Raw genomic sequence first — 72,089 nt, forward strand, 5'->3', positions numbered from 1 at the left:
ATAAAGCAGGAGTTTCAGGGTACAGTACTGTATATCCGCATTATGTCAGTGCTTGCTGTATATGCAAATGGACTATATTTCCTCACTAGATTTGTTAATTTCTATCTACCTACCTACCAGCAGGCAAGGGTTAATACAGTATAGTATATAGCTGAAACCACAACTGCAATTACAGTACTCTGTATTCTGAAGCATTGTTTGTCTCATCATTTGCTGACATTTTTCTTACAGTATAAGCCATTTCTGTCACAAATGCCCCCTGGGGACATTGATGAATCCCCCTGGGGGCATCAATGACTCCCCTTGAGGATTAAATAATCCCAGGAAGGAAGGAGTTAATTGCAACTGAAATCTCATAGAAGAAAAAAAATCAACAAATGGTGAGATATAAACAGAAAATACCTCAAAATACAGTGCTTGAATTCCAGACGTGGTTTCTGCTAAATACTCACATTTACCGTTCTGACTGGGGCAGCTGCTGACCTGGAAACGTACCCCTCAACAGCTAGATATCATGATCCCACCAGGGTGACCACAAGCAATTCACCTCCATGTCACCGTCTCCTCTGCTATCAGGCACTGGAATGAATATTTTCTTTTTAATACCTTCAGTCTTCACTAGTTTAACTCACAGAGCAGGGATTTTTTTTTTTTTTTTCATGCCATCTCATGATTATATTTAGCTTTGTATAGACTTCTGGAAGTGTAGGGGTTAGGCACAGCCTCACTGAACTCCTGCAATAGCAGAGACTTTGCATAAGTTGAATAAAATTGCCTTCTGGCACTATGAATAAACTGAAAAGGGCATCACCGGGATTGCAAGAGTTAAAGGGACTCACGGAGTTTATATCCCCGATGTAAACAAACTACCCATTACAGTTTTTACACACATCCCCTCATTTTTTCCAGCCAATTAACCTACTATGCCTGCCCATGTACAGGATCACATTCGACCTTAAAACCTAAACAGATGGTGTGAATATCGGGGCATTTAAGTAGCACTGCTTACTCGAGTTTAAAGGGACATCTTGGTCACCTGGAGATACACACCGCCGTATATCATCCTTATAGCTAATAATTACAACTTACATCAGCCGACTACACCTCTCGATAATGACAGCAAACACTGATAAACACATGGGCATAAGAATTACCATAATAAGAAGTAGACTAACACCGTAAAGAATAAATTCTTCACTCACCTCCAGCATCTCTCAAAGTTGCTCCCATAATGCAACAGTGACGTCACACTTCAAATTAAACATTTACTTATTAAATTTTAAGAAGAAAATTTCGTGAATATATTATCAGGCTTTTAAACATTAATTTTCGTGGAAACTGAATACAGAGGTAAGTAAAGTGTTTCTTGTTAAATTAGAGATAACCCCATGAATCAGTGGCATCATCATCTCTCTCTCTCAAATTCCATACAGAGTACCAGAGTAAGATCACTATTTACTGTCCTGCCGATATATCTCTACAGTTTTACAAGGGGATTTAAAAATAAATGGCCTGGTGGTGGTGTCAGGGGATAAAATTTTGCAGATACCAGTCTCTAATCTGCTGCCATTCCCAACAGAACCTGAGCATAATAGACGAGAAATTAGCCCAGGTTGATGCAGCAATTCTTAACTCAAAATTGCCCCAAGAACAACTTTCTGAAGTTTGTCAAACATTTCATGCAACACCCTGTATGGGAAATTTGGATAAAATATTGGTGATATAATTCCCTAACTGTGTGCCATGCCCAACAGAATCTGAGCAGTCTAATGAGTCCACGCTTTGAAGGTTGGGTTGAAACAGGGATGTGTCATGTCTCCATGGTTGTTCAATCTGTACATGGATGGGGTAATAAAAGAGGTACAAGGTAGGGTAGTGGATGTTGGAGTGGCCCTGGTGAGAGAGGGTAGTGTTTGGAAACTCCCTGTACTGTTGTTTGCAAATGATACTGTGTTGTTAAGTGAAGACGAAGGAGAGCTGCAAGGCTTGGTGGGTGAGTTTGCTTTAGCATCGTGTTCTTCAACGTCTAACAAACAAACAAGACAGGGCCACCTAAGAAGGGGCGCTGGAGAGGGACCCCTGCACGTGGTGGCACAGACACAACCAGAAGACTCCACAGCCTGGGTATACAAAAGTCCCCCCGCTCCTTCCCTAGCCCAGAAAAGGAGGATGGTGGACTGGTATAACCCTGAGGTGAAAACAACAGCTAGAAAAGACGGTAATTCTGTGTGGTGTGTGTGTCTGTGTAACCTGCCCTTCATTCACCCCCTCCCCCTTTCCCTTCCCTCTCCCCCTCCCCTTTCCCTTCCCTCTCCCCTTCCCCTTTCCCTTCCCTCTCCCCTTCCCCTTTCCCTTCCCTCTCCCTCTCCCCCTTTCCCTTCCCTCTCCCCCTCCCCTTTCCCTTCCCCCTCCCCTTCCCCTTCCCCCCCTTCCCCTTCCACCCCACCACATCTCTTGGTCTCTAGTTTCTTTTCTCCATTTCCTCTTCCTCCTCCATCTTTTTCTTCTCCTTCCTCCCCCTCTTCCACTCTCCCTTTCTTCCTCCTTCACCCCCTCTCTCTTCCTCTTTTTCTCTCCCATCCTACTTGTCCCCCCCTCTTTCTCTCTTCCCCTCCTCCCTCCTCTCTTTCCTCTACCATCTCTCTTTTCACTTCTCTCTCTCCCTTCTTCCTCCTGCCTCCCTCTCTTCTCTTCCCCTCTCGACTGACACTGTCTTCCTGTGTCTGTCAGTCTCACTCTACATATATATAAACACGTACATACATATACCAACTTTCACACACACACACACACACACACACACACACACACACACACACACACACACTGATACATACAAACAGATAGATATACAGACAGGTAAGTAGATACAAAGTTGGCTGTACTGTAGATAGGTAGATATATAGACAAATAGACAGACAGACAGACAGACAGCCAATTAGACTGATCAATATGGCTAGAGAAACACACAGGGACAGTTGAATATAAAACACAGACAGACCAAAGGAATTGATGTCCCTGGCAGCAACAACCCGTCTCCCTTTAGTTCTTATTCACTCCATTCACTTTAGACTCTTTCTCCTCCCTTTTCTCTCCAGTCTTTCCTCCCTTCTCTCTCTCCCTCACCTCGTCCCCTGCTTACCCCTTTCGTTCGTTTTCCCTTTTTCACCTGTTCCCTCTTCCCTCTTAGTCTCCTGTTCCCTCTTTGTCTTTCCTTTGCCCTCCATATCTTTGTCCCTCCTCTTTATTCCTTCTCTCTCTCTCTTTACCTTCCCTTCTCTCTCCCTCTTTACCTTCCCTTCTCTCCTGCACCCTTCTCCCTTGAATCCTCATCTCTCTTTTAGCCTCTCTTACTCTCCTTCTTTCCTCTCCCTTCTCTGTCCCAGTCAAACTCCTCATTCAACAACCGGTTATAATGCTCTCTCCACGCATCTTTAATATCCTCACTGTTCACCACTACCCTTCCTTCATCATTCTTCACACACTGCTCACCTATGATATCCCGATTATCCCTCTTCACCTGACCTGCCACCCTAAATATATTTTTCCTTTCCCCATGATTTAGGTTATCAAGTAATTGTCTCTGTGACTCAGACTTTGCCCTGTATACCTCTCTGCTAGTCCTACATTCAGCAGCCAAATATTCCTCTTTGCTACCACCCTTCTTCCATTCCCGGAAAAGCCTTCTTTTCTCCTTAACTGCAGCTTCTACACCCTCATCCCACCACCAAGTTACTCTATGTCTTGGTGGTCCTCTTGTCCAGCCGCATGTTACATCAGTGACTCTCAAGAAATTGTTCTTGAGGGCTCTGTACTGTTCATTAATGCCTCTGTCTACAGCTCCCTGTTCAGCCACCAATCTCCTCAACTCGCTAAAGAAGGCATCCCTTACTACTTGGTTTTTCAGCTTCCATATTTTCCTCCTAGGTACATAAGTCCTCTTTTTCATCACTTGTTCTTTAAGCACCATATCACAAATCAATAGTTTGTGCTGCTGCACACACTCCTCACTTCCTGTAACTTTAACATCCCTCACTAACCTCCTATCGGCCCTCCTAACCAGAAAATAATCTATCTGACTGCTATTTCCCCAGACTCATATGAATTAAACCCTGCCTAACCTCGAATGACCTAATCCAACTTAAATCAACCCAACGTAATCTAGCTTAACCTCACCTAACCCAGTCTAATTGTATTTAACCTCACAATCTCACGTAACCTCCCCATACTTAACATAACCTATTTTGAAGCAGCCAAACCGCATCTAACCCTACCTACTCCTACCCAGTCTCACTTAACCATACCATACCCGACCTAACCCAACCAGTCAAGCCTAAAATGACCTAATCCAACCTAATCTAACCCAGCCTAACCCAACCAAATAAAACCCAACCCAAAACATCAAAACCGACGTATTCTAAAGCAATCTAACCTAATCCGTCTATATCTAGTCGATCTGAAGCCAACCCAACCAAAAATTATCTAGTCAGACCAAACCCTGCCCAAAGTGACCTAACCTAACTTTCGATCGGCTATATATTCGCCTAGAAATTCTGCTGCCTGAAAGTCTACGAGTGTAACAGTCCAAGTTTCGCCGGTTCTGTGTACAAGTTTGTGTGTGTGTGTCTATGTCTGTGTGTGTGTGTGTGTGTGTGTGTGTGTGTGTGTGTGTAATAAAGGATAGTAACCAGCCTTATTCAAAAATATTTCCCTAAGAAAATCTTTGCTTGACCGATAGGAGGCGTCTGTGTGTTACCATGGCAACCTCCCACAACACCACAGTTACATAAATACACTTCCCCGCCAGCAAGTTCCATTAGAGAGTATTGTGTGTGTGTGTGTGTGTGTGTGTGTGTGTGTGTGTGTGTGTGTGAGAGAGAGAGAGAGAGAGAGAGAGAGAGAGAGAGAGAGAGTAGATACGGCTGTGTCTAAGATGGATCTGCATTAATGTAATTGCAGTACTGTGTGCTACGGTGTAGCCTTATGTGTTCAGGTATAGCTGTATATATATGAAGGTATGGCTATGTATATAGACACAGAACTGTGTGTGTCGAGTTATGGATATTTATGTGTAAATGAATCGACATATGTGATGATGACATTGTGTCGGAATGAGTGGAGTTGAGGATACGTGTGTTGAGGTGGAACTAAGTGTGTGGAGGCGAGGTTGGAGTTACGTAGGTGGAGGCAGGGCTACGTGTGGAGATTTGGATATGTAGAGGAATGGATGCTTTTGTGGAGGGATGGCGTATGTCCTTAAGAGAAATACTCTGAGATGGTTTGGCTATGTGGAGAGGATGGAGAATGAGAGACTGACTACAAGAGTTTGTGAGTGAGGTGGAGGGGATGAGGAGAGGGATGGCATGGAGAGGATGCAGAATAAGAGACTGACCAGAAGGATGCATGTGAGTGGGGTGGAGGGGGAGACCAAGGATGATATGAAGTGGAAAGGATGGACAATGAGAGACTAACTAGAAGAGTGCAAGTGAGTGAGGTGGAGGGGGAGACCAAGGATGATATGAGATGAAGAGGATGGACAATGAGAGACTGACTAGAAGAGTGCAAGTGAGTGAGGTGGAGGGGGAGACCAAGGATGATATGAGATGGAGAGGATGGACAATGAGAGACTGACTAGAAGAGTGCATATGAGTGAGATGGGAGGGGAGACCAAGGATGAGATGGAAGGATGGACAATGAGAGACTTACTAGAAGAGTGCATGTGAGTGAGGTGGTGGTGGCGACCAAGGATGATATGAAATGGAGAGGATGGACAATGAGAGACTAACTAGAAGAGTGCATATGAGTGAGATGGGAGGGGAGACCAAGGATGAGATGGAAGGATAGACTGGAAAGGATGGGGAATGAGAGACTGACAGGAAGAGTGCACATGAGTGAGGTGGTGGGGAGGCCAAGGATAAGATGGAGGGATGGGATGGAGAGAGATATGAGAGAGGAAGGGTGTGAGTTGGAGGGAGGGAAGAGGGCAGGGTAACATGGAGGCAATTTGTTACAAAGGTTAATACATGATACAGTAGTTCCTGTTACTTTTCAGCAATATAAAAACAATAAGTACAAAGACGACGAGATTAATACAAAATAAATGAAGAATAAAGAACAATTATTAACACTACACCGACGCTTCCATCTCGTAAGCAGTGGTGCCCTCCCCCCTCCCACCTCAATGCCCTCCCCTCTAGCTCACACCCCTCTCTCTCATACCTTCATCCCATCCATCCATCTCATCCTCTGCCTCCCCACCCTCTCCTCCACCTCACTCTCCTCGTTAGTCTCGCTCTCCATCCTCTCCACATGGCCAAACCAACTGTGTATTTCTCCTAACGCTTTCTGTCACATCCATATCGGCACCACAACGCTCCTTCACTTCCTCATTTGTCGGTCTGTCTTTCCTCTTAACTCCACATGCTCCTCTCATTAATCCTCTCTCCATCCCCCACATAATGATAATAATAATAATGACGTATAGAAAAGGGGGGGAAAGGAAGGAAGGTAAAGAATGATTGTGTTGTTGTTGTTGTTCGATTTCCTCCCCTGTTAGAGAGGGCCGGGCCTTCATTTGGCCCAGTCAGTGAATGGGACTGAGTTGTAACAGTTCGCCATCTTGATGGCTATGGGCGTTTTTTTTTTTTTTTTTTTTTTAATATATATAGAGTGTCGTCACAAGTGCATCCTGTGTCAGCACACGTAGGTGTAAAATAACATCCACGCATGTAGGCACAAACACAGTAGTGAACGGGAAAGGGGGAGGGGATTAGCGGTAGTGGGGATTAGCGGTAAATCTGCCGTTAGAACGGGGGCGGGGAGAGCTTAACTGTTTCACTCAGGGTTGAAAGGGGCGTACTGGCAATTACTGTGGCGGCTGCCTGCCTGAGTGATGCTTCTATTTGTGGTGTAATACGAGTGGGATTGTGTATATGTGATGAGTGTTATGCAACCAGGGCGACGACACGACGGCAGGAACTTAGTTTAAACTCCCGGCCTTACTGAGAGCTCTGGTCCTGGTTGCATTGTGTAAAGTGAATGTTTGTTTTTTCTTTTTTTTAAGTAGGAGAGGAAGAATTTAGACTAAGAGAAAGAGTGTCGGGGCTTAACCCAACGTGCGTGTGTTTAGTGTTGGGAAGGGGGGGGGGGTCTCGCACGTGCACTGTGTTGTTACTTAAGGACGGGAGGAGTGAATAGCTACGGCTTTCTCTGCCAAGCATTAGCTTATTGGCTGCCTCTCAGGTTCATCTGATTTTTCCGGCTCCAGAAGCCTGGGTAGGATACGGGTGTTAGGGTAAGGTGTTGCAGCCCTAGAGGGCTTGGGTAGAGGGATAAGGAAAGGGGAGGGGTGGAGGAAGGGGAGTATCTTGATGGGGGAGTCAGGGTCTGAGGCGGGTTATTACGTGGCTGCCGTGATCTTGATAATGGGTGTAGGGGTGGTTTAGAGTCTTAAGTGAGTTGCTGGGTGTGAACTAAGTTAATTAAGAAAAGGGTCAGTAATAAATAAACTATTGGTGCTTAAGTGAACAATGGGGTTGGTGCAGGTCTTGCGTCAGGGTGGAAGAGGTTGGCTAGAGGTCGTGTGGGGGGTGTGATCCGGGTGAAAAAGTCGATGAAGTCAGTGTGAACGTCGGTGAGTTTGGTGATTTGTTTTTGTTGTAGGTGGTGAAGGTAAGTGTTGATGGGTGGAATGTTGGCGCGTTCATGAGAGTGTATGTTGGTGACAAAATCATCCCACCGTATGCTCAGTGCCCAACGTATGGCTTTGTTTTGAACTCTCTGTAAATTTAGAATGTTGCTTTTGGCCGAAAGAGATAGACTTAACGGTGAATACGTGAGCAGTGGTCTGATCAGTGCTTTATACAGATGAAATTTAGTTGCAGATGCTGCACTACGGAACCGGTATATTTGTGTTAGTGCAGTAGTAGGTAGTCATAGTGTGGTGTACTGGGGATCAGGATCGGGTTGGTGGAGATGGACATTATAATGGGGATGTGATCAGACCCAGACATGGGGCCGAGGGTGATGTGGTGATGAAAGATGTTAAATGACCTATTGGTGAAGATGAGGGCAACATCCGGCCACACCAAGAGTGAGTGAAGAGTGAGTGAAGAGGAGGAAATGAATGTAATAAGGCAGAGATACAAAGGTTAATACATGATACAGTAGTTCCTGTTACTTTTCAGAAATATAAAAACAATAAGTACAAAGACGACGAGATTAATACAAAATAAATGAAGAATAAAGAACAATTATTAACACTACACCGACGCTTCCATCTCGTAAGCAATGGTGCCCTCCCCCCTCCCACCTCAATGCCCTCCCCTCTACCTCACACCCTAACTGTGTATTTCTCCTAACGCTTTCTGTCACATCCATATCCGCACCACAACGCTCCTTCACTTCCTCATTTGTCAGTCTGTCTTTCCTTTTAACTCCACATGCTCCTCTCAGTAATCCTCTCTCCATTCCTCACCTCAGCGAAACACAAAGAAATGTTCCTCACTTGCCATGACGCGAGACTGGTGTGCATTGATAAACTGTGGATAACTAGACAGCTAGGCACCGCGGAGCTGGGCGGCGGACGTCAACACTCCCACCTAACATTGGGGTAACTAAGGCGCTAACTGTTGGTATGGCGGCGAGTGTGAATGTAGAGGTAGACGGCCTGGCGCCATGGCCTAACAGAAGCAGATGTACACCACACCGTCCCAAGAGCGACACACTCGCTGACTGGGCTTAGGGGTTTTAAATGGGTTGAGGCAGACAGGTTGACGCCGCATTGGGGGCGGGGCTTGCAATAAAGAAAATTCCCACATAATGTAGGGGACCCTTATGTAACTTTGACGAATCTTTATACCGTCCATTGTCGTTTCGTTTTTATTTTCTCTCTCTCTCTCTCTTGTTCTTACGTTGCCTCATAAATAGGGACAGAGATGAAGGAGCTTTTTAGTTCGGATCACATTTCACTGGATGAGGTGTCAGACAAAAACCTCTATATATTCACAGTTCCCTGAACAACAGAAACGCTAAATAATTCGTCAAGCTGAAAGGTAGACTGTTATTTCCAGCACAGTATCAAATCTGTTATATTCTGATCAGCCTCTAAGAATATTAACCACATCGCTGCCGTGGATGCATCTGGGTATTTTAGTCAGGCTAATACAAGGTTATTCAGCTCTGAGAAGTCTGTCAGTATAATCGCTGGTAACTTTCGATTATCCTTAAGCTGGTATGGACACAACTATTGTATTCAAATTAACATCAGGTGAATGAAAGACTGACTAAGAGGGTGTATGTAGGTGAGGTGGAGGGAGGGAGAGGGAGGGGTAGACCGAGGATGAGGTGGAGGGATGGAGTTGAGAGGTATATGAGGGAGGGGGGGGGGTGAGTTGGGGGGAGGGGAATCAAATGGTGGGTGACAGAGTGACTTGGAGGCGTTTTGTCTGCGGCCACCCTTTGCGGGATTAGGGCGTCGGGCTATAGATAGATAGATAGATAGATTATTTTTACCTGAGACATGTCATAACATTCAAAGGATAGATCGCCGCAACTTACACAGATTTCGTAATTATAAATTCCATCAGACTACTCACAGTTTTTTAGGTATTTCTTTCTATTTGCAGACGATTTTATCCAACTGAGAATATCGTTGGACTTTTTTTTCTGGGGGAGGTGTTAATGAAGGTTATACGAGTATCAAACCCCTCTTGAAAACTCTCTGCCAAACTGAACCATATCGTTTGGAGTTAGTAAAAATAAATTAACTGGATACAAATATAATAGATGCTGGAGCTTCAAGACCCATTGATTATGCCTTTGGCGTCATGTGGTAAGAGAGAGTGGCTTTGAATGGTGTGGTGTGGCCTCGCTCATGTCGCCGGGAATGAAGTACCTCGCATCCCAAAACGTTAATGAGACAGACAGACACAACCTTTCCTTGAGATGCTATCGCGTCCTTTTTAAGCACTCCGGCCTCAAAGGATTTTACCTCTACTGTGAGATGACCTTTTTTCTTCGATTTCACTCTTACTGTCTCCATATGATTGCTAAGATACGAATAATTGAGTGTGTTTGGATGAGTAAATTGGGAGTGTGTCGTCCTGTCTCGGCTACCTCCCTTTGTGTGGGGGAAGCAGCCTAGGTATATAGATAGATAGATTAGTTAAGTTTAAATGTAGATATTGTATTTGTGTGTGTGGTATGTATGTTGATTTGTGAAGTTTGAGGAAGGTATTTGTATTCAGGGGTGTGTGAACCCTGAACGTGACCAAGGCTGGGTGGGGGACTATTTTCAACGTAAAGTGTGGGGGTGAACCCGTTGGTGTCCCGCGCCACAGTGGACACCTGCTGGCTCCCACACACCCTCACACCTCCACACCACAGCATCCCACCACACCACCACACCACATCGTACTGCACCACACATCACACCACTACACCAGACTGTCACACAACATCACACTACACTGCCTCACACCACACGGCACCACGCCACTAGGATAAGCTCGCCTCAGCGCAGTACCACATCACTTAACTCACCCCAGCGCCTCACCACACCACACAGCATCCTACCACAATACACCGCTCATACCACCCGCGTCACACCACACTCATCACACCACACCACACCACAAGCCATTGTACCACAGTGCACCACACCTCATCACATCAAACTAACCCACACCACTCCTCACCACACCACACTTCACCACGCCTGACAATACCTCACACCTCACACCACCTCACGACACCACAATACAACACACTGATCTACACCACGCTCCGTTACAGCACACCACACCACACTACACTACAACACGCCACTGTGCACTACATCACACCAGGCTGACTACACCATAAAACACTGCTCAGCACCATACAATAACGCACCAAGCCACACCACACCAAGCCATATCACATCATACTCTACAAACCACACCACACCACACCGAACCGCACCACACTGCACTGCACCGCGTCACACCACACCACTCCACACTGCGCCACACCACGCTGAACTATACCACACTGTACAACACCACATCACACCAAACACCAAACCACACCAAATCAAACCACGTCACACCTCAAAACACCACACCGCAACGCACCACACTGCACCAAACCGCATGTCACTGTACCACACCACAACACAGAACAACACACCACAACACAACACAACACATTGCACCAAACAGCATCATACCTCACCGATCACCCCGCCCACATCACACCATACCTCTCACCTTGGTCACACCACACTACACTGCGCAGCAACACACCATACCACACCCATACCACACACCATACTACACCACACCACACATACCACTCATCACGCATAAGACTGTATCTACTGCAATCTTTGTAATTCTAGTACTTTCCAAGAAGGTCTTATACAATCATCCAGAGAGCGAAAGAAACTAAAAACATTTGCTGTATTCAGGAAGAAATAATTGTTACTATAAAAGGTACTACTCTTAAGCAGTTCACCTTTAGTCACACGAAACACGAAACATACAAGCACATAAATCTGCAGTAACACAAAGCACAAACAAAATATATCAAACAGACTTAAATCGGAACACCAGATACGGAAAATACATGGAATACGAAGCATACACACACACACACACACACACACACACACACACACACACACACACACACACACACACACACACACACACACACACACACACACACACACACACACACACACACACAAAACCACGTCCACCTCCTACGATACTTGACTTTGGAAGGACCGACCAACAAAAGACCGCAATGCATAAACCACTTTGACAATGCAGTAAATTTAGGCGTTTCGACAGGGACCAAGACTTTTACGAGAGAGTGAAATAGGGAGAGAAAGACTGAAGCCAAGACGAAGGTCACAGAATCAGATGGGAGGAGGGGGTTGTGTTTATAACGTTTTCTGAGTCTTATTTTAGCCCAGTCTCGCCTAACCTATCCATATTTGCTCAAACCGAACCCTGCCTAACCTCGAATGACCTAATTCAACCTAAAATAACCCAAACTGATCTAGCTTAACCTCACGTAACCCAGTCTAATTGTATTTAACCTCACTATCTCACATAACCTCTCCATACCTAACCTAACTAATTCTGACGCAGCCTAACCCCATCTAACCCTGCCTAATCCTACCCAGTCTCACTTAACCATACCATACCCGACCTAACCCAACCCAGTCAAGCCTAAAATGACCTAATCCAACCAAACCTAACCCAACCAAATAAAACCCAACCCCCGACGGATTCTAAAGCAATCTAACCTAATCCGTCTATATCTAGTCGATCTGAAGCCAACCCAACCAAAAATTACCTAATCAGACCAAACCCTGCCCAAAGTGACCTAACCTAACTTTCGATCGCCCATAAATCGCTTACTGTAGAAATTTTGCTGTCTGAAAGGCTACGGGTGTAACAGTCCAAGTTTCGCCGGTTCTGTGTACAAGTTTGTGTGTGTGTGTGTGTGTGTGTGTGTGTGTGTGTGTGTGTGTGTGTGTGTGTGTGTGTGTGTGTGTGTGTGTGTGTGTGTGTGTGTGTAATAAAGGATATTAACCAGCCTTGTTCAAAAATATTTTCCTAAGAAAATCTTTGCTTGACCGATAGGAGGTGTCTGTGTGTTACCATGGCAACCTCCCACAACACCACAGTTACATAAATACACTTCCCCGCCAGCAAGTTCCATTAGAGATTATTGTGTGTGTGTGTGTGTGTATGTGTAGATACGGCTGTCTAAGGTGGATCTGCATTAATGTAATTGCAGTAGTGTGTGGGACGGTGTGGCCTTGTGTTCAAGGATAGCTGTATAATTATACATTAAGTTGTACGTATGTATATAGAAATAGAACTTTGTGTGTTGAGTTACGGATATATATGTGTAAATGAATCGACACATGTGATGATGACACTGTGTCGGAATGAGTGGAGTTGAGGATACGTGTGTTGAGGTGGAACTAAGTGTGTGGAGGCGAGGTTGGAGTTACGTAGGTGGAGGCAGGGCATACGTGTGGAGATTTGGATATGTAGAGGAATGGGTGCTTTTGTGGAGGGAAGGCGTATGTCCTTAAGAGAAATACTCTGAGATGGTTTGGCTATGTGGAGAGGATGGAGAATGAGAGACTGACTACAAGAGTTTGTGAGTGAGGTGGAGGGGATGAGGAGAGGGATGGAGTGGAGAGGATGCAGAATAAGAGACTGACCAGAAGGATGCATGTGAGTGGGGTGGAGGAGGAGACCAAGGATGATATGAAGTGGAAAGGATGGACAATGAGAGACTAACTAGAAGAGTGCAAGTGAGTGAGGTGGAGGGGGAGACCAAGGATGATATGAGATGAAGAGGATGGACAATGAGAGACTGACTAGAAGAGTGCATATGAGTGAGATGGGAGGGGGAGACCAAGGATGATATGAAATGGAGAGGATGGACAATGAGAGACTGACTAGAAGAGTGCATATGAGTGAGATGGGAGGGGAGACCAAGGATGAGATGGAAGGATGGACTGGAGAGGATGGGGAATGAGAGACTGACAGGAAGAGTGCACTGACTTTAGTAAGTGGTTTGTGAGAACTGGTATGTATGTATATAAACTTGAATGTCCACACGTACTTGCTGCTTCTATCTGTCTCTCTATCTATCTGTCTATCTATCTATCCATCATGCTATCTATTATGATTTGTAATCATAATATGCAGTCCTGACATATACACGCTACGTCTCCAATCCTGGCTGAAAGAATTAGAGGGTGTCAGTGTGGGTAGCACACACGTCTACATGTATTGCTAGCCACTCTACCAGTATTGCTAGCCACTCTGCTACTCATTCAAGAAAAATGTATTGAAGGGTTTAAGGGAGCACCAACATGTGCCTCTGGTAGCAGCATATAAGGAAACGAATCAAGTAAATAAAAAAGGGCCCTGGTGATAGGGATGCATACAGACAGTTCAGAGGAGCAGTGACCATTAAAGTAGCAAAAGAAAAGAGATAAAGATGCAACGGTGCGGCGAAGAGACAGAGGTTGAATGGAGTCAGTAAGAGGAGGAGAGTTAATGAGACGAAAAGCCTTTGACTCCACCCTATTGAGAAGAACTGTATGTGGGGAGCCTCCCCACACATGAGAGTTGTACTCCACACAGGGGCAGATAAAACCCCTGTATAGAGTTGACAATTGTGCAGGGGTAAAGAAAGAACGGAGTCGGCTTTGCACACCTAATCTCTTGGAAGCAGATTTTACAAGGGATGTAGTATGATCTTTCCGAGTTAAATCCCAAGTGAATGAAACCCCAAGCATGTTCAAGGATGATGCTGGATATTATTAAATTTTAGTGGGTACTCTTGTGGAAGATTCTGTCGGGTTGATAGGTGTAAGAACTGAGTCTTAGATGCATTAAAAACAACAAGATTATTTTTACCGCAGTCAGACATACGAGCCAGATCAGACATTAGGAGTGCCATAGCCTCATCCCTTGTTTGTTGAAGTAACTGTTGAGATGGACGTTGCGGGAACTGAATGGAAAGGTGAAGGGTGGAATCATCAGCGTACGAGTGAATAGGGTTAGATGTACAGCTTAGAAGATCATTGATGAATAAACGGAAGAGAGTTGGTGATAGGACAGAGCCCTGAGGAACATCACTGTTAATAGATCTAGGAGAAGAACGATGGCTGTTTACAACAGCAGCTATAGAACGACCAGAAAGGAGGCTGTAGATGAAGGCACAGATGGAAGGATAGAAACCGTAAGAGGGCAGTTTGGAAATTAAGGATTAGTGCCAGACTCGATCGAAAGCCTTTGAGATGTCAAGTGCAATGTTAAAGCTTTCGCCAATGTCCCGAAAGGAGGATGACCAAGAGCCTGAAAGGTAGGTGAGAAGATCGCCAGTTGAGAGTTCCTGACGGAACCCATACTGATGATCAGAAAGAACGTTGTGATAGGAAAGATGCCTTAAAATTTTTCTGTTAAGAATAGACTCAAAAACTTTTGAGATACACGATGTTATGGCAATTGGATGATAGTTTGAGGGTTGGGAATGGTCATCCTTCTTTGGGACAGGCTGAATGAGAGCAAACTTCCAGCAAGAAGGAAAGGTACAAGTTGAAAGACAATGGTGAAAGAGTTTACCTAGGCAGGGTGTAAGCACAGAAGCACAGTTCTTGAGGACAACAGGAGGGACTCCATCAGGCCCATATGCCTTGTTAGTACTGAGGCCAGTGATGGCAGAAAATACATCAGCTGAAGAAATTTTAATGTCAGCCATGAGGAGGTCAGAGGGTAGAAGTGATGGAGGAATAGCCATCAGAGTAGAAATGCGGAGGGAAGGATGATGAGGTAAAGTTGTTAGAAAGGTTTTTGGCAAGGTGCCAGAAGGAGCAGGAGGAATTCGAGTTCGAAAGTTGAGAGCATTTAGTGCAGAGCGAAGAACAGACTTAGTACGATTCCGGGCAGAAACATAAAAAAGATGTGATTCAGGGGTGGGTTGGCGCTGGTACCTTTTATAGGTCCGCTCCTTGCTGCGGACAGCATTAGAACAAGCGTGATTAAACCAAGACTTTGTTGCATTAGTCAAAGGGTATGAGAAAGGAATGTATGCTTCCATGCCTGAGAGAATAACCTCTGTAATGCGCAAGGCACACTCAGATGGCTCACGGCCATGGAAGCAATAATCATTCTAAGGAAAATCAAAGAAGTACTGCCTGAGGGCCTCCCAATCTGCAGCTCCAAAGTGCCACAGTCGCTGTTTCTTTGGAGGGACCATAGGCTGTACCGGAGTGATAGGACAGGTTGAGGTAATAAGGTTGTGATCGGAGGAGCCCAATGGAGAGAAAAGATTAACAGTGTTAGCAGAAGGATTAGTTGTAAGGAAGAGGTCACGTATGTTGGAGCGCTCTCCAAGGAAGTCAGGGATACGGATAGGGTGCTGTACAAGCTGCTATAGGTCATTAAGGATAGAAAAGATGTAGGCTTGTTCACCTGGTGGCTCAGTGAAAGGAGAGGAGAGCCAATGGTGGTGGTGAACATTGAAATTTCGTAGAATGGAGATTTCAGAGAAAGGAGAAATGGATAGAATGTGTACCATCGTAAAAGCAAGATAGTCGAAGAATTTTTGATAGTCAGTAGAATTAGGGGATAAGTAAACATCACAGATATATTTAGTCAGAGAATGACAGGATAGCCGAAGCCAGAGAGTAGAGAATTCAGAAGAATCAAGTTCAGGAACACGAGAGCAAGATAAGTCGTTGCATACATGTCAGAGGGCCTCCCATTCCCTTCAGTTTATCAAGGTCTTTGTTTCTCCAATGATCTACCGCAACATTAGCAATCTCCATGTCTTGCAGGTCCTGCTACTTCAGATCCTCTTGCAGCATGATTTCTGGTGTCCTTCCTCCTTTCCTGATGCTGCTGCCATATTTCCTGAAAGACCCTGGTTGTCTTGGGTCAATGAGGTCTGAGGATGTGGCTGTCACCTGTGCTGCAGATGCACTCCCAAGCTGTTTGGCACTTCTTCATGATAGCTGATAGTTAACAAAGCCCACACTGCACTCTTCATTCAGGTTGTGGACTGATGCCTTCTCCAACTTCTTTGGATCCATCTGAGTGACACAACTTTCTGCAGACTCGTCAGTCCTCAAAGCTGAAGATATTGCTCTTCTGCCTCTGAAAGCCAGTAGCCAACTTGGGAATGACCATCTTCAGGAGCTTGATTACCTCAGGTTGGAATGAGGTTGCAACTTCGAGTATGGCACTGCAGATGTCCTCATCATACATTGTATACTGGAACCTTTCCTCAGAAACAAACTTGAATGCTGGTTCCTCTGCCTGCAACAAAGTGACTGGCACTACATCCCTCGGTTCTGGCACAGCTGTTGATATGCTGGCATGATCTTGCTGTGTGTTGTTTTGCAGCAGACGTGGTCAGAGACAGGTGTGGTTCAACCAGATGAAGTCCAAGGAGACCACCTGCACAGTACATCACCTTCAGGAAATCCAAGTCCAGAAAACACCTCACAATGCAGGCCAGCTGATTGGTAACATACTCATACTTCTGCAGATAGGATGCCACAGTAGCCAGATGGTACAGACTGATAGTGCCGGTCAGTGTCAAGTGATTGAATGCTCATCCTTGAGGCTGACAGACTTGTTTGATGGTGGGGCTGTGTGGAGGTCAGATTCATGCCACTTGTTCCATGATTTGTGATCAAAGTCGTGATAAGTCTTGTCATGCAGTCCAGGGCTTGTTCAGTGACACTCATTGCTGCAGTTGTTGCATTGACAAGGAAGTTGAGTAGATCTTGTCTCTACCTAGTGTGTTCTATATTTAATCCCACTGCTTGGTAATGACCCTGTTGAACATCAGAGTTGGTGCTCATTACATAACGGATGATCATGAACATGTTCAGAGTCCAGACTCTCAGCCACAGTTCATCCACTTTGATATTGTGAGCTGTCTGGGTTGTGATCACAAAGTCAATTTTCTTGAACAGAGTTTTGGCTGCAACACCACTTGCTGCCTCCAGAATTTCCAGGACTGCCACCCAGAGAGCAGCTAAGTTCTTTCTGGACTCTGAAGCAATGCTTAGTGTGGGCAGTGACCTGTATTTTCCGTTAATGGTGATACCCTGAACAGAAAATGACCCAGCACCCTTCTTCTTTGAGCCATCATCAGAATAGGTCACCACGACTTATCAGAGTTCATGATCTTGACTGTCTCATCTAGTGTGCACACCTCAGTGCTCTTGCCTGCTGCCCTGACACTCTTGGATTCTGGCATGGTGTCCAGATCAGTGACCTCTGGTTCATTGTGTGCCTTCCAGTTTGTGTCAAACATGCGGTTTGCAACTGTGATGACGGCTGCTACGGCCTGTGCATCACACATGTGGTAGCAGCTCTTCAGTTTATCAATTCCTAATACTCTGGTCACACTTTCCTTATGCTCTCACGGATATACTGGTATTTTTGCGGCAGCACATCACTTAGCTGAGAGCTGTGGAGGACAAGTGGCGCCTTTTTAAGTCACTTTCACCCATACTGATACCTTCATCACTGGAAGGGAAAGTTCCACCTCCATCTGTATCCATACTGTGGTGATCTTCCTCTGAGTCTGACTGTTTACTAAAGTCAAACGAGGCAGTTGGCTTGCTCAACTCTTTCTACATCTTGTCTCATTCTGTCAAGGGTCTGCAAGTCCTTTTGTCTGCGTTCCATTGTTTTCATCCATTTACGATCAATGAAGTCTTCACAGTACATCTTTCTCTGGGTTCTCTGATCTTGTAGAAAGTCCCACTCCATGTCAGTCATTCTCACCCCATATTTCTGTTCCAGCTTCTGGCATATTATAGGGTCCTGGCAGAAGATATCAAAGACCTCTTGTGCATGATTGTTGAAAGTGTCTGCCCTCTTGACAAAACTGTGGTTTTGTCTCTGTTTCCATGTCTGAACTAGAGTCACAAAGTCTCCATAGAGCTTCAGAATGTGTTTATGTGTCTGGTGTGGATGGTGTAGAGGTTGCAAAAGAGCCAGTGTCCCTGAATAAGTTCTGCAAGCAGCTGAGCTGCTTCATCTTTGGAGCGATAAGCTTGACCAGCTGGCTTAGGTGACAGCAAATACAGCATGTTCTATATGACATCTCTTCCTGTCAGAAGAACCCCTTGTGAAAATTCTGCCTTCTCACATAGTCCACACTACAAAGTGTTATCCTAGAATGTGATCTTGTAATGCCAGTAGCCATATCTACATACTAGTACTACTGCTGCAGCTTTTTGTTTCTAGAAGGACTTGAAAAAGAAACTTAAGTATTATTAAAACAGTAAAATTGTTGTTTTTGGTGTGAATTTGAGGGTGACAACTTTCAAAGATAATGTACAGGGGGGTTATCATCATCTGAGAGGTCAAATGTTGGTATTTTCTGATTCAGCTATACTGTTTACATAATCTGAAAGGGGCACTTCCCAGTATTGGGGTGAGCCATGGTACAGCCAATGTTTTCTAAGGACTGGAAGCTAAACAAGTGCCAACCTAGCTGGTTACCTCCCAACAGTTGCTGGAAGCTATTAAGAAAAAATTTGAGATGTGTGATAAGTGGTGTAACTGTGTGCGAGTCATCCTGGACCTTGACTATGTATGGTCACTCAGTAGAGATTACCGAGTGACTACTTATGGATGTGTGTTCTCTGCCTAAGCGTGCTGACTGTGACTAGTTACCAAGTGTGTAGCCTCATTTCACTCATGATAGTATCTCCCAGGGTTGATAGTCACCATCCATCTACCAGAGTTGTTTTGTAACAGTGTCAGCTATATTCTTATCCCCAACTGTACACATAATAATGGAGAATATGATAATATCCTTTGATGTGAATCCACTTTTTGTCTGCATGTCCAGTATCTCTTCATGACAGTGTTAATATGATTCTAATAAATGTCATGCATCCTTTACTGTGTTTTTTTAATAATATTGGAATATTTTTACTGGGGAGGTCGAGGAAAGAGGGAGGCAGGGGAAGAAGGAAAGTAAGAGAGGCTAAAAGAGAGATGAGGATTCAAAGGAGAAGGGTACAGGAGAGAAGGGAAGGTAAAGAGGGAGAGAGAACGGAAGGTAAAGAGAGAGAGAGAAGGAATAAAGAGGAGGGACAAAGATATGGAGGGCAAAGGAAAGACAAAGAGGGAACAGGAGACTAAGAGGGAAGAGGGAACAGGTGAAAAAGGGAAAACGAACGAAAGGGGTAAGCAGGGGACAAGGTGAGGGAAAGAGAGAAGGGAGGAAAGAATGGAGAGAAAAGGGAGGAGAAAGAGTCTAAAGTGAATGGAGTGAATAAGAACTAAAGGGAGACGGGTTGTTGCTGCCAGGGACATCAATTCCTTTGGTCTGTCTGTGTTTTATATTCAACTGTCCCTGTGTGTTTCTCTAGCCATATTGATCAGTCTAATTGGCTGTCTGTCTGTCTATATATCTACCTATCTACAGTACAGCCAACTTTGTATCTACTTACCTGTCTGTATATCTATCTGTTTGTATGTATCTGTGTGTGTGTGTGTGTGTGTGTGTGTGTGTGTGTGTGTGTGTGTGTGTGTGTGTGTGTGTGTGTGTGTGTGTGTGTGTGTGTGTACGTGTTTATATATATGTAGAGTGAGACTGACAGACACAGGAAGACAGTGTCAGTCGAGAGGGGAAGAGAAGAGAGGGAGGCAGGAGGAAGAAGGGAGAGAGAGAAGTGAAAGGAGAGATGGTAGAGGAAAGAGGAGGGAGGAGGGGAAGAGAGAAGGAGGGAGGGAGAGAAAAGCAATTCACTAGCAATCCTAAGCAATTCACTAGCACTCAAAACATGTTTATACCTTTAAAAGAACAGTGACACCACTCGACATACAAAGCAAACTACACTTGCAGAAATGGCAGCTACTAAACCCTGTAATAACAAATTAAAAACAAAGAAGGCAACAATAATGAAGACAAACTCTGATGAAATTAAAGGAGACTTACTGTTTCTGTTTTTGTCTGTGGCACAGGAACACAGGTGCGGGAGTTAACGATGAAGAGGATGACCCCCCAGTGCAGGGACCAATGCCCTTCGAGCCTGACGATGCTCCCTGGAAGAAAGAAGAGTCTGGCATCAAGAAGTTGTGAGTTGATATTTCTCTCTCTCTCTCTCTCTCTCTATCTATCTATCTCTCTTTAGTACATATACAGAAGTATCAGAGGAAATCTGTAGTAAAGACATAGAGGAACACAAAAGGTTAGGGAAATATGAGAAAAGCAAGACAAGACCTCTAAAGGTGACTTTCCAGAGTGTAAACACTGTGGAAGAGATACTAAAAAATGCAAAGAATCTTATGGAAAAAGAGGAGTTCAAAAATGTATAGATAAAAAGATGCCTAACACAAGAGGAACTAGAATTACTGAAAGAAAAAAGGGAGGAAGCAAAAACAAAAAATGAGGGAAGATCAGAAGAAGAGAAGAAGAAATTTTTTTACAAAGTAATAGGATTGCAGGTAGGAAAGTGGTACACAAACAGGATGGAATAAAAAGGAGGAAGGTAGTAGAACCATGTCATGACAAGTATATAAACAAGATGATAAAGTTGATGTACTCAAATGTGGATGGAATGGTATCTAAATTACTAGAGATGAATGATTATGTCAGAGAAAATGAACCACAAATAATATGCCTAACTGAAACAAAATTAACACCAAGGATATCCAATGACATACTAAACTTAGAGGAATATAATATATGGAGAAGAGACAGAAATTTAAAAAGAGGGGGAATTATAATATTAACTAAGAAAAATCTAAAAGTCAAGGAAATAAAACTAGATATACCATCACAAGTAGAACTGATTGCAGTAGAGATCGACACATCTGAAGGTAAAGTAATTGTAGCCAATTTGTACATGCCACCCAGATCAAACACATGGGAAAGAGACGAATATGAGGACCTGGCAGAGAGTACAATTCAGAGTATAAGATCATTGCTACACAAAATGGAAGAGAAATCGGAAAGAATTATACTAACTGGGGACTTCAATACAAATATAAATTGGAATATTCTAGATATAAATAGCCAAGAAAGCTGTTGGGACCAAAAGCTCCTGGATCTCATACAAGAGTTTTTCTTAACGCAACATGTGAGGGAAACCACCAGAAAAAGAGGACTTGATGTACCTTCAGTGCTAGATCTAATATTTACAAGGCAAGAAAATGATATTGACAGTTTAATATATCACCCTCCACTCGGCAAAAGCGATCATGCAGTACTAAATTATAACTTCAGGATAGCATATGACATAGTAAACGGCAATGACAGTTACAAAAAGAGCCTAAACTATAAAAAGGGAAATTATGAAGACCTAAAGAAGTATTTCTTAGAACTTGATTGGGAAAATGAGCTTAGAGGACAAGATTTAAATGCTGTATATAAAAAATTTTGTGAATTTTATGAAATAGGAGTCCAGAAGTACATCCCACAGCACAAAGAAGCAGATAAGAAAATACAGAAATGGTTCAATACAGAATGTAAAAAATCAAAAGAAAGAAGAGATTTGTTGTGGAATAGATACAGAAGACACAATAGTGAAAGGGCGTATAATAATTACAAACAGGCAAGAAACGACTATAAAAGAAAAAGGAGGAAAGCCCAAAAACAGTTTGAGGAGGATATAATAAATAAAAGTAGTGACCAGCCAAAGCTGTTTTACAACTATATCAGAAGCAAAACCAAAGTAAAAGATATAATACAATCCATTATGGACGAGGGAATCACTTATACACAAGAGAAAGATATTTGTGAAGCACTAAATAAGAATTTCCAATTAGTTTTTACAGAAGAAAAAAATTTTGAGAGGGACTATGTGGAACACGCATGTCCACACATACTACCAGATATACAAATAGCAGAAAAAGTAATACAGGTGGAGTTAAGTAGATTAGACAGAGGAAAAGCAAGTGGTCCTGATGAAATTTCATGTTGGGTATTACGAGAATGTGCAAAGGAGTTATGTAAACCATTATTTTTAATTTTCAAGAAATCCTTGAGTCAAGGTAAACTACCTGATATTTGGAAAAAAGCAAATATTGTCCCCTTATTCAAGAAAGGAAATAGACAAAATCCACTCAACTACCGACCAGTATCACTGACCAGTGTTGTAAGCAAGGTATTAGAAAAACTTATAAGAAAAGCTTGGGTAAATCATCTAGAAGAACACAGTATGATAACAGAAAGACAGTTTGGTTTCAGAAAAGGAAAATCATTTAATAATCTGTTGAGCTACTATGACAGAGTAACAAACACAATACAGGAAAGGGAAGGATGGGTGGACAGTATCTATTTAGATTTCAAGAAAGCTTTTGACACAGTACCACACCAAAGACTTTTATGGAAACTGTACCATCAAGGAGGAATTCAAGGCAAACTGTTTTGTTGGATGCAAGACTTTCTCATAAAAAGAGAAATGAGGACAGTACTAAGAGGAAACTACTCATCATGGAAAGAAGTGACTAGTGGAGTACCACAGGGTTCAGTGCTGGCACCAATCATGTTTCTAGTGTACATAAATGATATAAACAATAACACTGGAAATGAGAGCTATCTGAATATGTTTGCAGATGATGCAAAAATACAAAGGAGAATTACTAACACTGACTCTTGTAAAGAGCTACAAGAAGAATTAAATAAACTTCATGAATGGAGTAGTACATGGCAAATGGAATTCAATGTGGACAAGTGTCATGTAATCAAGTTTGGTAAAAGTGGAAAAAGACCTGATTGGGATTATAAGTTAGGAAATAAAACCCTATATACATCAGAAAGAGAGAAAGACCTAGGTGTGATTATCAATAACAGACTATCTCCGGCTGACCACATCAGCGAGAAGGTACGGAACACGTATACACTGCTTGCAAATATGAGAATAGCATTCACATACATAAATGAAGACATGCTAAGAAGGATAATAACATCATTCAATAGACCAACCCTGGAATATGCATCAGTAGTCTGGAGTCCTCATCTCAAAAAGCACATAGACAAGATTGAAAAAGTTCAAAGGGCCGCTACAAGACGGATACCAAGCTTAAGGGACCTAAGCTACGAAGAAAGACTAAATAAACTGAATCTACCAACACTACAGGAGAGAAGGAAAAGAGGTGACATGATAATGCTATATAAATGCATATCAGGAAAGGAGAAAATAGACATAAATGATTACTTAACATATGGAGAAGCATCAGCAAGAGGACACTGCAAAAAACTGCATAAGAAGAGAGGTGATAAAGACGTAAGGAAATTCAGTTTCCCAAACAGAGCAATTGATCAATGGAATGCACTACCGAATGAAATAGTGTGTGCCAAAACAATTCACAAATTTAAGGATATGTACGATAAATATGGTTTAAGACACGGGACAGTACGAGCTTAACTCATTCCTGTAAAGATACAATTAGGTAAGAACAATTAGGTAAGAAAACACACAAGTTTGTCACCAGAAAAGCACATTAACAAGATAGTTGGAGAGACTTATAAGCTCTTGACTAACATAAGAGTAGCATTTCATTATATGGATGAGGAAATGATGAAAAAATTGATAGTGGCCATGATCCACCCCAGGTTAGAATATGCAGCGGTAGTGTGGTCCCCACACAAAAAGAAAGATATAAGCAAGATTGAGAGAATACAAAGAACAGCAGCCAAGATGGTCCCCAGTCTGACAGACCTGTCATACAGAGAGAGGCTGGAAAAACTGGATTTGCCTTCCTTAGAGGAAAGGAGAAAGAGGGGTGATATGATTGCAGTGTTCAGGACCATAAAGGGAGTAGACAAAATTGACAGAGAAGATCTGTTGTATGGGATAAGAGAGTAACAAGAGGACACGGAATGAACCTGAAGAAGCCAAGCTGCTTGAAGGATAACAAGAAATACTGTATAGTTATCCTTATAAATGTACAGACCTGTGGAAAAGCCTGGACAAAGAGATCGTCCAGTCTAATAACTTAAACGAGTTTAAAGCAAATTTTGACTTACTGAGAAACAGAGACGGGACCTCACGAGCGTAGCTCATTTCCTGTATATCACAATTAGGTAAATACACACACACACACACACACACAGAGGTGGTGCATGCACACACACATTCATGTGTGTACACACACACATAAATGCATGGACACACACACACACACACACAGATGCATGCACACATACTACAAATAGGTAAATACACACACACACACACACACACACACACACACACACACACACACACACACACACCATATCATATTTTTCACAAGGTTCCAACATGCATGCATTGGCCTTTGTGACCTTACGGCAGCTCTCCACACTGCTTGATCTCTTGCGGCCTCCCTACTCAATATCTTAGCCCTGATATCACACTCTATGACCTTGTCCTTTTCACCCCCCACTATGCCTCTCACAACCACATCCTCAACATTCACACTTCACACCTTCTGCACCCAACTGTCACCTACCATCCTCTCAACAGGTCCAAACAATATCAATCTACCCCTCCTCACCACAACACCAATATAGTAAAGTCCCATCCTTCCTCACAACTCTTCAATCCTAATACTAGCATCCCCAGGCTTTACATTGAAGGACACACTAGACACCCATCTAATCACTGTCATTTCTTTATGTTTCAGTCTATGAATATCCTCTTCCTTCAATGCCAAGCTCTCACTACCGTATAGCATTACACTCCTGACATATGCAACATACAAGGATCTCTCTGCATGGAGGGACAGCCCTCTCAATGCTAAGTGGCAATAGATCCCTACACTTCCTCCAACCACTTCTTACCCTAGTTCCAGCCCTACCTCCACCATATAACCTGCCTCTCATATAACAAACTCCACACACTCAAGAGACTCTACAACAAGATCAATCCTTTCATGCCTGTCAATCTCCACATGCACACACAAAAATCAGCATCATTTCGCGGCCTACCTCTAATACCACTACATCGCTAATGCACCCAGTTACCACAAACACTGCATATGACGGAGTTACTTCCAACACCGTCGTAGCAAACTGCACATGGCCACACTCCCTCTGCTTTGATAGTACTGCCACTTGTCCTAGATACTGTCACTTTTGTTTTATCCACATTTACTCTGAAAACCTTGTGCCCCATACTGTCTCTGCACTTCCTAAATCTTTCCTCCTCTGCAGTCAACACAAAGTTATCAGGAAACAACATATCCCATGGGGTCCATCTGTGAAGTCATGCATGAGAGTTTCAAGCACCAGGACGAACAATAAGACACTCAAGACTGACCCCTGATGCACTCCATCATTTACGGAAAACCCATCACTCAAATCTCCATTCACTCTCACCTGAGTGTGAGCACCCACATACACAGCCTAACCATTCTAATCAGCCACTCCTTGATCAAAAGTTTTCTCGCTGCCCATCTCACCACCTCCCTTCGCACTCTGCCATAGGCCTTCTCCAAATGAACAAAAACTAAGTACAGCTCCCTTTTCTTTAACCCTCTTGGGAACCAAAAGTTTTCAGTATGTTTATGGGACATGATCAGAGAGAATGGAATGATGCCAGCCTTTAACTGCACACAAAGGAAAACATTTCCATGGATTTTATTTGTCCCAGAAACTGGTTATACTGGAATAAATTGTATCCCATCATTTTCATTGATGTTTATGCTGTACTTCAAGATAAGCTAATAAAAACACACAAAACTGATGAGTAAAAGTACTGATATGCAATGAGAATGAACTAATTCCAGAGAAAAATAATTTAAGAAAATCCTAGCACAAAATTTTACCTGCACTGTGCAGAATTTCACAGATGCAGAATTTCTCGTGCTTCCTCATGATGTTCTTGGAATTTCAATACAACCAATAGTTTTTTAGTACATCACCAAAAATCGCACGTGTGCATCCCCCCCCCACACTGAAAGCCGAGAGGATATTGACTATTTGAGAGTGTTGGCCTTGAAACAGACACCCTCCCCTATGATGCACCAAGGTTTGACACATTTCATGCTAAAACTTAGTTTTTGGTGAATACTGTATTTTTTTTCCAAAACTGCTTAATCAGAATCCCTTCAGCAGTACACTGATAATGAAGCAATTGCATCATAAGTTACTCTTCGGTTACTTTTTTTATACGATGCAATTTGTGTAATTGTTCCCGAGAGGGTTATTACAGTATATATATATTTTTCCTGATGCTGAAAAATGAACAGGGCATCAGTGATCCCTCTACCTGGCATAAAGGCAAGCTGCATCTTATCAATATTCATTTCTTCCAATAATCATACCTTCTAGGACTCTCTCCAATGCCTTCATTATCTGTCTCCAAAAGAATTATGCCTCTGTAACTTCCTCTTTCCAGGGTATCATTCTTCCCCTTATACACGTTAACAAAAAAACTCTTCAGTCAGTCATCTGGAACAGAACACTTATTTATCATCAAATTAGTAACTACACTCATTCCTTTATCTCCTGAGGCCTTCAACATTTCATCAGCCAACTCAGATACAGTCACTGCCTTTCCAAACTGCATTCTCCCTAAGGCCCTACTCACCATTGCAGCATCAATCAAAGGCCAAGGGCCAACACTGAATCCAGTGACTCCAAACCTTGCCTGTTCCAGTCAAACTCCTCATTACGCAACCAGTTATACCATAATTCTCTATCCAGATGACTTTAATATCCTCATTGTCCACCACTACCTTTCCTTTATCACTCTTCACACACTGCTCACCTATGATAACCCTGTTTCCCCTCTTCATCTGACCTGCCACTTTAAATACCATATTCTACCTTTCAGCAGTAATCCCTCAATTATCTGGACATCCATTAACCAGACCATCCATTATCTGGATGCTGTGACCTGTGTGATCAAAACCATTACTCGTACATATTCCCATGCTTGCATCTGAGTGGAAATTATGGCCATGTGAACATTTTTGCCCAGCTGGGCCAGTTTTTAAAATGATTTTTAGGGCCATGGTGATTCCATGCCCATGGATGAAGGGTCTGGTTGACCATAATTATTGCCTGGCTGTGGTTTACAGGTCTGCTTGATCAGATATAGTGTAAAAGATCAGGAATAAGTGTTGTATGATGTACTGCAGTGGCCTTTCACAATGGCTTTCAAAGTAAGGATATACACAAAGGGGGGGGCAGGGGAGAAGTCCACCATCTGGACAGAGTCACTAGCAGGAAATGCTTTTGGCTCTACTATGTCAAATAATCGAGGGATTACCGTATTTAGGTTATCCAGTATAAATCTCCAATACTCAGACTGTGCCCTGTATACAGTACCTCCTTTCTAGTCCTATGCTTGGCACCCATGCATTCCTCACTGTTACCATTCCCTTTCCATTCCGAGAAAGTCTTGTTTTCTCCTTAACTGTGACTTCTACACCTTATCCAACCACCATGTTTCTTTATGTCTTGGATGGCCTCTTGTCCATCCATACACAGAATCAGTAACTATCAAGAGATTGTTCTTGAGGAGCTCTGTACTGTTCATCTGCATTTCTATCAACACATGGGCCATTTTAAGAAAACTCTTATTTTCAATATACTGACCCATGAAGGGAAGAGTTACTTGAAAATTAAATGTTCATGAAGATGGTCAGTCTTTCCTCGGCATGTGGCAAGAAAGAAACCATTGCCAGCTTGCTTCTTGTTGTAATAGTAATGAGGAATGGACAAATGACTTTTCCTGAGAAATTGTGTGGCCCAGAATGGTGAGCTTCAAAACTAAAGGTTTTGCCACTGCTCTCTCTCTCTCTATTTCTCTTTTTTTTTTTTTTTTTCTCTCTCTCTCTAACATTATGCTGTTAAAAAGGCATAAGCTGCCTCATTAACAGGCTTGTAGTTGGGTGAAAACTGACTTGTGTCTGGGTTATAAGGGAGATGATGGTAGCTGATAAGTTTGCTCAGCCAAAGTGGCTCATTAAACTGTTTCATAACAAAGGTAACTACTCTTCACAATTTAGACCTTCTTGACTGCTGGATCTGATTCAAAATCAGAGAGTGGATATCAATTAATCTTCATTAAACAAATTTGCTCAACCAAAGTGAGTCATTAAATTGCTTCATAACAACAGTAACTACTCTTCACAGTTTAGACATCCCTGTATGCTGTACATAATTCAAAATCTTTGAGTGGACCTTAATCCGTGGATTGCGGGCCACAGCTCAGGCTGAGTAGCATTGTCCTGCGAGCCACAGCTCAGGCTGTGCTAATCTTCCAGTGACCGTGCATCACCGCTAACTACTCCACCCCTAAGCTAACTTACGCATGGCACTATGCAAAGATGGAGAGAGAGAGATTTTTTCTTTTTCACCAAATGATGCCCTGGATGTTTATCTTCAAGTTTATAATAAACAAAAATGAAAACAAATTTTTTTTTTTTTTCCACTACACCCCTACAAAAACTTATGCATTGCACTATGAAAAAATGGAGAGATTTTTTTTTTTCACCAGATGATACCCTGGATGTTTATCTTCAAGTTTATAATAAACGAAAACAAAACCAAAAAAATTGTCATTTTTTTTTTGCACCACGGGGTGGAATAAAAAAAAGGTTATTGAGCAATCCAAGGGTTAATTTACTTTAATTAAACAAAAAATAATTAAGAATACTGCATCCAGGAAATCTGTGTGACAGGTCAAAGACTGAAGGGCCTGGGAGAATAACTGCTCATGGAAAAAAAAAGATGTAAAAGATATAAAGGAAAACACAGAAATCAACTAAGGCAACATGTTAGAGGTTCATTAACAAATTAATTAGAAAATATATACTGGCTATTAATGATACAGGTAGTAAAATCCCAAATACATGTTGAACTCACTTTGTAAATACAGCTCCAGCCAATCCAAAGTCAGTGTTATTGGCTCTCTTGATTGCTTCCTCTTCTGTCTCAAACTCTAGCACACAAGCCAATGACCCAAATACTTCTTCTCTCACTACCTGTTAAATAGTAATAATAATAAATTGTGATAGCAATATGTAAACACTTCATTATGAAAAATTACTGATCACTGTTGAGTCACAGAAAAATTCTTTTAGATCTGTATGACTGGATATTAAAGAATTCTAAATTAATACTAGCACCATCCTCTGAACTACTGTATTTACAATCAATGTGAGACAAAAAAAGTAAAACTATTAACAGTGACCAATGAAACCGACCATACATCCATTCACTCATCATTCTCATCTTCAACTCACAGGCAATCTCCATTCACACACTGTGCTTCATTTATTTAAGCTGCTTTTGCAGCATATAAGGTCATTCCATACCAAATGCTTCGTAGCACAGGCAGTTGTGTCCAAGGGTTTTGCATCACTGTAACCAATACAGTTGGCCTAACTGCAGTCAGCGCCAAGTCAACAGCATACAACATCTCCCATGGAAGTCCACTTCTGAAGTCACATGCAAAAGCTAGCACCACGACAAACAATACACGGCTCTACACTGACCCCATGATAATGCCAACATGCTCGGAAAACTCATCACTCAAACCTCCATTTACTCTCACCTGGGTGTGAGCACCCAGAAACATAGCCACAACCATTCTAACCAGGCACTCTTCAATCCCATGCTTTCTCATGGCCCACTTCACCACCTCCCTGCAGGACTTTATCAAAGTCCTCCAAATCAACAAAAATGAGGTACAGCTCCCTTTTCTTTCCTCCTTATTTTTCCTGATGCTGGCAGACATTGCATATGGTATCAGTGGTCCCTTTGCCTGGCATAAACCCAAACTGCATCTCAACAATATTCACCTTTTCCCTTATCATACCTCCTAGGACTCTCCATCACCTTCATTATCTGGTCAAAAAGTTTCTGCCTCTACAATGTCCTGTTCTCAGGGAATTACCCCCTTAAACACACTTGCAATCACACTCTTCAACCAGTCATTTAGGACAACTCATTCACATATACTCAAATTTATGAAATCAGTAGGTAAACCCACTCTTATATTTCCAGAGACCTTCAACATTTCAGCAGTCAACCCAGACACATCTGTCACCTTCCCACACTGCATCCTGCTTATTGTCCTGCTCACAATAGCAGCATCGAAGGTGAAGGGCCAAACACTAGATCCAAAACAAATGAACTAGGTAAAATGTCCATTACCTTCATATTATCCATACAGTTGACCACAACAGCTGGGGACAAGTACCATCCACCTGCTAGCTTGCCAGGCATCAGCACCCGCTCTCCTCCACACAGTATGGTAGCTCCCTACAAACAATACGTCGATTAAGGAATATTGTAGTATGACAGCTCTGAAAATCATACATATATGACAATGAACAACTTTTTAATTATGATACATTACAGAGCAGCACAAGTGAATGAAGGTCACAGGTAGAGGGAAGGTCAATATATTCTGGTAATGAATCACTTAAGTCCCTGTCAGCCTGCACTCTTGTACTGATTGAAAAATGACATTTTCTACTACATATACATGTTGTTGTTGTTGCAACTTTTGCAACCCCAGACTCATCTGGTTGTGAACCCAGTGGACTGAGGAAGGTCATGTGTGTGTAAAAGTTAGTCCTAGAATCTGGGGGTACTTTTCCAATGAAAGTTGGTTACAAAGGAAAACTGAAGGGTGTGTTTGAGATTCATGTCTGTCAAAAGTGAAAAAGGTAATGGCTGATTTGGGTGGTGAGGCAGCCATCCTATTCTGTCAGTCAAGATTCATGTGAGTATAGGTATAGTTGGAACTAGGCTGCTGTCTGCTGAGTTTTGGAGAGTGTGTGAAGCTACCGTCAAATAGTCACCTTAGGACTGAAGGGGGATTGGCTGGCAGGTCATGGAGTAAAAATGTAAAAAGTGGGGGTGAATGGATTGACCCCAGTGGAACTTCAATGGGTATTATGTTAAATTTAGAACTTTGATTTTTGTAGCACACTTGGGCATGTCTAGCTGAAAGTTGGCCTGCCATTTTTTATCATTTTCTTCCCTGTCTGTGTCCAAGACTTTATTATAAGGATGAGTTTTGGCACTGTAGATAGGAATGGGTGGGTACTGTGTCAAAAGCTTTGTTTATGTCTACAGCTGTTAGGGTGGTTCTTGATGGTGGTTGTTTCTTGTTGATGTCATCAAGGATGAGTTAACTTGGAGAGGTGGGTGGTGGTTAAGTGTTTAAGTCAGAATCCTTGTTGGGAGTCAGACAAGGGGATGCTAGGGGTGATGTTCTTTAAGATAAACCTTTCAATGACTCTGGGTGGTTTGCAAAGTAGGGATATTGGTCCACATGATGCTGTATTATTGGGATGTTTTCCTGAATTCAGTATGGGAATAATGGCTGCTTTCTGTCAGATATCGGAGATTTGGTTGCACATCCATTAGTTGAAAATTTCAGTTTGTTTTGGCTCCAACATACTTGCATGTGTCAGCCTTAGTCACCTAATGGTGGCTCTCCATGCTGCTCAATTTCTGGCAGCTTTCCTAATCAGTCCCTTATTGCTGAGGTCACACTCAATGACCTCATCCCAGGTCTTTTTCAGTCTACTTCTCACAACCCTACCCCTAATGTTAACACTTCTCACATTCTGCATCCAATTATCATCCCTCATTATCTAAACATGCCCAAACAATCTCAATCTCCCTCTCCTCATCACAACACCAATACACTCCAGGCCCATCCTACCTCTCAACTCTTCCATCATAAACCTAGTCCTCCAAGGCCTCGCACTCAAGGACGCACTGCACATCCACCTAATCACTGTCATTTCTGTACATGTGAGCCTGCGAGTATCCTATTCCTTTACTGCCCTGGTCTCATTACCATACAGCATTACACTCCTAACACATGCTGCATATAAAGATCCTTTAGCATGGAGGGAGAGCCCTCTCAATGTCAGGAGAGACAACAGCTCCCTGAACTTCTTCCAACCACTCTTCACTCTAGCCACAGAGCTAGCTCCAGCCCCACTTCCAGCACATAACATGTCTCCCAAATAACAAAACTCTTCTACACACTCAAGAGACTCGCCAGCAAGATCGATCCTTTCACGCCTGACAATCAACACGTGCCCTTGCTCTCCCCAAGACTCCGCACACATGAAATCAGCATTATTTCGCAGTCCACCTCTAACACCACTACATCTCTCATGCACCCACTCATCACAATCACTGCACAAGATGGAATTACTTCCCATGCCCTTGTGGCAAATCTCACATGGCCACTCTCCCTCTCCTTTGATAGTACCACCCCCAACCCCAGATACCATCTCTTTTGTTTTACCTGCATTTACTCTGAAGCTCTTGTGCTCCATACCATCTCTCCACTTCCTGATCTTTCCTCCGCCTCCCTTTCATTCTCTACAATCAAACATCAAATCATCAGCATACATCTCCCACAGGAGTCCATTTCTGGTCAAGTGAGAGGGCTTTGAGTAACATGATAAAAACAAGGGGCTCAAGACTGATCCCTGATGCACACCAACATTCATGGAAAACTCATCACTCAAATCTCCCTTCACCCTTACCTGGGTGCGAACACCAACATACATGGCCATAACCACCCTAACCAGCCACTCCTCTATCCCAAGTTTTCTCATTGCCAACATCACCACCTCCCTAGGGATTCTGTCAAAGGCCTTCTCCAAATCAACAAATACAAAGTACAGATCTCCTTTCTTTCCTATCGGTATATATTTTTCCTGAAGCTGTCGAACAACGAATACGGTATCAATGGTTCCTTTGCCTGGCATAAGCCCAAACTGCATCTCATCAATATTCACTCTTTCTCTGATCATACCTTCTAGAACTCTCTCCATTACCTTCATTATCTGGCCCAAAAGCTTCATGTCTCTATAATTTCCTCTTCCAGGGCATCACCCTTCCCCTTGTACACCTATACAATTACACTCTTCAGCCAATTATCTGGGACAATACCCTCATATATAATCGTATTTATCGTCAGTACCTAATCCCACTCCTACATCTCCTGAGGCTTTCAGCATTTTGGCAGTCAACCCAGACACACCTGCTTCCTTCCCCACCTGCATCCTGATAACTGCCCTCCTCACAATAACAGCATAAATCAAAGGCCAAGGGCCAAACACTGGATCTGCTGGCTCCAAACCTTCCCCGTTCCAGTGGAATTCCTCACTTAACAACCAGTTGTCATGCACTCTCCAGGCATCTTTAATATCCCCACTTTCATCCCTACCTTTCCTTCATCATTTTTCACACACTGCTTACCTTCCCTCTTCATTTGATTTATCACCTTAAATATCATATTCTTCCTTTCTACACCATTTAGGTTATCCAGTAAAAATCTCCAAGACAGACCAACCTCATTCCTAGCCCTGTGCTTGGCAGCCAAGTATTCCTCTTTGTTACCACCTTTTTTCCATTCCTGGATAAGCCTTCTTTTCTCCTTAATTGCAGCTTCCACACCTTCATCCCACCATCAAGTTATAAAGCACCTTGTCCATCCACACATTGAACCAGTAACTCACAGGAGACTGTAGTAGTTGTTCCCTAGGCAGTCTGGCCGAACAGTCCCGGGACTGTTCTTGAGAGCTCTATACTGTTCATTAACACTTCCGTCAACTGCTCCCTGTTCAACCCCCACTCTACTCATCTCACTATAAAAGGTATCCCTTACTGCTTCATTTTTCAACTTCCATATTTTCCTCCTAGGTGCATAGGTCCTCTATTTCATCACTTGCTTCTTAAGCACCGTGTCACATATCAATAACTTGTGTTGCGGCACACACTCCCCACTCCCTATAGCTTTAACATCCCTCACCAACCTTCCATCAGCCCTCCTGACCAGGGAATAGTCTATCTGGCTAAAGTTTCCCCCAGACTCATATGTAATCAACCTACTATCTCTTTTCCTAAAATGTGTGTTGCACAAAATCATGTTCATTGCCTCCCCAGACTTGAGTATCCTTTCCCCTTCCTCCTTCCTTGTACCACATACACATCCTTTATGTATCCCTACATATCATGGAGCTGCTTCACCTACACGACCATTTAAGTCCTCTCCCAAAACTACAATAACTTCATCCTCCATACCACTTACCACACATTTTAAGTCATCCAGAATCTATCTTTTTCTAAATCATCCAAATAAGTCTGTGGAGAACACGTTGATATAACGTAAATGAAAATGTGACCCCACCAAACAAAATTTTCACTACTATTATCCTTTCACTCACTCTCAATACATTCACGTCAAACATATTCCACCCATTTCTCCTTAACCAACACACCCACACCACCATATCCATCTGCCCTACCCTGTCAAAATATCTTGTAACAATTATACCTCCCAGTAATCATTCTGGTTGACCCACCCCTGTATCTAGCCTCCTGCATACATCCAATATCCACCCACCTCAGCGCCTCAACCACTTCCACCGCTCTACCCCTAGAACTACCCACATTCCATGATGCCATTCTGATCCCCTTGGGTGATTTAGTTTCCTCAGGCCTGCTTTGATTTTTACCCTTTTTTGTCACAATCTGTAAAAATAACGAAGAAAGACAGACCAAAGACCCTACCTACCCGCACAGTCCCAAGTCCAGCATGGGACCTGGGATCCATAGCCCACCAGCCGTGACCAGAGGCTGTGGCAGTGGCCTCAGAGCACCCTGCCAGGAGAACTACAGGGACGCCCTCCAAACACGACCTAGCACTTTAACTGCACCGCAATTATATACCCACTGACGAGGCGGCCTCCTGGGGTGCTACTCCCTGGTTTGGACCCCTCCCTATTGGGCAAAAGAGGCAGCCTGGTTACCACAATGCCTTGTACCCTCTAGCACAGGTCTCAGCCCCATCCCATCCTGGCCCCAAGATATATGTTGGCGGAGCTCTCATCACGCCTCCCCTCAATAGGTCCACCACCAGGTAGCGGGGACAAAGTTTTCTGGCCACATGCCCTTGGTGGCGTCAACCCCTGTCACATACTGGGGTACATTGCGTGATATGTATAGCATATGTAGGGTACTGCATGAGATACAGAGAAGTGCCTGGAAGAGAATGCTGGTCTACTCTCCATGACAGTGTCACACTGAAAGGTCTCAGCAAAGGTGGATGGTCAGATATTCTGATAGCTAGTGAACCTGGAGCTCCTGCTCTCCCTATCACCAGCATTCCCATTCCCCTTGGGAGTACCACCTTGATCAGCTGGTGGTGCAGCCTACTCCCTGGTTGAAAATTTGAGACTGTTTTTTGTTAATGGGTCAAGATGCTTTAGGTGACTGTTTGAAATCTGATGAGAACCAACTGTGTTAGTGTTTTATTTGTGTTTCTGATGATTTGCTGTACTTGCTGTGAGGTGAATGAAGGTGAATATGTAGTTTTTTTTTTTTTTTATGCATAATTTCTTATTTTGTTCCTCCCTGCTGTGGATGGTTCCATCACCACTTGGGTCTTTGTGAGTTGAGAATGAAGTTTTGAATGTGTGCATATTTCTTATCATTTTCCAAAATTTGCTGCTGTTTATACTTTGACATGGGTGTTGACAGTTTTCCCAACTTTCCTAATGTTGAGTTCTGATATGAACATTATGATGTTGTTTAGGTTCTGCAAGATTCCAAATTCAGCTGGGATGAGTCTTACTCTTTACTTAGTTTCTGTCTTTGATAAGCCATTTTATGTATGAGGGATAAGCATGAGCTAAAGCTTTTGGTGCTGGCACATGCCATACAATATTTGCTGGCTGTTGTAATGACTTTATTAAAGGAGGTGGCTGCTCTGTTCATGCTTAAAAAAGAATCTATGGTAAAGCTTCCTAATGTTTGCTCTGTCTTGAATGAACTGGGCCAATTTGTCTTCTTGTAGGTGGCAGAGGTTTTTCTTCCTTCATCTGGTTTTGCTCTTATTGTGTGTGACATAATCTGGAATTTGCTGCAACACAGCATTGTGACTCCCACTCTAACATAAGGAAGTGAAGTTTGAACCCTGTTGGAAGGACAAATCAAAGAGTGAGTGCAGTTTAAATGAATGATTTATCCCATGGACTACAACAGAGGAGTTGCTAAACAGGCTCTGTGATGCGGCAGTATGAACAATTTAGTGATCATTGCACATTAAGTCCAAATGAACATCATCATCATGGAAATGGGTTTATACATCTACCCACGAAAATTTTTTCCTCAACTCAGCATAACTATGAGTTATGGCTGACAGAAATTTCCCAGTTGGCAGGGAACCAGCAACTGTAGAAGCAGGACTCACTCCTGCCAAAGCCTCAGTGAGCTGCCACTTAGTCTAATAAGCCATAACCTGAGCAAGATGTGCTACTTTTGATAATTTATTTCATCTTTCCCTCTCTTCCTTTAGAGGCTGTCAGTCTTGCATTCAATTTTATCATCAAAAGCCTGTTTTTGAGACAGGTTTGAGCCTTCCTTGGGTGCCAACACAATGGTAATGGATCAACAGCACATCAATTTCGTTCACGGTAGCTATTGCTCCTTTGTTTCTTGGCTCAACCTAGGGGGTGGGGAAAAGAGAAGACAGCAAGCCTAATACCCCACAAGTTCAACAACTATGTGATGCTGCTCCTATGAGAAACTTTGTGGTGCATAATTAAAAATCCTGCTCATATGAGGTAGGCTGCATGCTCTCTGAGTTAAACTCATGAAGGGGAAATCACACATCATGAGTTCAGACTACCATGTAAAGTTACATGGAGAGACTGACAAGCAAATGAGATGGTGGGGGCACACTGTGGCACTGATATGAACATGACTGAAAGTACTGACTCTTTCATGCACAGCACTGAGTTTCTGGCTAGGGGAGTCTGAACACAGAGCTCACTAGGCTAGAGGTGATCTGAGAGGCAGCTGAGTGGTATTTTTTCATTCCAGATCATTTATTCAAGGTTCTATGATGCAATTCAAGCCAAAATGCAATTTAAGGAGGTAATTTGGGGGGTTCAGTGCAGGTCATTATGTCAATTTAAAATGTACTCGTATTTCTTGTGAACAGAACCGTGATACTATGCATCTTTGGGAAGTACATTTCAGGACTTTAATCACATCATGATATGCAAAAGGGTTGAGAGAAATACTCTGAGATGGTCTGGCCATATGGAGAGGATGGAGAAGAGACACTAGCTAGAAAAGTGTACGTGAGTAAGGTGGCGGGGGAGACCGACGATGAGATGGTGAGATGGAGAGGCAGATTGGAGTTGGAGGGAGGGGAGTCAAACAGCAAGATATGGGGTGACGTAATGGGCCAGAGAAGAGACACGGTTTCGAGGTGAGGACACACCAGCAAGGTTAGATTTACTGTTCACCAAAGAACCCGATGTAATAGAATCATTGGAATATCTCTGTCCTTTAGGAAAAAGTGATCACGTGGTCACTGAGTTCCAGATGTTAATAGGGAACGTCGAGCCAAGAGACGAACTTCATAGACAGGGAAGATACAACTTTGAGAAAGCAAATTTTACAGGATTGAGAAACTTTTTTGAAAATGCGGATTGGAGAAAATTCAGAGAAACAAGAGAGATACAGAGGAAGTGGGATATCTTTCTAGACCTCTATAATTTGGGAGTGGAAAAATTTGTACCAAGAGTAAGAGGGAAAGAAAACAGGAAAAAGGAGTGGTTTAATGGAAGGTGTATGATAGCAAAAAAAAAAGAGAGAGATAAAGCATGGAACAATTGGAGAAAGAGAGGTAACGACAGAACAAAGGAAGAATATAAAAGAACAAGAAACGAATACACAAGAATACGTAGAGAAGAAGAAAGGAATTTTGAAAAAGGTATAATAGACAAATGCAAGGATGAACCCAAACTGTTTTATAGATTTGTTAATGGCAAACTGAAACAAAAGGAAGGAATCACCAAGCTGAAAGTAGAAGGAGAGGTCTTTAAGGATGCGGCAATGCAAGCAGAAATAATGAACAAACGTTTCCAGTCAGTTTTCACTAATGAAAAGGAGCTTGTGGAAGGGGAGGGAGTGATTAGAAATGTACCAGGGATAAAAGATATAAAAGTGGAGGTACAGGAAGTGTATAAATTACTGGAAACTCAAGATGTAAGGAAAGCCCCAGGACCTGATGGAATTTCTAATTGGGTACTGAAGGAATGCAGAGAACAACTGGCGGATAAAATTCACAGCTTAATTGTATGCTCACTGGAAGAGGGGAAAGTGCCAAAAGAATGGAAGAGGGCAAATGTGGTACCAATTTATAAGGGAGGAAACAGGGAAGAACCCCTGAATTATAGACCAGTGTCTCTAACCAGCATGGTCGCAAAATTGTGTGAGAGAATCCTGAAAGACAGATGGATAAAATATCTGGAAGAGATGAATATTTTGGCTGAATGTCATTTTGGATTCAGAAGTGGAAGGTCATGTGTTTCTAACTTGTTGAGCTTTTACTCAAGAGTGATTGACATGCTACAGGAGAGAGATGGTTGGGTGGATTGTGTGTACTTACTTAGAGAAGGCCTTTGATAAGGTACCTCATAAGAGACTAATGTGGAAACTAGAATATATAGGAGGACTGAAGGGGAAACTTCTGGAATGGATGAAAGACTTTTTGAGAGACAGACAAATGAGGACAGTAATAAAGGATAGGATGTCTGGATGGAGGGAAGTAAAAAGTTCAGTCCCTCAAGGCTCGGTGTTGGCGCCAGTAATGTTCCTAATTTACGTAAATGATATGGTAGATGGAGTGAACAGTTATGCATGTCTGTTTGCTGATGATGTAAAGATCTTGAGGAAGATAGAGGTTGAGGAGGATTGTAACATGCTGCAGGAGGATTTGGATAGGATACACAATTGGAGCCGGACGTGGGAAATGAAATTTAATGTAAAGAAATGTAAAATATTGGAAATGGGTAAAAGTACCAGGAGGCCGTCACTGAATTATTTGTTGGGTAATGAATTAATCACAAAAATGAGAGAAGAGAAAGATTTGGGAGTGCTGGTCCAAGATAGTTTGTCACCAGAAAAGCACATTAACAAGATAGTTGGAGAGACTTATAAACTCTTGACTAACATAAGAGTAGCATTTCATTATATGGATGAGGAGATGATGAAAAAATTGATAGTGGCCATGATCCGCCCCAGGTTAGAATATGCAGCGGTAGTGTGGTCCCCACACAAAAAGAAAGATATAAACAAGATTGAGAGAATACAAAGAACAGCAACCAAGATGGTCCCCAGTCTGGCAGACCTGTCATACAGAGAGAGGCTGGAAAAGCTGGATTTGCCTTCCTTAGATGAAAGGAGAAAAAGGGAGACATGATTGCAGTGTTCAGGACCATGGTGGGAGTAGATAAAATTGACAAAGAAGATCTGTTTTTATGGGATAAGAGAGCAACAAGAGGACACGGAATGAAATTGAAAAAGTCAAGCTGCTTGAAGGATATCAAGAAATATAGCTTTCCTTAAAGAAGTATAGACTTATGGAATAGCCTGGACAAAGAGATCGTCCAGTCTAAAAACTTAAACGAGTTTAAAGCTAAATTTGACTTGTTGAGAAACAGCGACGGAAACCCACGAGCATAGCACATTCCGTGTATATCACAATTAGGTATATTAGGTAAATACATAAATATTTGGAACGACTTAGACAAAGAGATGGTGCATGAGAAAAACATTCATGTGTGTAAAGGTAGACTTGATAAATGTGGATATGGAGACAGGACAACACGAGCATTGCTCAATTCCTGTATACTACAAATAGGTAAATACAAATAGGTAACTACACACACACACACACACACACACACACACACACACACACACACACACACACAAATTCTGACTTCAAAACAGTTTTATAACAAATCACGAGAAACTTCCTCCTCAAGTATAATTATTCCCCTGTACAATGGAAAAGGGGAAAAAGAAGTGTGTGGTAATCACAGGGGCATTTGTCTTCATAGTGTAATAGGAAAAGTATATGGCAGGATATTTAATGACAAAGTTAGGGAATAACAGAGGAATTAGTTGGAGAAGAACAGGGAGGTTTTTGGAAGGGAAGAGGTTATGTATATAAGATATTCATTCTTAGATCTTTAGTGGAAAAGTTTCTAGAGAAGGGAAAGATGCGGCCTTCATGGATTTGGAGGGCGCATATGACAGGGTGGATAGACAAGGATTGTGGAAAGTATTAATAATATATGGAGTATACGGGACGTTGTTGAAGGCCGTGAAGAGTATGTATGAGGGTGTTAAGGTTGCAGCACATGAGGATAGTGAACGAAGTGAATTTTTCTATATGATGGTTGGATTGAAACAAGAAGGTGTCACGTCTCCATGGTTGTTCAATCTGTATATGGATGGGGTAATTAAAGAGTTACAAGGTAGGGCAGTGGATATTGGAGCAGCCCTAGTGAGAAAGGGCAGTGTTTGGGAACTCCCTGTACTGTTGTTTGCAGATGATACTCTGTTGTTAAGCGAAGATGAAGGGGAGCTGCAAGGCTTGGTGGATGAGTTTGGGAGAATGTAAGAAACGGAATCTAAAGGTGAATGTCGGGAAGAGTAAAGTTATGGTCTTCGAGAGAAGTGAAGTCAGTGAATGTACAGTGACACTGGAAATGGAAAATGTGAGTGCATTGATGTACTTGGGTAGTCTGATGAGTAAGGATGCACATTTAGAGGGTGAAGTGCTTGAAAGGGTACAACAAGGAAAAAAAGTTGCTGGTTCCTTGAAAGCAGTGATAAGAAACGGAAGCGAGCATGGATGTGAAAAAGCTACTACATGACAGTACTGTGATACCAACTGCAATGTATGGAAGTGAAGCTTGGACCTTGTTGGAGGGACAGAAGTCAAGAGTGAGAGCAGTGGAAATGAGCTATTTGAGGGGAGCATGTGGAGTCACACGGAGAGACAGACTGACAAATGAGGAAGTGAAGGAGCGTTGTAGTGTGGATATGGATGTGGATGTGATAGGATGCATTAGGAGAAACATACTGAGGTGGTTTGGCCACATGGAGAGGATGGAGAGTGACAGATTGATGAGGAGAGTGTACGTGAGTAGGTGGAGGGGGAGAGAGGGAGGGGGAGGCCAAGGATGAGATGGAGGGATGGAATGGAGAGGTATATGAGAGAGGGGGGGGGGTGAGCTGGTATCAAAGCAATGAAATAGCAGGGGACAGGGTAACATGAAAGCAATTTGTTTGTGGCCACCCCTTACGGGATTAAGGCGTCTGGCACTAGATAGACAGATAGATAGATGAGAAACTTTATGGAAAGAATAGGCTTGAAATCTAAACATGAAAAAGCTATTAAAAAACAACTTTATCATATACCAACTATACAAGTTAATTACATTACTTTCTTCCAGTTCACACTATACCTCATCCTTGGCAGCAGTAATGTAGCTGAGAACCTTTTCAGCATGGGCTTCATGTATGGTTGCTCCAACTGTTGTATCCTCAGCAAAGGGGTCTCCAATCTTCAATTTTTTTGTTGCATCTACCAACAGCTCAAGAAATTTCTTAGCAATACTGTGCTGTACAAAGACTCTGGTTCCACTGGAACAAACCTGAAAAAAAATTAATTTGATTTTTAAAAGAAATTATGGGAATATACTGGTACTTTCCACATTCTATGGGTAAATAACTAGAGTAACATGGGGTGTAAATTTTTGTGGTAAATAATGAAGTCTGTCCTTCAGAATACAGTTTAGCCAATACAGTACACCCTCCTTTTACGATGAGGATGTTTGAAAAAATCCATCAAATAATGGTTTATTGAATACTGACTTAGTTATAACGTGGGTTCAATAGGGATATGCTTTTGGTCAAGGGTCACCACTCAACAGTCTAAATACTTATTTCCAACTCACCTATAATGGTTGTTATTTCTCTTTACTGCACTTAATTTGCTGCATACCATGAAAACTAAGTATAAAAACCAAATTTCCAACTCAAAAACAGGTAGTCATTTCACTTCATTGCATTTCAAGTGTAGCCTGAACTCCAACACTACACCACTGTCCCATCACTAACATACTTGGCAGTGACTGAGTTCAAAGATCATTTTGTAAATACAAGTGACTCTAAGCTTGCATGTGGGTGATCGCTGAAGCAAAATCTGCAATCATATATCAATCAGTGAGGCCTTGTGTGGGATCATAATGACCATAAAGGTGAAAAGGCTATCACACACTGAAAAATGGTCCTAACTTTATCATCATCGGACAAGTGAATCATTGCATACTGGTTCATCATATAACAGGGGTCTATCTACTACTATCTATCACCAGACGCCCCAATCCCGTAAGGGATGGCTACAAACAGATCACCTCCATGTCACCCCGTCCCATGCCATTTCGCTGCCCTCCTCCCAGCTCACAGCCTTCTCTCATATACCTCTACACTCCACTCCACTCCTCCATCTTATCCTCAGCCTCCCCCTCCCTCTCCCCTCCTCCACCTCACTCACACACACTCTCCTTGTCAGTCTCCCACTCTCCATCCTCTCCACATGGCCAAACCACATCAATGTATTTCTCCTAACACTTTCTATCACATCCACATCCACACCATAATGCTCCTTCACATCCTCATTTGTCAGCGTGTCTCTCCATGTAACTCCACACGCTCCTCTCAAATAACTCATTTCCACTGCTCTCACTCTTGATCTGCGTTCTTTCCAACAAGGTCCAAGCTTCACTTCCATACGTTAGAGTTGGTGTCACAGTACTATCATGCAGCAACTTTTTCACTTCCAGTCACTTCCCTATTTCTTATCACTGCTTTCAAAGAACCAGCAACCTTCCTTCCCTGTTGTACCCTTTTGAGCACTTCATCCTCCAAACTTCCATCCTTACTCATTACACTACCCATATTCTTACATGCACTCACATTTCTCCATTTCCTAATCATCAAACCTCACTATGCATTTAGTGACTTCACTTCTCTCAAAGAGCATAACTTTACTCTAAGCTACATTCATCTATAGATTCCATTGCTTACACTCTCTAAGCTCATTCACCATACCTCGTAGTTCCCATTCATCTTCACTCAACATCTACAGCCAGCAGAACTGGAAGTTTCGAAAAGCTGCCCTCTCTCATTAGGGCCACTCCAACATCCACTGCCCTACTTTGTACTGTACCTCTTTTTTAACCCCATCCATATACTGACTGAACAACCATGGAGACATGACACATCCCTGTTTCAATCCAACATTCAGACAGACAAATTCACTGTGTTCACCATCCACATGCACTGCAGCCTTAGCACCCTCATGCATACTCTTCATGGCATTCAATAGCTTCCCATTTACTCCACACAGAGTAATCCTTCAATTATCTAGATGCCCATTAACCGAACCATCCATTATCAGGATGCTGTGATCTGGTTGTTCAAAACCATTATTTGTACATTTTTCCATTTTCTCTGGACAAAATGCCTGCATCCAGATGGAAATTAAGGTCATGCGAATATTTTTGCCCAGCTGGGCCATTTCTTTTCATGTTTTTTAAGGCTGTGGTGATTGCCTGCCTATGGCTGATAGGTCTGCTTGACCATAATTATGGCTATAAAATCTGAAAATCATCAAAAATAAATCTGGAAAAAATCAAACTTAGTTAACTGTACGCCAAAATGACAGTGTTCACTCACCTATGACTAAAACATATTAATCTAAGTCTGAAAACAGTTTATAAATCAACCTAAACACAAAATCTAAGTCTAAAAAATCATCAAAATCAGTTTAGAAAAAAACAAATCCAATCGTTATACCAGGGTCTGGCCATCGTTCGGTGGGGTAGGGTGGTATTTCTACCCCCATCGCTATGCCGGGGTATCACACCTAGGGGTATCGTATCTCGGGGTCTGGCTGTATATGTACATTGTTCCATTTTATCCTGACAAAATGCTTGTATCCGGGTGGAAATAATGGCTGCGTGAACATTTTTGCCCGCTCAGACGGGAATAGCCCGGTGGCACCGCACTTTCTGACTCGACAGTTCACCCAGCGTCCACTAAAGACCCCCTCAGTCATTTCCAAATTCCTGCCTGGCGACTGTGTAGTGAACAGTCCCTCTAGGACAGCTGTTGTGGCGGCTCATGTGATGACTTTTGTGGTTGTTCCAAATCTGCTTCAGGCTCATCAGAGTATGCTACTAGACCACACGGCATGTACTGTGCAGAGCAACAGCTTCGCCAGCCGCAGTGCAACAGTCAGAGTCAAGGAGCTAGTGGGTAGTACTTGTAGTAGCTGTTCCTTAGGCACTCTGGCCAAACAGCCTCAAGTCCCTAGGGAAGGCCACGACTGAGCCTGGGCTTTCCCACAGAGCTCTCAAGGTGTGTATGTTGAGTTAATGGTGCAGTCGATTGTGTGCATTGCAGTCTTCCATAATGTGCTTAATAGTATGGGATGCTATGCTGCATCCTGGACAGGTATCAGCAACGGAGTCATCCAGCCTCTTCTGATAACTCAAGAGGGCTGGATGTTGCCCACATCTCCGCCTGGCCAGGTGGACCCTATCGTCACGAGGGAGGTAGGATTCAGAAGGGTGGATATCAGGAGGCGGTGCATGCAGCTGTGTGTTGTCTTTGATGGGTTATTCAGCACGATATCCTGTGACGAATCATGAGTGTTGACATTGATTTTGTTCTAGCATTTTATTATAGCCTACTGTAAAATACTTTGATTTTACTCCATTTTACCTCATTTTTTTTTTCTTCACTGCAGGGTATGATCCTCCAATGGTGACTGCATCTCTGTGGTTGGTGGGTCTGCTTGACCATGGTAACTGCTTGGTTGTGGTTTATAGGTCTGCTTGACCAGACACAGTAGTATTAAACAACAGGAACAAGTGTTGTATAATGTACAGTAGTGGCCTTTTACGATTAGGTTATGTACGAATGGGGGCCAGGGGAGATGTCTATTATCCGGACAGATACACTTTCTGGACATGCCTTTGGCTCTATTACGTTGGATAAGCAAGGGATTTCTGTATGGTAATATATCAACCCTTTAACTGATAAATGTCTATATGTATCTCATCTTTCTTTCCTTCATTCTTTCCTCGTCCTTCTGCCTACAAGTGACTTTACACTCCCTCTTCTGTCTTAGTTTCCTTCATTCTTTCCTCTTCCTTCTGCCTGTGGGTGACTCTACACTGAGTGACAAGCCAAATGGTTTCCTGTACACCAGGAAACCATTTACTATTCTGGGTGGTAACCACATAACCAAATTTTGGCACCTGGTGATTTAGTGGGTAATTAAGGTGCTCCAATTGGACTGAGCCAGTGAAGGTTTATATCTAAGGGGTGGTTGGTGTTTATTGCTCATTTCATGCCACTCAGGGATGAATGAGGCTGGTCACTCTCATCTTAAATGTCAGGACCAACTTGCCTAGCCCTGGGCTCCTACGCTCCTAATCGGGCAACGTAGGATTGGATGATGGGTGGATGGATGGATGGATCTATAACCAACCACTGAAAAAAATTACTTCCATCAGCTACACATAAATAATGTGTAATCACAGCAATGAAACTATTCTGAGAATAATTTGTAAACATCTGAGTGTAAAGGAGTCCCCATATCTGAATATAAGAAAACGCAATTAGATACACTATGAAACAGTCATTCCAACTGTCCCTTATCCTATTTCATTTGTTAGCATTATTAATATACATCTTTTTTCAACAGTTTCTATATCTACTGCAATTTCCATTCATGTTTCTTTAACTACATTATTCATGTGCTATTTCCTTCTTTTTCTGATGGTCCTTCTGCACACCTCTTATTCCCTCTTTATACTGTCCAATGGTCTCCTACCACTTGGATCTGCAGTGAGTCAATTGGATGTGTACTTGTCCCACAATGGGTATGTGCCCAAGTTTCTGCTTTGAACCCAGGAGGGTACAGATACCTCTATCGCTTACTGGTAACTGTGTGGACAATGAAGGCTAGGCTCTTTAATACTTGTGTCCACGAGAGCCCAAAAGGGGTAATACATGATTGCCTTATTCTTTTTTTTTTTTTCCTTTTTAACATGAACTTGTAGCCTGGATCCACCTTATCCACTTCTTTTCCTTACCACTTCTCTATATTTATCCATACAGTAATTTCTCAAGGATCCGTCGTAATTCAGCCCATCTCCATGCCAAATAACGCAAAACACCGGATATTGCGCTGGTACCCCCAATCAGATGTCCATTAGGTGTTGAGCCAGATAATGTGTCACTACCCTAAGCTATCCATCTCAACCCTCTATCTTAAAATCTTTCCAACAAAATTACCCATGAGTAAAAGATTAAAATGATGCATACAATACAATACAGTACTGATCCAGTACATATAGTAGAGTAACAGAATATATATCATAATCATACTGTATTCTCATAGTGATGGCATCGATGGATGATAGATACACACATATACTCCTCACTATACAGTTGTCAGAGAATTAGGGAACGGAGCACTGAGGTTCGCAAGGGAAGTCACACCACTACGGTAACTAGCAAGGCACAAGGGACCACAGGCTAAGTCACAACACAAGGGGGGTAAGCCATCACATGGGTCACAAATGCACAAAGCAAAGATATGTCCTCGCCATATGGCATCCATGGAAGAGGACGAGAGAGCGACAGTGGGCTTGGTGCACTGGGTGGGCTGCTCCTGCAACACATTGTGATTGGCTGGTGAGCTGCAGGGTTTGCCTGCGTGCCAACTGGATCCCGAGTCTAAAGGATGATACAAATCACTGTTGAAAAATGGACAGTATCACCAATTGCTTCCTGTTTCTGAGTCAGATATTACGAAACTTCACCAGATAGTATTTTAACAGAGCCGAGCAAAATGCATCGAACATTGCACTGGGCTAGACATTGTGACAAAGGATAACTGTGACATTACTTGTACATTGTACCACCACGGTTCCATTCTTATCAGCATCACTATATATGAGGTCTGTCCAAAAAGAAATCGAACATTTCAAATAGCGCACCCCCTAACTAGTGTAGTGTGATCTCGATGGGAGCGCTGTATACCGACTACTGTACACTGGGGTTTAGTCAAACACTAGCCACGTCATGCTACATCACTTAGTCACTGAGGTACACACACTTGAGTGAACATGTGTTTAGTCTATCTATCTATCTATCTATAGCCTGACGCCCTAATCCCGCAAAGGGTGGCCGCAGACAAAACGCCTCCAAGTCACTCTGTCACCCACCATTTGACTACCTTCCCCCCAACTCACCCCCCCCTCCCTCATATACCTCTCAACTCCATCCCTCCACCTCATCCTCGGTCTACCCCTCCCTCTCCCTCCCTCCACCTCACCTACATACACCCTCTTAGTCAGTCTTTCATTCTCCATTCTCTCCACATGTCCAAACCACCTCAATGTATTTCTCCTAATCTTCTCAACCACATCCACATCTACCCCATTATGTTCCTTCACTTCTTCATTCGTCAACCTGTCCCTCCACTAGACAAATTTTCTTCAACCTCTTTGGTGAATTTTCATGGTGGATTTCAACTTTGGAAACAAATAAACATCAGCGGGGACCAAATCCAGAGAGTTGGGCAGCTGGGGGTACGACAGTCTTGTGCATCACCGAAAGTCATGGATATGGAGCAATGCACGAACAGATGCACTGTCATGGTGAGCATCCAGGTTTTGTTTGTCCAAACCCCAGGTCTCTTCCTTTGCATTGCCTCCCTTAAACACTTCAGGATGTCCAAGTAAAAGTTTTTATTGACCATCTAACTGCATGGAAAACTCATGATGAGCAATGTTCTTCCAATAAAAATGCACTATAAACATAACCTTCACACTGGAGTCACTGACTTTGGGGAGGGGGTCACAGTGACGATGTTCCAACCCACTGCAACGATATGCCCTTTTGTTTCAGCATCATAACTGTACACCCATGTTTCATCACCTATCATCCATCCAATCAGTGTAGCACTACTCTACTCTAGACTGACTTCACACTGAGTGACAAGCCAAATATCCTGTAAGACAGAAAATCATTTAACATGTTGGGTGGTAACTTTATAACCAACCAATACATGTACCCTACATGTAAACAAGTGGGTTGGCGGGACGGTCAGTGCCCCTTCCCGGAAAGCAACTACAGTAACTAAAATGACAAAAAAAGTGCCTCTGACCTGGACTGACCAACAGGTAATGACCAAGGACTGTATAGTGGACATGGTGCTGATTTCAACGTGGAATCTGATGGGTGAGAATGATCAGGTGAAAGAGAGAGAGACTGTCCAGGTGTTTGAGGATGCAAAAGTAGACATATGTGGAATGACTGAGACCAAATGGCGAGATGTGAGTGTGAGAGGAGGGAATATGGATTGGGCATATGTAAGAGAGAAGGTGAAAATAAAAGGGCACAGGAGGATATATGTATTGCTGTGTGCATGAGATGGACGGAAAGTGTAGGAGAGTATGGATCAGTTGGATCGAGGATTGTGTGGGTAAGATTGAAAGAAGGAATACAAGCGTGGACGATTGTATGTGTATGAAAGAAGGAATACAAGCGTGGACGATTGTATGTGTATATGTGCCAACGGAAGACCATGCGAACTGTGAAACAAGAGTTCTGGGCAAATGTGGAAACAGGCATGGAAAAGTCTGAGAGGAATGAGAGAGAGTTTTTTATAGGAGATATGAAAGGAAAAGTAAGGACTGTGAAGATCGATGGAGTAGTTGGTGAGTGGGGTATACCTGGATGAGAATGGTAGTGCTCTTGTGGACATTTGTGTGGGGATGGGGTTCGTGACAGCCAATACCCTTTTTAGGCACAAACTGATCCACTGGTATACATGGTGAGTGATGAGAAGGATGGGTGGTAAAGTAAATGAACAGATGGCAATGACTAATTATGTGTGCGTGGATGAGAGAATGAAATTATGCACTGGATGCGAGAGTATACAGAGGTTGTTGGAATGGACTTTCTGAATACCACTTGGTCATGGTGAATGTAAAGGTATAAATGCGATGAATAAACAGAAACAGAGAAAGGAAGGAGGAAGTAGTCTGTACAAAGTGGGTAGAAACGTTGCAAGAGGATGGAAAAGAAGGCACAATACAAAAGAGAAGTGGAGGAGCGATTGGGTAAATATGATCTGGACCAGATGGCAGGGGTGGAAGGTGTGTTCAAGATATTCACAGAAAAAATCTGTGCAGCACTTAAGGTGGTGTGTGAGATGGAGAAAAGATGAAAAAGGGTGCATGGAACACCATGGTGGAATGAAGAAGTGAGACAAGCTGTGGTGCAAAAGAAGAAGGCATAGAGTGAGTGGATGGGAGGCAGAGGCATGGAGGAAGTTGAGAGACGGAGTTGAGAGTTATATGCAGAGAAGAAGAGAGAGTAACAGGAGAATGGGTGAGGAATTTGGAAGAATTTGAGTGTAAAGTGGAGGAAATGTATGAAAATGTTCTGGAAGGAGGTAAAGAGAGTTTGACAGGGTGATAGACAAGGTGGTATAGGAGTAAAAGATATAAATGGTAGACTGCTAGTGGAGAAGGGAGAAAACGTGAGCAGATGGAGAGAATACTTTAAGGAATTATTAAACGTAGAGCATGAAAGTAGTGTGAGTATAAGTGGCTAGGAAACTGCTGGGAGGAAGCGGGAGTGAGAAAGAAGGTAGAGATCAGTATGATGGAAGTAGCAGAAGCAATGGCGAAAGTCAAAATGGGCAATGACCCAAGAACTGATGGAGTGTGTGGTGCAATGCTGAAGCACAAGGTATAGATAATGGTGGATTGGATATGCAAGATGTGCAAATTGACCTGGGAGGAAGGCAGAGTCCCAGAGGATTGGAACGCTATAATGAACTCTTTTTTTACACCCACTGATGTTCCCTGAGGTTGTGTGTATCCTACAGTCAATGATAGGTATGACCTGAATGGGGTAAAAAAAAAAAAAAAAAAAAAAAGAGGCAAAAGGGGAACTTTGGGATAATTTTGCAATTTAACCATACCATTACCAATACCAATCAGCCATATAACATGGGTTTCAATGGCAAAATTTGCAAGTTTTTATTTGCACGGTAAAATTCCTGGAAACATTAGCTGTGCAAATTGAGGGTCTACAGTATAGCACCAAGTCTACCTGGTATCTACAATTTTTTTTACTGAAATAAAGATATACCTGGCCTTGTGATAAAAAATTAGCCATCAGTGTGGCTTTGATGGCATTTTTCATGTTGGAATCTTCGAAGATAATAATGGGTGACTTTCCTCCCAGCTCAAGCGTTACAGACTTGACACCTTTTGCTCCAGCTGACATTACCTGTAGGAAAATAGAATCAAAATATAATCACTGAAGAGACAATAGAGTTAACACTATAGGTATTAATATTCATCAGTTTAACACAACTTCCAAGGACCAATATAGTACAGGAAAATGAAGCTGATGCAAAGATATGCACTATTTTGAAAAGCCAAGTCAGAACATCCCTTCATATACTGCCTAGTTTTAGCAAATGATTTTGTTGCACATATGGCAGAACTGTATGAAAATCGCGATTCTTAGGTAGCACTGCCAACTCAGCCACAATTTGCCTGGAGCTATCCTACGAGGTGGTGCTGTATATGCTAGGAGTCATGGTCATTAACCGCCGTTTTCTCAGTCGCCTCGGACTGCACACACGAGGTCGTCTGCTAGCTCCCGAGAACGATTTGGTTTTCACAGTGGCGTTTCCGAGGCCTGTGACACGGCCATTATTGGAACAATCGGGTGGAAGCACCCGACTGTTAATCGGGCAGGGTACACCGTCCGAGCTGGGCAGGCTACTGTAAAATTTATGTTTATTTTTAAAAATAATATATGAAAATACGTGTGGTATGTACTGGGTAACGTCAGTACATATTATTTCGATGTTTTGGTGCAGAGTTGTTAAAAATTTGTACTCTCTCAAATGTTTTACAAAAGTATGGTGCAGATACAATAATACTAGCTATCGTCAACAAACCAGCTCCATCGTCTGCCTTGGCTGCAAGTCACCACTGCAGGTGGTTGGAAAAAGTAATATGTAACTATTGTACATTCAGATATACGCTTAAAACAATACCAAATCATGTTTCCTGCCTTAATTAAGATACCTTAAACCATTGGTAATGTGGGTAAATGTTCCGTAAGTAAATGACCTTGGCTCCTCTTGCTGACCAATCATTCAAAGCACACTTTTAAAATGATGTTGGCCATGCAAAAAACTACCCAAAATATAATATACCTATATTTATGCAAAATTAAATGTGATTGGCCACTATTTGGTAGTAAAGTACTGCTAACTACCACAGGGGGGCCTGGTCAGTATTGCCAACTCAGTGCTGGTCACTCAGGCGCTAGGTTCCGAGGCTCAGGCGCTCGCACCCGAGAAATTCATTGACTGAGAAAACCAATCTCAGTTATCGGGTGCTGGCGTTCGAGGCTCGGGAGCGGATGCCCGATTCGGGTGCTTAGGCGATTGAGAAAACGGCTGTAAGGCATCATACATTTGGTAACCCGCAGTTGTGTCACTATGACCGGGAATGATAACTTTACCTGTGACCAGGCTGCATTTACTATATCTGTGGTTTGTCTTAGGACAGTGCATATACAGTGGAATCTCCTAACTCGTGCAATCCTAAACAGTGGGTTCATAATACACGGCAACATCTTGCAACAGTTTGCAATATCAGGAACTTGGGGAAATTACATGATACTGTATTACAAATGCTGCCTCATGAGTGAAGCTTTTCCAATGCCTTGTGTACACTACTATGCTCCACCATTACCTCAAGCCCACACATCTAGTTGGGCATTAATCAAGCATGGCAATTAATAAACCAATCATATTCAAGCACAGCACTTACTCTAAGCCAGTCACAGCACCTGCCTCCTGCATCAAACATGAAGTGTGTGACCTCTAGCACACACCCAACTTAGTGCATTGCCTCCCCTCTGTTGACAGTGTGTGGTTCTGGTGTGGTTTATTATAGGATTCTTTTTTTTTCCCACCTAAGCTTCCTTCTGCCTGCCCAGTGTTACCATAGCCAAACATAACCCTCATAAGCCTAAAACTTCTTCAAGGACTGGGAAAAAGAAGAGGCCAATGTTACTTTACACCCAGAAGTTAGATGTAATGAGGAGGACTGACGGCGGAGAGATGAAAGCCAAAGTTGCCCACCATTACAGACTCAACGGACGACAATACGCACTGTCTATGGCAACAAAGAAAAAATTTTGAAGTGTGTTTGTGCCTGTGGATCAGAACCTAATGATGGCATGTAAGATGCTGTAACGAGGCTCTTATCTGGACAGGACGGTGTTTGTAGATGTTCATAAAATGGCAGGCAAGATACATCACAAATGATGGAACAACACTGCTTGCAATGGTCAGAATATTTCAGAGTTGCTTGTAGACAACTTGGTACCACCTCTGAGGAGCCCTTCTCTGCCAGTTATGGGTGGTTTGCAAGTTTTCTTCAAAGGAAAGGGATCAGAAATGTGCATCTGACTGGCAAGAGGGCGTTGGCTGATACAGCAGCAGCCTAAGATTTCCCTGAGTTTCTGTAGGCTGTTGTGAATGAGGGTAGTTACAACAGCTTGATGATATTCAACATGGAGGAGACAGCCCTGCAATGGAAAATGCTCCCCAAGCTGACGTACATCTCCCGTCAGCAAAAGCAGACTAAGGGACGTGAGCCTAGCCAGTCATGGTACACAGTCGTTTTGTGCACAAATGCCACAGGGACTCTTTAAAAAGAGGCCCATTGTCATCCACAAGGCCAGGAAACTGCACGCCTTCAGGAACTTACGGAATATGAGCCAGTCAGGGGTGTACTGGCGGCAGCAAGTCAGAGCTTGGGCTACAACCTCCCTCGTCATTGAGTACCATCTGATTTATTGTCTATGAGGCTAAAGAGCATCGTTGGAAGGAGGGCGTCCCCTTCAAGGTGCTCCCATTGATGGATAATGCTCCATGTCACCCACGACACTTTATGTCTCGTCACCCTGGAATCAAGGTGTTGTTTTTGCCACCAAACACCACCTCCCTTCTCCAGCCCCTTGACTAAGAGGTAATAGCAAACACCAAACTCATCTACCAGCAGCTAATGTATCAACGGTTCATCATGGCTGTGACAGATGATGCTCCTGAGATGGCTGTGCTTCAGGACACAATGGTAGTGGTGGAGAGGCCTGCGTGTGGTAAGGAGTAGCAACAGGGGGCTGTTGGTGGCAACACCAATGATGATGACGACGATGAAGGCCAGGAAGAGAATGAAAATTTGCAGCACAACCCCACAGTCCCTCAGTCTATCTTCACAGTGGTATTGTTTTGGCATTGGTACAATGTTAAGGACTTGATTAATGGGCTGCTTAAGGCATGGCATCAGGTGGCTCATCATACATGCTTGGTGGCTCATCCTCCCTCGCCTTTATCTGCCGCCACCAGGTTCTGTACAGCCAGTTGACGAGGGAGCAGTCCAGGTGGTGGAACTTGCCCACTGCTTGCCAGGGATTAACCCCTAAAGACGGTTCATCATCGACTGACGTGTTTTAGACAAGGTACGTTCACTCTGATCCACATCAATTTGGTACAAGCACAAAAACCTTGGGAGAGGTAGCCATGCCTTTCTGAGGACGTAAATGGAAGCTACCAAATGGGAACAACAATATCTGGCGGTGTCTGGCATGACTGGTCCCCCTAGATGTGGTGGGAGGGTCCCCTCCCCCCTTGGCCATCTCTCCATCTCCCTCTGTCCTATTGGATCCCCAAATCTCCCCCATACCTTCTCTATACCATTGTGGGGATGTGCAGCAGGCATATTCCCTCCCTATTTAGGTCCCCCACTCCCCTCCACCTCCCAGGGCCCCCTCACTACCACTCCATCTCCCTCTGCCCCATTGGTTCCTCGTCTGACTGTCACCTCCCACCCAAATGACCCCCAAACCATCCCTACTCCATGGTTGGTGTGTGTAGGCAGGCTTTGTTTCCTTACTGATGTCCCCACACACCCCCTCCTCCTCCTTACCCACCCTCTCTTCACAATGACGCACTGCGGCACCAGGCTACCAAGCAAGCCAAACACCACGCCATTGCAACAGTGACTTACGAGCTATTACTCATGACATGTTTTATGCAACAGAATGTGTATTATATCTGTAATTAGTTATTTATGTAAGGATATTAGCCAAAGAATAATAGTTTCTTTGTATAATCTACCCATTTTCCATCATTTTCGACAGAAAACTTTTGATATTGTATGGTACCTGGAACTTACAATTTTTTTTATTATTCCAGCAAATCGACCATTTACACATATCAGGAAAGGTTTTTCAGCGTTTTATATAAAACATAAAGTATTTTATTGTACTACTTACATCTATCTATCTATTGCCAGATGCTCTAATCCCGTAAGGGGTGGCCACAAACAAATCGCCTCCATGTCGCCCTGTCCTCCGCCATTCCGCTGCCCTGCCCCCAGCTCACACCCCCCTCTCTCACATACATCTCCACTCCATCCCTCCATCTCTTCCTTGGCCTGGCCCTCCCTCTTCCCCCCTCCACCTCATTCACATACACTCTCCTTGTCAGTCTCTCACTCTCCATCCTCTCCACATGGCCAAACCACCTCAACGTGTTTCTCCTAAAGCTTCCTCTCACATCCACACCACAACGCTCCTTCACTTCCTCATTTGTCATTCTGTCTCTCCTTGTGACTCCACATGCTCCTCTCAAATAACTAATTTCCATTGCTCTCACTTTTGACATCTGTCCCTCTAACAAGGTCCAAGCTTCACTTTCATACATTAGAGTTGGTATCACAATAACGTCATGTAGTAGCTTTTTCACTTCCAACCTCACTTCCCTGTTTCTTATCATTGCTTTCAAGGAACAAGCAACCTTTCTTCCTTGTTGTACCCTTTCAAGCACTTCACCATCTAAACTTCCATCCTTACTTATCACACTACCCAAGTACTTAAATGCACTCACATTTTCCATTTCCTCCTCATCCAACCTCACTGAGCATCCACTGACTTCACTTCTCTCGAAGGCCATAACTTTACTCTTCCCTACATTCACCTTCAGATTCCAATTCCTACACACTCTCCCAAACTTATCCACCAAGCCTTGCAGCTCCCCTTCATCTTCACTTAACAACACAGTATCATCTGCAAACAACAGTATAGGGAGTTACCAAACACTGCCCTCTTTCATTAGGGATGCTCCAATATCCACTGCCCTACCTTGTATCTCTTTTATAACCCCATCCATATACAATTTGAACAACCATGGAGACATGACACATCCCTGTTTCAATCCATCATTCAAATAGAAGAATTAACTCAGTTCACTATCCACATGCACTGCAGCCTTACACCCTTGTACATACTCGTCACAGCATTCAACAACTTCCCATCTACTCCATATACTCTTAAACTTTCCAAAATCCTTGTCTATCCACCCTGTCATATGCTTTCTCCAAATCCATGAAGGCTGCATACAACTTCGTTCCCTTCTCTAGAAACTTTTCCACTAAAGATCTAAGAATGAATACCAGGTATCTGATCTACAAAACATCCTCCCTTCCTAAAACCTCCTTGTTCTTCTCCAACTATTTCCTCTGTTATTTCCCTTACCCTGACACTAAGTATCCTACCATATATTTTTCCTATTACACTAAGAAGAGAAATGCCCCTATGGTTACCACACACTTCTTTTTCCCTTTTTCCTTTGTACAGGGGAATAATTATACCAGACTTCCAATCCTCTGGGACTTTACCTTCCTCCCAGGCCAATCTGCACATCTTCAACATCCATTCTAGTGCTTCCTCTTCCCCATGCTTCAGCATTTCACCACACTCCATCAATTCCCGGGGCTTTCCCTATTTTAACTTTCTTCATTGATTCCACAACATCTGTCTTACTGATTTCTTCCTCTCTTCTCACATCCCTCTGTCTCCCAGCCATTCCCCTGCCACATACACTTGTATTACTTTCATTCTCTATGTTTAACAATTCCTTAAAGTGTTCTCTCCATCTGCTCACTTTTTCTCCCTTCTCCACTAGCAATCTACCATTTATATCTTTTACCCTCCAGCTAACTGCTCTGGCACCCTGCCTATCTCTCTTTACCTCTTTCCAGAACATTTTCTTACATTCCCTCCATTTTACACTCAAATTCCTTCCAAATTCCTCATCCACTCTCTTTTTACTCTCTCTTACTAATCTTTTCATCTCTCTCTTCTTCTCTACATATAACCCTCTCTTCCGTTTCTCAACTTCCTCCACACCTCTGCTTCTCATCCACTCACTATATGCTTTCTTCTTTTGTGCCATAGCCTGTCTCACCTCTTCATTCCACCATGCTGTTCCCTGCACCCTGTTTCGTCTTCTCTTCACCCCACACACCACCTCACATGCTGCACAGATTTTTTCTCTGACAATCTTGCATACCCCTTCCAAGTCCCCCATCTGCTCCAATCCATATTTACCCAATCACTCCTCCACTTCCCTCTTATATTCTGCCCTTTTTCCATCCTCTTGTAACCTTTCCACCCTCCTTGTATGAACTACTTCCTCCTGTCCTTCCCTTCTTCTATTTCTCCATTTCACTTGGACACTGATTCTGACCACCATCAAGTGGTGGCCAGAAAGTCCACTCTCCCAACCTCTATATACTCTTGCATCCATTACACACCTCATCCTGTCATCCACACACCTATTATCAATTATTGCCTTCCGTTCATTCAGTTTCCCACCCACCCTTCTCATCACTCACCATGTATACCTATGGATCATTTTGCGCCTGAAGAGGGTATTGGTTATCACCAACCCCCTACCGGCACAAATGTCCTCTAGAGCACTGCCATTCTCATCCATCTCTGCAGGCACACCCCACTCACCAACTACTCCATCCACCTTCACATCCCCTACTTTTCCATTCATATCTCCAATCAAAAACACTCATTCCTTTCAAAATTTTTCCATGCAGGCTTCCACATTTGTCCAGAACTCTTCTCTCACACTGCTTGCACTATTTTGCATTGGCGCATACACGCACACAATCGTCCACATTTGTAGTCCAACTTTCAATTTTACCCACACAATTCTTGAGCCAACTGATCCATACTCTCTCATATTCTCCTTCCATCTGCTACTCACAACAATACACACTCTTTCTTTTGCCCTCTCATTCTCACCTACTCCCACGCATATACCCCATCCATACTCTCATTCTCTCAAACACGCACCTCACCATTTAGTTTCAGCTACTCCATATACATCCACTTTCGCACTCTCAAGCATCCGGACAATCTTTCTTTCATGTTGTCATCTGCACCCCTTACATTCCAAGTAGCTACATGTCCTTTGTTCGGTCCTTTGTCGTCACCTTTTGGTCAGTCCTGGCCCGAGGTTTCTTGTTTGTATTTTTAGTTGGTTGTTTCCCAGAGAGGGGCACTAACGCTTCACCAATCCACTTGTTGTCATGTAAGGAACAAGTATTGGTTGGTTAAAACGTTACCACCCAGCATTGTAAATGCTTTCCTGGTTTATGGGAAATCATTTGGCTTGCCATTCAATGCAGAGCTACCCTAAAAACAGAGTACCTATACACAAAGTGGGTGGGTGATGGGTGCCCCCGTCCACCATATTTATTTACATGCAGAACCTAATATTTTTACACAACCACCCAGGGTTGGAGGTGTGAAATACGCATATTTATTCTGGTTCAGGAAATGGTAGTAGATTTTTTTTGTTTTGTTCAGTTACTTCATTTATTTGCAGTATATTATCATAATGTTTTTTCTTCACTTATACATTTCAGTATATGAATAAATGTTTGTCTTATTCAATGATTTAATTATGCAGTGAATTGATATATTTTTATCTTGCATGCGTAGGTATTTTTTTTCCCCCTTTTTATGCACACTCATACAGCTTGTTTCACGGCTGGGCACATGTATCACACTGATTTGGGTGATTTTTGTAAGGTTAATCTATCTATCTATCTATTGCCAGACGCCTCAATCCCGTTCGGGGTGGCCACAAACAAATCGCCTCCAAGTCGCTCCGTCCCCCGCCACTTCACTGCCCAGCTCCCAACTCACACCCCCCTCTCCCATATACCTCTCCACCCCATCCCTCCATCTCATCCTCGGCCCCCCCCTCCCTCTTCCCCCCTCCACCCCACTCACACACACTCTCTTTGTCAGTCTCTCACCCTCCATCCTCTCCACATGGCCAAACCACCTCAGTGTGTTCCTCATAACGCTTCCTATCACATCCACATCCACACCACAACGCTCCTCCACATCCTTATTCATCAGCCCGTCTCTCCACGTGACTCCACAGGCTCCCCTCAAACAACTCATTTCCACTGCTCTCACTCTTGACTTGCGTCCTTCCAACAATGTCCAGGCTTCACTTCCGTACGTCAGACTTGGTATCACAACACTGTCATGTAGCAACTCTTTCATTTCCATGCTCACTTCCCTGTTTCTTATCACTGCTTTCAAAGAACCAGCAACCTTTCCTCCCTGCTGTACCCCTTCAAGCACCTCACCCTCCAAACCTCCATCCTTACTCATCACACTACCCAAGTACCTAAACGTACTCACATTTTCCAATTCCTCACCATCCAACCTCGCTGCACATTCACCAACTTCACCTCTCCCAAAGACCATCACTTTACTCTTCCCCACATTCACCCCTAGATTCCGCTGTATGGCAAAACTTTCCTATTTCGTTCAGATGCGATGGGTAACTATTATAATATTTAAAGGTAGATTTTGTGGTAACCATTAGGCCTATGTGACTGAGATTGGCATTTTCTATCTATTTATCTATCTATTGCCAAACACCGTAATCCCATAAGGGGTGGTCACAAACAATTCACTTCCATGTCGCCCTGTCCAACGCCATTTCACTACTCTGCACCCAGCTCACACCCGCCTCTCTCATATACCTCCTTCTCTATCCCTCCATCTCATCCTTGGCCTCCTCCTCCCTGCCCCCCCCTCCACCTCACTCACATACACTCTCCTCATCAGTTTCTCGCTCTCCATCCTCTTCACATGGCCAAACCACCTCAATGTGCTTCTCCTAGTGCTTCCTATCACACCCACATCCACACCACAATGCTCCTTCACTTCCTTATTTGTTAGTCTGTCTCTTCGTGTGACTTCACATGCTCCTCTCAAATAACCCATTTCCACTGCTCTCACTCTTTACTTCGTGTCCCTCCAACAAGGTCCAAGCTTCACTTCCATACAATAGAGTTGGTATCAATACTGTCATGCAGTAACTTTTTCACTTTCATGCTCACTTCCCTGTTTCTTATCACTGCTTTCAAAGAACCAGCAACCTTTCTTCCTTGTTGTACTCTTTCAAGCACTTCACTCTATAAACTTCCATCCTTACTCATTACACGACCCAAGTACTTAAATGCATTCACATTTTCCATTTCTTCCTCATCCAACCTTGCTGTACATTCAGTGACTTCATTTCTCTCAAAGACCTTAACTTTGCTCTTCCCTACATTCTCCTTCAGATTCTGTTTCTTACACACTCTCCCAAACTCATTCACCAAGCCTTGCAGCTCCCCTTCGTCTTCACTTAACAACACAGTATCATCTGCAAACAACAGTACAGGAAGTTTCCAAACACTGCCCTCTCTCATTAGGGCTGCTCCAACATCCACTGCCCTACCTTGTATCTCTTTTATATCCCCATCCATATATATATATATACAGAATGAACAACCATGCTGACATGACACATCCCTGTTTCAATACAACCTTCAAATAGAAAAATTCATTCAGTTTACTGTCCACACACACTGATGCCTTAGCACCCTCATACATACTCTTCACAGAATTCAACAACTTCCCATCTACTCCATATATTCTTAATACTTTCCACAATCCTTGTCTATCCACCCTGTCATATGCTTTCTCCAAATCCATGAAGGCTGCATACAACTTCCTTCTCCTCTCTAGAAACTTCTATACAGTACTAAAGACCTCAGAATGAAAATCTGATCTACATAACCCCTTCCCTTCCTAAAACCTCCCTGTTCTTCTCCAACTAATTCCTCTGTTATATCTCTAACTCTGTCAATAAGTACAGTAGGATCTCACCAATAACGTCTAATTGGTGCAAGAAAAACGCCGTTATTAGCGAAAACGTTATTTGTGTGACATTAAAATACATGTATAAATGGTTTACTGGTGCTGCCACTCCAGGACTTTTATCCAATTTTCCCACCTGGAGCCTTCCTATCACTATTTTTTTAGCTGAAATAATAAGAGTAGTTTTTAAATCATCATGAGTAATATAAAACTCATCTTAATGGAGTTATGAGATGTTTGGTATGATGATTGTTTCAAGGCTTGCGCATGGACGCTACTGCAGCGTACCTCCTGACCCCTTGCTGGCCTCGTCCCCACTCCTGCCTCACACGTCATGGTCACCCACTTCCATCAACACTTCATCAAACCCCATAAATTCAAAATCTTCAGGAAAGTCCCCAGTGTCATCATCTACTCAACCCTGCTCTGTTGTTCTGCCTTGGCTGGCTTTGTGAACGAAAGTGAGTGATGAGTGACTGATGGCGGGCATTCACTTGATTATGATACTGTTTCTAATATTTTCTTGAAATCTGATGTACGAGTCCAATCATTAGTCATTAATTCTGATGGCCACTCTTTCTCTGTCTCAGCAGACTTGAATTGTGACTGGAGTGCCAACCAGGCATATTTAATGGTTGCCAATGTTGTATTATTCCAGGCATTGACGAAGAAATTTACGGCTTGTTGAATGTTATATTTCTTCCAGAATGCAGCAAGTCATTATGTTGGGGATTGCAGGTATGCCAGGTGGAGCAGGTGAGTCCCGTGGGGCTGTGGAGTGGAGGGGGAGGCAGATTGTGAGTCAGGTAGGGCAGTGGAGGTGGATGGCACAGAGGTGGGCGAGTCAGGGGAGGTGAGGAGGGGAGAATCCTCCATCTCCTCCTCACTGCTGCTCACATTATCGGCAAATTCCTTCATCTCTTCTTGTTTGTTTCATTCCTCATCTTGTTATGGACATATTTGCAATATAACAACTTTGCATTCACAAAATAACCGTTATTCAAGTGAATCCAAACGTTATTATAGAAACTGGGTATCTATTCTAACTTACCGTTATTGCTGAAAATGTTATTGTCGAAATCGTTATTGGTGAGATCCTATTACTGTATCCTACCATATACTTTTCCTATTACACTAAGAAGACAAATGCTTCTATGATTACCACAAACTTCATTTCCCCCTTTTCCTTTGTACAGGGTAATAATCATAACTGACTTCCAATCCTCTGGGACTTTACCTTCCTCCAAGGCCAATCTGTACATCTTCAACATCCATTCTACTACTGTATCTCCCTCATGCTTCAGCATTTCACCACACACTCCATCAATTCCTGGGGCTTTCCCCCACTTAGACAGTCTTCACTGCTTCCACAACTTCTGTCTTACTGACTTCCTCTCTTCTCCCATCCCTCTTTCTCCCAGCCACTTATACTTGAATTAGTTTCATTCTCTATGTTCAACAGTTCCTCAAAGTGTTATCTCCATCTGCTCACTTTTTCTCCCTTCTCCACTAGCAATCTACTATTTTTATCTTTCACTCCCCGACTAACTTCTTTAACACCCTGTCTAACTCTCTTTACCTCTTTCCAGTACAGTTTCTTACATTTCCTCCATTTTAAGCTCGAATTCCTTCCAAATTCCTCATCTACTCTCTTTTTACTCTCTCTTACTAATCTTTTCACCTCTCTCTTCTTCTCTGCATAAAACACACTCTACAGTTTCTCAACTTCCTCCACACCTCTGCTTCTCATCCACTCACTATATGCTTTCTTCTTTTGTGCCATAATCTGTCTCAACTCTTCATTCATCCATGCTGTTCCTTGCACCCCCTATCATTCATCTTTTCTTAACCCCACACACCACCTCACATGCTACAAAGATTTCTGTGAATATCTTGCACACATCTTCCACATCCCCCATCTGCTCCGATCTATATTTACCCAATCGCTCCTCCACTTCTCTCTTATATTCTGCCTTTTTTCCATCCTCTAGTAACCTTTCTACCCTCCTTGTATGAACTACTTCCTTCTGTCCTTCCCTTCTTCTGTTCCTCCATTTCATTTGGACCTTGACTTTCACCACCACCAAGTGGTGGCCAGAAAATCCACTCCCCCAACCTCTATATGCTCTTGCATTCATTACACACCTTCTCATTCTCTCATCCACGTACACATAATCAATCATTGCCTTCCGTTCATTCAGTTCACTACCCACCTTTCTAATCACTCACCATGTATACCTATGGATCAGTTTGTGTCTGAAGAGGGTATTGGCTATCACCAATCCTCTCCCAGCACAAATGTCCACTAAAGCACGGCCTTTCTCATCCACTTCTGCAGGCACACCCCACTCACCAACTACTTCACCCACCTACACATTCCCTACTTTTCCATTCATATTTCAAATCAGAAACACTGTCTCACCCCTTTCAAACGTTTCCATGCACGCTTCCACATTTGTCGAGAATTCTTCTTTCACTCCACTTCCATGATCCTGAGTTGGTGCATACACATGCCCACACTGTTGTCCATCTTAACCATACAAACCTTGAGCCAACTGACCCATACTCTCTTATATTCTCTTTCCATCTCTTGCACACAACAATACACACTCCTTCTTTTGCCCTCTCATTCTCATCCACTCCCACACATATAACCCATCCATACTCCCATTCTCTTACACTCTCACCACTCCATTTAGTTTCGGTTAATCCACATATATCCACTTTTGCACCCTCCAGCACCTGAACAATCTTTCTCTCTCTCTTTCACCTCATCATTTGCACCTCTTACATCCCACGTCGCAGTCCATACCACATCCTTTGTTCAGTCCTCCGTCATCACCTGTTGGTCAGTCTTGGTCCGAGGCTTGTTCACATTTTTAGTTACAGGTAGCTGTTTTCCGAGAAGGGACACTACAGATATGTTTTCCGAGAAGGGACACTAACCCTCTGCCAACCCACTTGTTGTCACATAGGGAACAAGTGTTGGTTAGTTATAAGGCCACCACCCTGCAATGTCAATGATTTCCTGGATTACAGGAAATCATTTGGCTTGCCACTCATTGTAGAGCTACCCTAAAAACAGAGTACCACTACAGTAGGTAGGTATTTTCAGGTATCGTATGTAAACTCAAGATATTCAAATCAGTAAGAGAAAATTTTCCTTTGGTGAAAGTTGAAAAATCAATGCCTTTTTGCAGCTGGGGTGACAGGTGGGCCTGGAGATTTGCAGACCCTAGGGGTTAATGAGGTGACACCTTAGGACGTTCTGGAGGTGGTTAACGCATAGCCGGAGGTGACAGAGGCAGTGCTGAGTTCTGTTTTGGAGGATGATGAGCATGTGATTAAGATGCAGTGTGAGAAAAAGAAGTGAAAAAATGTGACAGAAATGTGGATCCTTCAATGAAAGACATGAGTGATGTGCCTGTGGCCATAGATATGGCAAAGGAAAAAGTGGAAAGCATGGACAGAGTTGCTCTTCAAAGGGCAGGTCAGTGTTATCAAGGTCTGCATAACAAATGAGTGAATGAGTGTCACCAGGAGCTAATCACCCGTTAATCTGGCTGCTCATGGTCAAATCCAGAGCCTGAGTCACAGCCTGGCCCTTTGTACACAGCTGACTCTTATGACAACACAGAGGCAGCTGAGGGCAACGACAACACCACTTCTGTTGTCTCCACATTGGACTTTGAGGGGGTTCCTGAAAGAGGCTGATGAAGAGAATGTGGCACAAAGGCAGCACCATGGGGCAGCAGCACACTTGCCTTGTGCTGAGAGGTCATAGTCCACCTGAAGTCTTGGAACCCCTACCCCCAATCCCCTGTCCATTCAAGCAATGCCATTAGTCAGAGTCAGGTAAGAATCTTACAATACTGTTCTTTCCACCAAATATGCTTTACTGATGTCTTTTCCTGGTTGTCAGTGGTCACTGGTGACCAGTTATATGTAGGTTTAGGGGTAAGGGGGGACAACTTCTCTAAAATGACAAACTCATAAAGTAATTTTCCACAAAACACTAGTTATTCCTAACATATGGAATTTTCAAATCGTGGCGAGTGCCTAGCCTGATAAAGCCACACTTTAGGAGATTTCACTGTATATACAGTAAAAGTCCTCCAATCCAACCACCAATAATCCAAAAATCAGAATAGTTCAAATTTGTCAAGAAAAGTTTTTAAAAATTTTTCTGGGTTTTATCTAAGGATTTATCTAGCTTGGACTTGCCCTTGAACCTGGATATACTGTATGTGCCTGCAACTGTTCATCTATGCTTCTATGCATTTGCAGTGAGTAAAACAAAAACTCATCATTTTAAGTGTTCATTTAATGATCATGTACAGTCGTGGTCATAAATAATCACCAACACTCCTCTACCCTGTGCCCCAGGCTTGCTCCTTTATGCACGGCAAGTCACACTGGAGTAAGAGAGACTGGGAGGGAGGGGCCAGAAAGAGAAGGAAAAGTGGGTGGGGGGACGAATGATGGTGCTGGAGTGAAGTGATGGAGGGGAGGGAGGGGAGGTAGGGGCAGAGGAATGAAATGCAAGGTGGTGGCCACATAATTTGTCTATTTTCCTTCATTCAGAGCATGATATAAGGAGTTAATATTAGTTAGATAATGCTGCATTACACCTTGTATAGTGGCATCAAATAACAAGCTTTAGATAGATAGTGATATCAAGAGCTGACTCGTGAGAGAAATGTACTGACGTGACAGATCAAATATTAGTGCAGAGGCTACGAGACTGTGTAGGCCCACACTGTCAACCCATGGAAGCCAGAGAACGAGAGGACATGGGCTCGCCTCCTCCAGCACACCAAGGACAGGTGGGAGCTGTTCAGACGAAACCAGCAAACCATCAACAACATTGTTTCCTCGGTCCCGCGACAATTGCAAGAGGTTATTGAGGCAGGAGGCCACTGGACTACTTACTAATGCTTTCCTGGTTGCTTTGGCTTGATCAATTTCGGTAAACATTGACACAGATATATTTTGGGAGTTTGGGTAGGATTTGTTTCATTTTCCTTCTAACAGATTATGAGAGATACCGTTACCATATCCACCCAGGCGCACGGACATCAAATTTATTTACCTTTTATGCACAATTATTTTAAATAGACTTTTCATACAGAGATGCCGTAAAATAGCTGACATGATAGTGACTGTATAGAGGGAGTGTATACTGAGAGGATGATCATATTTACTGTGGACACATCCATGTCAAAGGTTGCATATGGTATTTAGTTCTAAACCATAATTACATATAACAGTAGAGGACATTTCATACACAAACATTACGGAAGTCAAAGCTATCCAGATTCCATTCTGCGTTCGTGGTCAAAATACATGGATAAACAAAAATATCTGGCTCTGCACTAATGTTTGATCTGTCAATTCAGTATATTTCTCTCACGGGCCAGCCATTGACATCAGCACTTTCAAGCTTGTTATCTGACGCAGCTATACAAGGTGTAATGCAGCATTATCTACGGCATATTAACTCCTTTCTATCATGCCCTGAATAGACAAATCATGTGGCCACCACTTCACGTTTCATTTTCCCTCCCCTATCTACCCTCCCTCACCCCACTTCAACACCATCACTCGTCCCCCCACCCACCTTGCCTTCTCTCTCTGGCCCATCAGTCTCAGCCTCTCTTACTCCAGCGCGTCTTGCCGTGCATAATGGAGCCAGCCTGAGCATGGGGTACAGGAGGATAGGTGATTATTTATGACCATGACTGTACATATTTATAATGTTATCAGAGGGCCTTCCCAATAGTCTGAAAAAAACAAGTCTAAAAGACCCTTTGTACCCTGCAATTCGGATTACAGAACTTTTACTGTACAGTATACAATATACATTTTATATATATATATATATATTTGTGGTAGGTGGTGGCGATCATCATCCACTCACTTGAATTTCTGTGCTTGCCCTCCTCTCTTCATATTTCTCCAATCTTTCCTGTCACTTCTTATAGCTTTTCTTTCTTTTACAGGTGGCTTTACATTGAGTGACAAGCCAAATGGTTTCCTGTAAGCCAAGAAACCATTTACTACGCTGGGTGGTAACAATATAACCAAACCATACGTGCTCCCTACGTGTCAACACGTGGGTTGGTGGAGGATTAGTACTCCTCCCCATATAACAAATAACTCAAAGTCAAATGGCCACCCCTTACGGGATTGTGGCGTCTGGCAATAGATATATATATATATATATATATATACAGTATATCGTTTAGTTTCATTTTTAAAGGCTCCAACATGCTTGCATGCATCGGTCTTCGTCACCTAATGGCAGCTCTCCATGCTGCACGATCCATTGCAGCCTCCCTGTTCAGTCCCTTAACCCTGAGGTCATTTAATGACCTCGTCCCATGTCTTTCCCAGTCTACCCCTCGTAACCCCACCCCCAATATTAACACTTCTCACCTTCCTCACCCAATTATCATCCCCCATCCTTTCCACATGTCCAAACCAGCTCAATCTACCTCTCCTCATCACAACACCAATACACTCCAGTCCCATCCTACCTCTGAACTCTTCCATCGTGAACCCAGCCCCCCCAGACCTTGGACGCAGGGACACACTACACATCCACCTAATCATTGTCATTTCTGTACGTCTGAGCTGGCGAATATCCTCCTCCGTCACTGCCCAGGTCTCACTACCATACAGCATTACACTCCTAACATCTATCTATCTATCTATCTATTGCCAGACACCTCAATCATGTTTGGGGTGACTGCAAACAAATCGCCTCCAAGTTGCCCTGTCCCCCGCCATTTCACTCCCCTGCTCCCAACTCACACCCCCCTCTCTCATATACCTCTCCACCCCATCTCTCCATCTCATCCTCGGCCTCCCCCTCCCTCTTCCCCCCTCCACCTCATTCACATACACTCTCTTCGTCAGTCTTTCACCCTACATCCTCTCCACATGGCCAAACCACCTCAGTGTGTTCCTCATAATGCTTCCTATCACATCTACATCCACACCACAACGCTCCTTTATATCTTCATTCGTCAGCCTGTCTCTCCATGTGACTCCACAGGCTCCTCTTACATAACTCATTTCCACTGCTCTCACTCTTGACTTGTGTCCTTCCAACAACGTCCAAGCTTCACTTCCATACGTTAGAGTTGGTATCACAATACTGTACTGTCATGTAGTAACTTTTTCACTTCCATGCTCACTTCCCTGTTTCTTATCACTGCTTTCAAAGAACCAGCAACCTTTCTTCCCTGCTGTACCCTTTCAAGCACTTCACCCTCCAAACCTCCATCCTTACTCATCACACTCCCCAAGTACTTAAACGTACTCACATTTTCCAATTCCTCACCATCCAACCTCGCTGTACATTCACTGACTTCACCTCTCTCAAAGACCATCACTTTACTCTTCCCTACATTCACCTTTAGATTCCATTTCTTACACACTCTCCCAAACTCATCCACCAAGCCTTGCAGCTCCCCTTCGTCTTCACTCAACAACACAGTATCATCTGCAAACAACAGTACAGGGAGTTTCCAAACACTATCCTCTCTCACCAGGGCCACTCCAACATCCACTACCCTACCTTGTACCTCTTTTATTACCCCATCCATATACAGATTGAACAACCATGGAGACATGACACATCCCTGTTTCAACCCAACTTTCAGAGAGAAAAATTCACTTAGTTCACCATCCACACGCACTGCAGCCTTCGCACCATCGTACATACTCTTCACAGCATTCAACAGCTTCCCATCTACTCCATATATACTTAACACTTCCCACAATCATTGTCTATCCACCCTGTCATATGCTTTCTCCAAATCCATGAAAGCTGCATACACCTTCTTTCCCTTCTCTAGAAACTTTTCCACTAAAGATCTAAGAATGAATATCTGATCTACACAACCTCTTCCCTTCCTAAAGCCTCCCTGTTCTTCTCCAACTAATTTCTCTGTTCTTTCTCTAACTGTCAATAAGTATCCTACCATACACTTTTCCTATTATACTAAGAAGACAAATGCCCCTATGATTACCACACACTTCTTTTTCCCCTTTTCCTTTGTACAAGGGAGTAATTATACCTGACTTCTAATCCTCCGGGACTCTACCTTACTCCCAGGCCAATCTGCACATCTTCCACATCCATTCTACTACAATCTCTCCCCCATGCTTCAGCATTTCACCACACACTCCATCAATTCCTTGGGCTTTCCCCGATTTAACTTTCTTCATTGCTTCCACAACTTCTATCCTACTGATTTCTTCCTGTCTTTTCACCTCCCTCCTTCTACCCAGCCATTCCCCAGCCACTTATACTCACATTACTTCCATCCTCTACGTTCAACAATTCCTTAAAGTGTTCTCTTCATCTGCTCACTTTTTCTCCCTTCTCCACTAGTAATCTACCATTTTTATCTTTCACTCCCCTGCTAACTTCACTTCCACCCTGTCTTATTCTTTTCACCTCTTTCCAGAACATTTTCTTACAGTCCCTCCGCTTTACACTCAAATTCCTTCCAAATTCCTCATCCACTCTCTTCTTACTCTCTCTTACTAATCTTTTCACCTCTCTCTTTCTTTCTACATATAACTCTCTCTTCCGCCTCTCAACTTCTTCCACGTCCCTATTTCTTATCCATCCACTGTATGCTTTCTTCTTTTGTGACACAGCCTGTCTCACCTCTTCAGTCCACCACGCTGTTCCTTGCACCCCCCTCCGTCTTCTCTTCCTTCCACACACCACATCACATGCTGCACACATTTCTTCTGTAAATATCCTACACACACCTTCCACATCTCCCATCTGCTCCAATTCATATTTGCCCAATCGTTCCTCCACTTCTCTCTTATACTCTGCCTTTTCCTCATCCTCTTGTAACCTTTCCACTCTCCTTGCAACTACTCCTTCCTCTCGTCTTTCCCTTCTTCTATTCCTCCATCTTACTTGAATCCTAATTCTGGCCACCACCAAGTAGTGGTCAGAAAGTCCACTCCCCCAACCTCTATAAGCTCTTGCATTCATTACACATCTTCGCATCCTTTCATCCACACACACATAATCAATCATTGCCTTCCTTTCATTCAGTTCACCACCCACCCTTCTCATCACTCGCCATGTATACCTGTGGATCATTTTATGCCTGAAGAGGGTATTGGCTATCACCAACCCCCTCCCAGCACAAATGTCCACTAACGCACTCCCATTCTCATCTATCTCAGCAGGCACATCCCACTCACCAACTATTCCATCCACCTTCACATTCCCAACTTTACCATTCATATCACCAATCAAAAACACTCTCTCATTCCTTCCAAACTTTTCCATGCACACTTCTACATTTGTCCAGAACTCTTCTCTCACTCTTCTAGCACGATCTTGCATTGGCGCATACACACACAAAATCGCCCACATTTGTATTCCAACTTTCAACTTTATCCACACAATCCTTGACCCAACTGATCCATACTGTCTTATGCTCTTCTTCCATCTTTTACTCACAACTATACATACTCCTTCCTTTGCCCTCTCATTCTCACCTACTCCTGCACATATACCCCATCCATACTCCCATTCTCTCACACTTTCTCCTTTCCATTTTGTTTCAGTTATTCCACATACATCCACTTTCGCACCCTCAAGCACCTGGACAATCTCTCTCTATTTCACCTCATCATTCGCTCCTCTTATATTCCATGTACCCATTCCCAAGTCCTTTGTCCGGTCCTGGGTCGTCATCGTTTGGTCAATCTTGTCCGAGGCTTTTTTAAGTTAGTTTTTTAAGTTAGTTGTTTTCCGGGGAGGGGCACTAACCCTCCGCCAACCCTTTTAGTCGCCTTTTACGACAAGCAGGGATACTGGGGGAGTATTCTTGAAAAAAAAAACTACCCTCAGGGGGGGTATATATATATATATATATATATATATATATATATATATATATATATACATACAGTATATATATACAGTATATATATATATATATATATATATATATATATAACAAAAGAAATGGATGATGATGTTGATGGTCTTACACACACACACACACACACACACATACATACACACACTGGATCTGCTGGCTCCAAACATTCCCTTCCTCATAATTAAGGTTCTCTGACTGAAGGGTTGAGCTGAATGAAATAATATAGAGGCAGCAAACTTAACATAATAATAATAATAATAATAATAATAATAATAATAATAATAATGATGATGATAACAATACTAATCTATCTATCTATCTATTGCCAGACGCCTTAATCCCGTACGGGGTGGCCACAAACAAATCACCTCCAAGTCAGCCTGTCCCCCGCCATTTCACTGCCCTGCTCCCGACTCACACCCCCCTCTCTCATATACCTCTCCACTCCATCTCTCCATCTCATCCTCGGCCTCCCCTTCCCTCTCCCCCCCCTCCACCTCACTCACATACACTCTCCTCGTCAGTCTCTCACTCTCCATCCTCTACACACGGCCTCCTCAATTTTTTTTTGGTATTGTGCATATATTTGATTTATCTTGTTCTTCTATTATTGCCATTTACTCAGTTTCTTTATGGGACAGGTGAAAGGAGTGTGGTGACCTGAGGTAGACGCAACGAGAACCACGAGGCAAATCGAGGAAGAGGAAGGACGAGATCGTGAGCTGCGAGGTCAATCGAGGAAGAGGAAGGATGATGTCATTATTTGTTATTGAAAAAATTAATTATTTACAAGACACATACCAAACATTAGCATTGAACACTTACTTTGTAATAGTAAAGAACAATCTGAACAATGATGTGAATCGTATACAGTTGATATACTGTACTAGAAAATCAGGGTGCTGATAAACTTTCTTGTCTCTTGATTGGTTATTAATCGGCATTTGCTGACTTAACTATCATAATCATTTAACGTTCTTACACTTAAACCATAACAGGTCTGACATCATTATTTATACCTTCTCCTCCAACATTAACAAGAGAGTTCAAATACTTCGGTACAGTGATAGAAAAGAGAGGAAAATGTGCAAAAGAAGTTGAAAGTAGAGTGACACAAGGAAGAAAAGTAGCTGGTGCAATGAAGGCCTTGATAAGAAACAGAGGCCTGAGTGTTGCAGCTGCACGAGGCTTACATGAAGGAGTGTTAGTGCCAACTCTAACATACGGATGTGAGACTATGGTGTGGCATGAAAATGAAAAGTCAAGAGTAAGAGCAGTGGAGATGGGACTGTTGAGGAATGTATGTGGAGTACAGAGGGTGGACAGGATATGAAATAGTGTGATTCGTGAAAGGTGTGGAGTGAGGAAGTCAGTGGACACCAGAATTGAAGAGTGTCCTGAGATGGTACAGTCAGTGGAAAGAATGGATAACAATAGAGTGGTGAAAAAGGTATACCTGAGCGAATTTGAAGGAGGGAGGAGGCGAGGTAGGCCAAGGAGAAGGTGGAGAGATATGGTGGATGAGTGTGTGAGGAAGAGAGGTTTGGAAGTCGGTGAGGCTAGTGAACTGACAAGAGATCG

At 43.1% G+C, this 72,089-nt stretch overlaps 1 protein-coding gene across 1 annotated transcript; it reads right to left on the reverse strand.

Annotated features, from left to right (window-relative positions):
• Positions 1-26,939: 26,939 nt before the first annotated feature.
• On the reverse strand, positions 26,940-53,325 carry LOC145389927 (4-trimethylaminobutyraldehyde dehydrogenase-like). Its single transcript, XM_080265039.1, has 6 exons — positions 53,161-53,325; positions 50,605-50,745; positions 41,823-42,011; positions 30,661-30,768; positions 29,368-29,486; positions 26,940-26,943 (listed from the first exon to the last, which is right to left on the reverse strand). Exons 1-6 carry the CDS (start codon positions 53,323-53,325, stop codon positions 26,940-26,942), a joined length of 726 nt encoding a protein of 241 aa, XP_080121165.1.
• Positions 53,326-72,089: the final 18,764 nt, after the last annotated feature.

Source organism: Coenobita brevimanus, unplaced genomic scaffold, assembly GCF_032717465.1.
Source record: "Coenobita brevimanus isolate Jiangsu-jjx unplaced genomic scaffold, ASM3271746v2 jjx.HiC_scaffold_2618, whole genome shotgun sequence".
NCBI lineage: Eukaryota > Metazoa > Arthropoda > Malacostraca > Decapoda > Coenobitidae > Coenobita > Coenobita brevimanus.

What these genes read in the sequence shown, in the direction of transcription:
- LOC145389927 (XM_080265039.1), bottom strand. Translation starts at nt 53,325, where the DNA reads ATGACGAGGGAGGTTGTAGCCCAAGCTCTGACTTGCTGCCGCCAGTAC. An exon ending in ATTTTTTATCACAAGGCCAG is followed by an intron (nt 42,012 to 50,604) that starts GTATATCTTTAT and finishes ATTTTTTTTCAG; the next exon opens with GTTTGTTCCAGTGGAACCAG. An exon ending in ACTGTATGGATAATATGAAG is followed by an intron (nt 29,487 to 30,660) that starts GTAATGGACATT and finishes ACTATTTAACAG; the next exon opens with GTAGTGAGAGAAGAAGTATT.